A 71,479-nucleotide genomic window follows, 5' to 3' on the forward strand; every position below is an offset into this window, starting at 1 on the left:
ATTACCCCAAACTTTTATAGTTTGTAAAAGAGCCCATATTTATTACGACCAACTAAACCATATCTGCTCACTTGCCTCTCATTAAACTTATTTATGTCCAAGACTATAGTTTGTGATAATGATAATGAATGGTATTGATGAAGGTTCTGTATATACAAGATAGCAAGTTTGTTTGTTTGGTACTATTGGGTATTTGTGATAGTTTTTAAAACTTGTGGGTATAAGTCATGTTTCATGTTTTTTCAAATAAAAAGTGAAATATGTTTTGAAAAATCATGTCCAAACACATTTTCATCTTCAAACCAAATTTCACGCAAATCAGATTTTTCAAAACAAATTTGGGAATCTATGGCCAAACGCTAGCTTGAAGAGAGGGAGCCGAGTTTCTATCGGAAACAACCTCTCTACCCCAGGGTAGGGGTAATGTCTACGTACAAACTACCCTCCCCAGACACCACTAGTGGGATTATATTGGGTTGTTGTAAATCAAATTTAAAACTCCACATCTTTAGGCAAAAAACAAATCAAAGCAGGTTATTCCTAATTCAAGGAACAATAGGGGCCACTCATCCATACTAATCATAAGATGGAAATGAAGAGATCGCTGGAAATTCAAATCATTTGCAAAATAGAAAAAACTAAAGAAACAAGGAGCATGACTTCAGGCTCAGGGGCTTCCTTACAACGGCTTGCCTCTTAACATAGGGAGCTTCTAAATACATAGCTTACATATTCTTACTCTATATCTCCTACTGAACCATGCTACTCACATTTCCAGACTTTCATGTTTAACATGACGAACAAGTGATAGTCCAGTCAAAGAATAGGAAAGGTTTAGTAAATTTATGAACAATGATAAATTTTAAGTACAGCATGATGTAGCTCGGGTCCCTTCTGCTGGTCTGTCTACAAGAACCATTCCTGCTGGATTTTGGGCAGGTTGAGCTCTAGGCAACCGTTTAGCTGCAAAACACCAAACTCAAGGGATCAGGACATACAAGCGAATATACAAGATATTCAACTGTTCTGACACAACAAAAATAAAAAGACCTACATAAAGTGCAAATTCTAAAAGAATAAAAATCTCATACTTCCATTAATCCTTTAATTGTGGAAAGCTAGACACCTGTTAGTCCCATCTTGAGCTCCCAAAGAGCAATCACATACAAGTTTAATAACTTAGTAAACTATATATATAAAAAGTCAGTAGTAAAGTATATACAACTTTAAAAAACTAGTAACTTTTAGAGCAGTCGCTCCCCAACTGCCCACCCATTCCTCTCAATTCCAAGGTTGCTGGATGTTACAAACCACCCCCACCCCCACCCCCTTTTTAAAGTATTGCTGTATCATCTTCTTATGGCAGGTAAATGCAGGTTTTCACCTCCTAAGGAGCTATTGCCTCCCCTGTGACCCATTCTTTGAAAAATTAATTTCGTCTCATTTAATAGGTCTTCTGGTAGTAACTTTAGATCTACCAAAATTAGTTTCTATTAAAATAGTTTCATTTTTAAAATCCATAATTTTACACATAGGATTTAGAGTATGTAAAGGCTTATAATAAATTCTATAACATATACATATTACTTCTGTACCAGTCAAATAATCATAACCATGTAATTTGATACTTAAAATTAAAGCATCCAAAGAATTTTCATCATTTAAAGAAATCTGCAAATTAGGATATACATTAAAATACACAGGGCCATAGGCCAAACTGGTTTGTACAGTCCCTATAAGGGATTTTTTCCAGTTTTGATTTCTGCCATCTCTTAGAGCTGCTATAAAACTTTCAGGTAAGCCTCTTAAAGTAAGTGGCTTGAAGGCAACTTGTATTAAACATATATGCATGAATCTATGTGTGTCCCTATAAGGGGTTAAATCACTTTCAGCTAATAGTCTAAAGGTGGCATGATCACTGTCTACAGTGATCGTCTCTTCAGTAGTTTTAACTATTAGTTTGAAACCTAGTTCTTCAAAGGTTCCTAACTGGTATATAACCTTAGGTTGGATCCTAGAAATTGTCCATTTATTAAGCAAGTCTAATTGTTGAGGTAATTCGTATTCTTCTTTCCTACTGTTTTTAACAGTAGCCTTCTTCCTAATGATATTCATTAGAAAAATAGTGTTAAACTAAGCACCTAATTCTACAGGTTAACTGGCTCTGATACCAAGGGGTTACAGGATCGCTTCTAATGGGGCTTCAGGAATAAATTACAAGAACACCAGCCATGGCTAGTTATAATCCCAACAGTAGACCCTAAACTAGGGTCCTCCTCACAACCCTTTCGCGCCTTACCCTCGGCTTAACGGGTTTCCTGAGGACCACCGGTTATATTCTTATAACCAGGGTTTACTATCAAAATTAATAACTGTCTAGACTATATTGTTCTTAATCTAAGAATACCATCGGGGTGATACAATAAAATCCTAAAAACAAAACATGCCAAGAAAGTAGACTAGTATGACTAAGTTTAACACTTAAGTATTTAACCTATCATTTAGGCTAAATGAATATCTATAGTATATTAACGACAAGAACAGAAGAAATACCTGAGACCGCGGGATTGTGGCCAAGTGACCTTTTTAATTTTTATTTTCAAAATAAATGTATTATAGAGGTAGGTTTACAAGAGAAGTTTAGAGAGAGGGAGAGTTATGCTATTATTGAGAGAGGGCAGAACGCTTGGCTAAAGCCTGCCTTCCTTAATGAATTTTAACTCTTTATATAATAAAGTTCCTAACTAAAAACAAAATTAAAAAGTTAGATGGCCGACAAGATTGGCCGACAAAGAAAAAAGAAAAAGTAATAAAACAATCAACTTTTCAAAAGTTGATTCCTCTGGTCCCATTACTTTATTAAAGTTTTGAGTCCCATGAGTTACCCCAATAATTTACTGGTGGGGCATTCAGTCTCTTTCAGACTTTAACTTTTCCTTTATTGTCTTTTGTTGCAGAAGATTCTTCTGCTCCTTCCTTCATCTTCTTCAAAAATTCTTCAATTTCGTCTAAATTGACTGGTTCTTGCTGGCTTGATTGAGCTTCTCCTGCCAGAAACATTGATTGAGCTTCTCCTGCCAGACATGTTTCTTCTTCCGAGGTATTACCCAGAGAAGTTATGGACATATTATCACATACTTCGATTTTGAAGTTTCTTGCCAAATCTTTCTTTATTTTTTCAAAGTATGACGCTAGGATCTCTTTTTTTGAAAGGGCTACTTTCGTCGTTTGAAGTTGTCTGGTAACCTTCTCGAATGGACTTAATTCCTCCATTTCTATACATGTTACATCTGTATTAGCATATTCTTCGATTTTGACTTTTCAATCTGTTCTATCAATGCTTGGCCATAAAGTTTTCCATCTTTTTCGGACAAGAGTAATTTGCTCCAGAATTTTGTATAAAAAATTCTATTCAGACTGGGCATTCCTTCTGTGATATAACCAATTTCTACATCCCATTTCATTATCCAGGGGATTGAGAATTTGATAAAAAAAATACATAGCTGCTATGCCATCGTAAAAGATATTATCTTTTTGTAAGGAAATAATTTTGGGAGATATATCTACCTATTGTTTATAAAAACTTTTAAATAACAGAGAGTTTCTAATGATGGTCCATATAATTTCCACCATTTACAAAACCAGTTTGGTATTTGTTGTCCGAACATATTAGAACACAATTTGATAAACTATGAGTGTTTCCTATGAGAATTCTCATCTAAGAAAGTTTTATTAAAACTCTCAATATAATCCCAGTAATTGAATTTGACTGCAACTTTCTGTTCAGGATGGGTATATTCCATTTCCTTTAAAGTACTAACTCCCCACTCAACTGAGGCTAATACTTTTTTAATAATTATTTTAGAGAAATTATCAATTCTCTTAGTAGTAGCAGGATAAAAATGCTGAATTTCAGCTGATCCTATGGATGAGAGTATTATCTCATAATGCATTCTGTATTTGTATACAAGAGTAACATATGATACTGTATCAAAATATCTTGTCATTAACTGCTAAGGATTATCCTTCCATTTAAGGTCGGATTGCTCCAAAAAATTATTAATTCTTTTTACTTCTAATTGTCGTCTCTCATTGAGACGATATCATCTCTTGATTTAGCTTAATCTCATTACATAAAGCTAAACCTTCGTAATGCATACACTAAATAATTTACCGTATGAATACTGATTATAATCAATACTCATTGATGTTCCTCTAAGGGTCTTTCTAACCCTTTCAGCAAAAAGTGGAGGGAGTTCATCGATAAATTTGGACTTCCAGTGAGTGCTATTACACTCTGGTAATTCCATTACCCTAGATAAGAAAACATTTTTATACCATCTAAAAGATGTTAAGGTTTTACACTTACGCTTTTGGAGCATGGTCCTAATGGTTTCACTATTATCAGATCATCTTCCTGAGAAATGTTCTATAATATTCATAATTAAACAATAAAGAGTATTCTGGACATCTTGTCCATCTTCCTGTTTAACAGAATTCATAATAATGTCTCTGGTCACCTTTAAGGTAATTATCTCACCAACCTTTAAGTTGACCAGTAAAACCGGCTACTATCATTTCTGCTATAGCCTTTTCAGTATTCTTATTAACTTTACATATAGTGTTATACATAAGCATTCTATGTATTGTCGTATAAATTTGCCTATCTGTAAGGTCATCTAGGTTCCATTCATAGATGTTTGCGCCATTGTAACCTTGATGGTAGTGGTCACTATTAAGTTCTTCTAGGAATGGGGTTGGTCTAGGATAATAGAACATCCTTTGGACTGGTTTTCGAGCATATTTTTCAGAGATCTTATTAATCTCATCTGAGACTCTCAGTCTCTTATCTTCATCAGATAGATGCTCTAAATTTAGAGGGTTTATTCTAAATTTTCCAAATTTCTTTTCTAATAATTGTTCAAGGATTTCAATATTATTGATTTTAAAATCCTTGACCTCAGGAGGGGGTTGAATACTAGTGGTAGCGATTTGCTCTTTACCCTTGGTATTCTTCTCAGTAATTTTTTGGACTTCAGTAATTAACTTATCCAATCTTTCATGTATAGAAGCAATTTGTTAACCCAGATTACTAACATAAATATTAGTATATTTATTCTGCGTGAGCATAGTATTCAAATTCTTAGCAGTTATAACAGCAGTATCATTTTCAAACAATTTTGAAAAAGCAATAAAATAAACTACTTTATCCTTTTCACCTATTTGAAAAGATTGTTGTGGTGGAAAAACTGATTTTGTGATTTCTCCACTAGTGAGCTTATAATCTCTTTCTAAAACTGAAATATAGTTATGAACATATTTCGACATAAACCAAGGAACAAAAGCAATGATTTTATTATGCTTGTTGATGTCATTATAAAAATCATCTTGAAAGAAAGTTCTTGTTTCTTTATCAAAATTATCAAAAAAACAATTTCTGAAAAGTTCTCATCTGGGTTTTTAAAATTCTTCACAAATTCTTTTTCTTGCCGGTGATCCCGGACTAAAATCTATTTGGTTTCTATCCATCAAAAACATTTGGAAAATCCATATCGGATTGAGTTGGGTCAGGGTCAGAGTTAACCTTAACAATATTATCCTGACTAATTTTAATATGATCAATTCTATTATTATCATTCTAATTTGTGAAATAGAAGCTCTAGATGGAAAATCTACCACATAATCAATTGGAGAAACATAAGATGAGTTGGACCTAGTTAGTCTAGACGATGAACTCATATTATCAATTTGAACGGGTTCATTGAACCTGATCTTAATAGTTCCATCAACACCTTGATTTATTTAGAAAGATTATAATTAAGAATGGTTTAGTTATATCTAAACCCAAAATGTCTCTTTTTCAAATTAATATTAGATTTCTTGGTCATAATATTAAAAATGGAAGAATTATTCCCATTAATAAAAGTATTGAATTTGCTTCTAAATTTCCTAATATAATTACTGATAAGACTCAACTTCAGAGATTTTTAGGAAGTTTAAATTATATTTCTTAATTTATACATGATATTGCTAAAGATACTGCTATTCTTTATGATAGACTAAAGAAGAATCCTAAACCATGGACCGATAGTCATACAGAATCAGTCAAAAGAATTAAACAGAAGGCTAATAATTTTTCATGTTTAACTCTTGCTAACCCAAGTTGGGCAAAAGTAGTTGAAACTGATGCCTCGGATATTGGGTATGGAGGAATATTGAAACAGTGCTCTTCTATAGATTAAAAAAGAGTATCTCGTTCAATTTTATTCGGGAAAATGGAATAACTCCCAAAAGAATTATACTATTGTAGCTAAGGAAATCCTTGCTATAGTAAAATGTGTTATGAAATTTCAAACTGATTTATATAATCAGAAGTTCTCAATAAGAACAGATTGACAAGCTGCAAAGTTTATCTTTAATAAAGATTTCAAACATGATGTGTCAAAACAAATATTTGCAAGATGGCAAGCATTGTTGGCTCCATTTTATTTTCAAATAATTTATAAAAAAGGAATAGATAATAGCCTTCTTGATTTTCTCACTCGAGAATATTTGAGTTAATCATTTCTTTTTATGATTCAGGATATGAGGCCTACATACAGACCTCCTTGAGGAAGAGAAAGAGGAAATGGTAAAGGTAATATACTCGCCCAAATGGGAAATCGACAACTGGTAGCTGCTAATATAGCAGAAACCTCGGGCGTTAATACAGAAAACCCTATGTACAAGGAATTCATGGATTTCATAAAATCCAAGCAAAAGGAAGGTAATACCTCAACTTATTCTTCTGTTATAACATAAGAAGCCATGAAAATTTGGAGGTTTATAACCGGAAGAAGAAAAAAGAATTAATAATTCTTTTTGAGAAATCCGACCTTAAATGGAAGGATAATCCTTGGCAGTTAATGACAGGGTATTTTGATACAGTATCATATGTTACTCTTGCATACAAATACAGAATGCATTATGAGATAATACTCTCATCCACAGGACCAGCTGAAATTCAGCATTTTTATCCTGCTACTACTAAGAGAATTTATAATTTCTCTAAAATAATTATTAAAAAAGTATTAGCCTCAGATGAGTGGAGACTTAGTACTTTAAAGGAAAGGGAATATACCCATCCTGAACAGAAAGTTGCAGTCAAATTCAATTACTGGGATTATATTGAGAGTTTTAATAAAACTTTCTTATATGAGAATCCTCATAGGAAACACTCATGGTTTATCAAATTGTGTTCTAATATGTTCGGACAACAAATACCAAATTGGTTTTGTAAATGGTGGAAATTATATGGACCATCATTAGAAATACTCCCTCCGTTATTTAAAATTTTTTATAAACAATGGGTAGATATATCTTCCAAAATCATTTCCTTACAAAAAGATAATATCCTTTACGATGGCATAGCAGCTATGTATTTTTTTTATAGAATTCTCAATCCCCTGGATAATGAAATGGAATGTAGAAGCTGGTTATACCACATAAGGAATGCCCAGTCTGAATAGAATTTTTTATACAAAATTCTGGAGCAAATTACTCGTCTGAAAAAGATGAAAAACTTTATGGCCAAGCATTGATAGAACAGATTGAAGTCAAAATCGAAGAATATGCTAATGCAGAGATAACATATATAGAAATGGAGGAATTAAGTCCATTCGAGAAGGTTACCAGACAACTTCAAATGAAGAAATGAGCCATTTCAAAAAAAGTGATCCTAGCGTCATACTTTAAAGAAATAAAGAAAGATTTGGCAAGAAACTTTGAAATCGAAGTATGTGATAATATGTCCATAACTTCTCTGGGTAATACCTCGAAAGAAGAAACATGTCTGGCAGGAGAAGCTCAATCAAGCCAGCAAGAACCAGTCAATTTAGACGAAATTGAAGAATTTTTGAAAAAGATGAAAAAAGGAGCAGAAGAATCTTCTGCAACAAAAGACAATAAAGGAAAAGGTAAAGTCTAAAAGAGACTGAAGGCCCCACCAGTAAATTATTGGGGTAAGTCATGGGACCCAAAACATTAATAAAGTAATGGGACCATAGGAATCAACTTTTAAAAAGTTGATTGTTTTATTACTTTTTCTTTTTTCTTTGTCGGCCAATCTTGTCGGCCATCTAACTTTTTAATTTTGTTTTTAGTTAGGAACTCCATTATATAAGGAGTTAAACTTCATTAAGGCAGGCTTTAGCCAAGCGTTCTACCCTCTATCAAGAATAGCATAACTCTCCCTCTCTCTAAACTTCTCTTGTAAACCTCCCTCTGTAATACATTTATTTTGAAAATAAAAATTAAAAAGGTCACTTGGCCACAATTCGGCGATCTCAGGTATTTCTTCTGCTCTTGTAGTTAATATACTATAAATATTCATTTAGCCTAAATGATAGGTTAAATACTTTAAGTGTTAAACTTAGTCATACTAGTCTACTTTGTTGGCATGTTTTGTTCTTAGGATTTTATTATATCACCCCGATGGTACTCTAGGTTAAGAACAATATAGTCCAGGCAGTTATTAATTTTGACGGTAAACCCTGGTTATAGGAATATAATCGGTGGTCCTCAGGAAACCCGTTAAGCCGAGGGTAAGGTGCGAAAGGGTTGTGAGGAGGACCGTGGTTTAGGGTCTACTGTTGGGATTGTAACTAGTCAGGGCTGGTCTCATCATGTCACTCCCACCCCTAAGAGATCTCCTGAAATTGTAACTATAGGACTATAAAATAGATAGTCTCTCTATCCCCCGTCCCCAACCAACCCCACCCCACCTTGTATGTAAATAATAATCCATAAATACATAATCGGACTACAAATGGAAAAATACATGTTGCACAAAAAAATTAAGTGAAGTTGGTGTGCTAGAAAAAAGGTCACGGTCACGTAAAATGAGTAACCTTCAATAGTTGGACGGAGGGAGTATTGTTTGGAAAAGTCTGCTAACAAGTGCTCCACGTTAATTCAATAATTGACAGTTCCATTCATATTTTTTTATTTGAGGCGACGCTATAAATAATAGTGTTGCAACTTCTAACTACGGTATCTATTTTGCAAGTGAGAACAAATATCTATTTAGTTTTCTCTTTCTTTTTAATTAGGTTACACTAATCAGTTGCCCTCAAACTAAATGCTCTGTAGAGTTGACCATCCACAGTCCGAGGTGGTAAACTATAATTGGTAATCATTAAAGGGGTAATTTGCAGAGCCCTGATCCTTGAGGGGAGGAATAGGCAGCACTTACGCCCTTGCTAGAGCTCCTCCTGTACAGTAGATGTGATGGCAATTCCAATAGAAGCCCCGTTCCTATTTGATGTGCTAGTGGAAACAAACAGCAACAATTATCAACTATCCACTGGTCATACAGCAAAAATGTCTGTTACCAGAAACTGCCCTGGAAGTTAACCTAGTGTTTAACATATTACCGGGAAACAAACATGGATCCAACTATTTATTTATTTTTAAAAAAAAAATTTAATGTGACTAAAAATATCCAATCTCTTGAGATCACGATTACTCCAATCTCGAGTCATGAGCAACCGAGTTTAAGCTCAATGACAATAAGTTTGGAGTGAGCCATGCATGCTTAGGTCCGAGCTCCAAGAAAATCAAACTTGGTAGTGGTGTATATACTTTCATAACAACTCATTTTATTTTATTTTTTTGGGGGGGCGGGGCGGGGGTTCTTTGGGGGGGATCCATCTTAGTAGTGACTCTTTCACTCTTTTATGGTCTATCAGATGCTCCAGCAAAAAAGTTGTCTGGAACCTGGGAATTAACATGTTTTACCACTATTACCATTTTGGTTTACATGTGACATCAGCAGACTATGTTCATAAGTTGTTGAAATAGATAGTGTGGAACCCGTGAGAAGGCACGGGAGAAAATATGTTATTGATATTGGATGATAAATACAATACAAGAGGTCCATATTTATAGCTATACACTACAAGGAGATATTACTCCTCTTCCAATGTGGGACAAGACTACACTATACATATTTGTAAACTAACACTCCCCCTCAAGCCGGTGCATACACATAATATGTACCGAGCTTGTTACACATGTAACTAATACAAGAACCAGTAAGAGACTTAGTGAAAATATCTGCTAGTTGATCATTCGACTTTACAAACTTTGTAACAATATCTCCTGAAAGTATTTTTTCTCTGACAAAGTGACAGTCGATCTCAATGTGTTTAGTCCTCTCATGGAACACCGGATTTGACGCAATATGAAGAGCAGTTTGGTTATCACACACTAGTTCCATCTTGCTGATTTCTCCGAACTTTAACTCCTTGAGCAACTGCTTGACCCAAACTAACTCACACGTCGCCATAGCCATGGCCCGATATTCGCCTTCGGCGCTAGATCGAACAATTACATTCTGTTTCTTACTCTTTCACGAGACCAAATTACCTCCTACTAGAACACAATATCCAGACGTAGAACGTCTATCAAAAGGTGATCCTGCCCAATCAGCATCTGTGTACCCAACAATCTGCTCGTGGCCTCGATCCTCGAATAGTAATCCTTTGCCTGGAGCTGACTTTATATATCGAAGAATGCGAACAACTGTATCCCAGTGACTATCACAGGGAGAATCCATAAACTAACTTACAACACTCACCGGAAAAGAAATGTCAGGTCTAGTCACTGTGAGGTAATTCAATTTGCCAACCAACCTCCTATATCCTCGTAGGGTCTCTAAGAGGCTCCACCTGTCCAGGCAGAAGCTTAGCATTCGGATCCATAGGAGAGTCAATAGGTCTGCAACCCATCATTCATGTCTCCTCAAGAACTGTGAAATAACAATACCTGAGCTAGACTGAGCGACCTCAATACCTAGAAAATACTTCAATCTGCCCAGATCCTTAGTCTGGAAGTGCTGAAAGAGATGTTGCTTCAGATTAGGAATATCAACCTGATCATTACCAGTAATAAAGATATCATCAACATAAACCACTAGATAAATACACAGATTAGGAGCAGAATGCCGATAAAACACAGAGTGATCAGCCTCACTACGAGTCATGCCGAACTCCTGAATAATTGTGCTGAACTTACCAAACCAAACTCGAGGGGACTGTTTCAAACCATATAGTGACCTGCGCAATCTGCACACACAACCATTAAACTCCCCCTGAGCAACAAAACCAAGTGGTTGCTCCATATAAACTTCTTCCTCAAGATCACCGTGGAGAAAAGCATTCTTAATGTCTAACTGATAAAGAGGCCAATGACGCACAGCAGCCATGGACAAAAAGAGACGAACAGATGCTACTTTCGCCACGGGAGAGAAAGTATCACTATAATCAAGCCCAAATATCTGAGTATATCCTTTTGCAACAAGACGAGCCTTAAGCCGATCAACCTGGCCATCCGGGCCGACTTTGACTGCATAAACCCAACGACAACCAACAGTAGACTTACCTGCAGGAAGAGGAACAAGCTCCCAACTGCCACTCGCATGTAAAGCAGACATCTCGTCAATCATAGCATGTCGCCATCCTGGATGAGATAGTGCCTCACCTGTAGACTTAGGGATAGAAACAGTGGACAAAGAAGATATAAAAGCATAATGAGGTGACGACAGACGATGATAACTTAAACCGACATAGTGGGGATTAGGATTAAGTGTGGATCGTACACCTTTGCGGAGTGCAATTGGTTGATTAAGAGGAGACAAGTCTGCAGTAGGTGGAGAATCTGATGCGGGGCGTGAATCACCTGGGCCTGATGCTGGATGTGGACGATGATGATAAGTCAAGAGTGGTGGAGCTGCAGAAGGTTGAACTGGATTATGCGGAGGAACTGGAGCTATAGGTGGTGGAGCTACAACCGGAGTTGTAGGTGGTGGAACTGGAGTTATAGGTTGTGGAGCTACAACTGGAGCTGTAGGTGGTGGAGCTGGAGTGACTGAATCTCCAAAAAATGAAACTGGTAATACCTCAGAAATATCTAAGTGATGACCTGAACCTGTGAAGTATGATTAGGTTTCAAAGAAGGTAACATCAGCGGACATAAGGTACCGCTGGAGGTCAGGAGAGTAGCATCGATACCCCTTTTGTGTTCTAGAGAAACCCAGAAATACGCACTTAAGAGCACGAGGAGCTAACTTATCTGTTCCTGGAGTAAGGCTATGGACAAAACAAGTGCTTCCAAAGATACGGGGTGGAAGAGAGAACAAAGGTAAGTGGGGAAACATGACAAAGAATGGAACTTGATTCTGGATAGCTGAAGATGGCATACGATTAATAAGAAAGCAAGATGTAAGAACTGCATCCCCCAAAAAACGCAACGGAGCATGAGATTGTATGAGTAGGGCACGAGCAGTTTCAATAAGATGTTTATTCTTTCTTTCAGCTACCCTATTTTTTTAAGATGTGTACGGACAAGATGTTTGATGAATAATCCCATGAGATTTCATAAACTGCTGAAATGGGGAAGACAAATACTCTCGGGCATTATCACTACGAAATGTGCGAATAGAAACCCCAAATTGATTTTGAATTTCAGCGTGGAAGGTCTGGAAAATAGAAAACAACTCAGATCGATTTTTTATCAAAAATATCCAAGTGCACCTGGAATAATCATCAATGAAACTGACAAAGTAGCGGAATCCCAAGGTAGAACTGACCCGACTAGGACCCCAAACATCTGAATGGACTAAAGTAAAAGGTGACTCTGCTCGATTATCAAGACGTCGAGGGAAATGGGAGCGGGTATGCTTACCGAGCTGACATGACTCACACTCTAAAGCTGACAAGTGAGATAAACCAGATACCATTTTCTGAAGTTTTGACAAATTGGGATGTCCCAACCGTTTATGTAATAAATCTGGTGAATCAGTAACAGGACAAGTTGTAGAAGGAAGACAAGATGTGAGTCCATGTGATTTAGTAAGGATAAGGTAATAAAGTCCATTTGATTCATGCCCGGTACCAATGATCCGCCCCGTACTGCGTTCCTGTATAAAAACATGGTCATCAAGAAATAAAACAACGCATTTAAGTGATTTGGCTAGGCGACTAACAGCTATGAGATTAAAAGGACTATTGAGAACATAAAGGACTGAATCTAAAGGTAAGGAAGTAAGTGGGCTTGCTTGACCTATTGCAGTTGCCATGGTTTGAGACCCATTGGCCATTGTGACTTTTGGAAGAGATTGAGAATATGAAATAGTAGTGAAAAGAGATTTGTTACCAGAAATATGATCTGATGCACCTGAATCAATGACCCAAGACTCAGAGGATGAAGATTGGGAGAAACAAGTCACGCTATTACCTGTTTGAACAACAGAAGCTATCTCAGAAGATGTCTGCTTACATGCTTTATACTGAAGGAACTCAATATAATCTGCTAAAGAAACCATCCGACTATTCAAAGCATCGGTTCCCATGTCGCTACAATTTGTAGTAGTAGGGTTAACTTGAAATAGTGGAAATAAGTAACTCCTGTGAGAAAACTGAAGAGATAGTTGAAAAACACTGTTTACAGCAGGGAAACAGAATATTGTTCTGCGCCGGAACACTGTTCACGCCGGAAACACTGTAGCTCGCCGGAAAATTCCAAAGTTGTCGGAATTTGTCATAACCAGGATGGATAGACTCGGAATTCCTTTGCGAGCAAGCTGTCCTGAAGAAGCTTCGCGAAAAATGGCTGGAAAGTGGCCGGAACCCTCGCCGGAAAAGTTGTTGTTGCCGGCACGTGGAGGAGCGTGGCGGCTTTTCTGCCGGATAAAATTTCAGGGGTTGGTCGTCGGAGGGTGATCTACCTCGTGGTTGTGTTGGTTTTAGCACAACACCGACAGAAAGTGACTTTCACTTAGACAAGCCTTAGGTCACCGGAAAAATTGCACGATGACTAAGTTCTTTCTTCCCGGTTAACGCTGGAATGACGCACATCGATCTTTTCTCACTAATGCTCTGATACCATGTAAGAAGGCATGGGAGAAAATATGTTATTGATATTGGATGATAAATACAATACAAGAGGTCCCTATTTATAGCTATACACTACAAGGAAATATTACTCCTCATCCAATGTGGACAAGACTACACTATACATATCTATAAACTAACAGAACCTATCTTCTTTTTTATGAGAAAGGTAACAAATGTTATAAATATCATCAGCACAAAGGTTGTAGGACAGTAGTATCGTTGCGCGAAATATTATTCTCCAGTTCTGAGAGATGTTCTGCATCTTGTCTCGCAGCAGGCACCTATTAGACTCGCGCACAGATTAACATTGCTCCTGTCAGTTTCAGAGAGTTTCTCTATGCTATCTTCTTTCTCAATCTTGCAGTTTTTGGATGATAACAAGTTCCCACAAAAAACCCTAGCAACAGCGCAACAGAGCATTCTTATGGCCGAGAATCTACCATATCTTCTTCTTCCTAAGACTCCACCACACCCATCAAGAGCCAAGCTTCCCGCGTCCAAACCCCAGTAAAGTTCTCCGGCAACCGAGCCCTCACGCGCCGCCAACTCGCCTGTTTTTCCAGCGAGATCTCAGCCACGCGCCGGGCGTGTGGCTTTTTCCGGCGACTTTTCAAATTTTTTTCTTGAGACAGCCTCTTCTCGAGGCTTTTCCGAGCCTTCCCGTGTCAGTTTCACCAAATTCCGATGACTTTTTTCTTTTTCCGGCCATTAAACCCCGAATTCTGGCGATTGATTCCTTTGTTCAATACGAGAAAACCTTTCTCCCTTCCTATATACTGTTTTCACCCACTGTGATTACGGATATTCTAACTATTGAGGCTTTTTCCAGCCAGATCTCACTTCCTCTTTCTTGGGACAGCCGCATTTAGAATATGATGGATTCTACAGAGAGAAGCTCTTTTTTCTCTCTAGAATCTAGAAAACTGGAAAACATGCCTTTTATCAAAGCTGTCTCTTGGCCATCCTTAGAACTTGGGGGAAGATGCCATCGAAAGCTCGACGTAGGGCAGGAGCCGCACTTCTCGCTGTCCGAGGAGCACACTCTTAGGCGCAAGGGTTTCTTGAAATCTAGTCTCATTGGGTCTTTCTCCAAATGGGTTGGTTCTCCAGAGGCTGTTAGGAATTGGGCAGCAGAAGCATGGAACGTCAAGAACGGGCTGAAAATATCGCAACTAGGGGCCACTCAATATCTCTTTCGTTTTATTGACAAGTCTCCAGCTTCAGAAATTCTTGTCAGAGGAAACAGGTGGTTCAATGGGAACTTCTTAAATCTAGACAGATGGGTGGAGCACGGTCGGTGTCTTGACCCTCGTTTCACTGGCGAAACATTGGTGGTCAACATGGTGGGTCTCCCGGTGCATCTTTGGCGTCTTGGCCTATTCAAGAAGATAAGGGAAATCTGTGGGGGTTTTATTGATGTCACTTGCAGTTTACACGATCTCTCGCGAGTGAGGATTGTGGTGAGGAAAAGGGGCAGAATCCCTGTCTCCACTGTGGTGGAAGATGGCTACTTGAGTTATAGGGTTTGGGTGAGCCCTGAATTTCGCCCTATTTTTATGCCTGTGATAGTGGCGGAAGAAAAGGGAAGGTCAAATAGAGGGGAGGGGAGGGGAAATCAGTCTCTGAGGGGAGGGGAGGGCTCACCCGATCACTGGATTAAGCCGGAATCAGACGTTAGATCGAGAAGAGACGGGAGGGTTGAAATTGGGGGAGGAAGACAAAATTATAACAGGAGGAGAAGACGGGAATGGGTTAGTGATGCGGGCTGGAAAGGAAGAGTGGGCCGATCCTCTTCTAATTATCATAGAGCCGGGCAAAGCTTTCAGCAAGTATAGGCCTGGGCCTCCTCACATGGGCCCAGCAATTTTTCCCAATTCCATTAGAATTGATCCTAAGGGGCCCATATTATTTCAAGATGGGCATGATAAGGCTCCTAAGCATATGGGTACAATTGTTCCTCCTTCTTCTGCCAATGGTGCTTCACACAGTGGCACTCCTTCACCGAGCTCTAGTGATCTATGCCCCCCTACGATGGCCGCTGCTGCAGGGGCAGAACCGGCTAAAGATGGTGCCGTTAATCCACGGCCCCCCGCCTCTGATAGACCCAGTTCCATCAACCCTTCACCTGCTCCTGGGTTTAGTTGTGCTGAGGTCACACTTAAAGTTTCTTCTTCTTCTGGGGAAATTGTTAAGCATGCCCCAATTGATGTCAGTGCCAGACCAGTACTTTCAGCTAATATGCCGCCAAGGGTTCCATGCTCTCTTCCTCCATGCTACCCTACTGGTGGTTCTGGACATTCCTATAGCAGCGGGGTGTTAATTTCAGAGGTTGCTGCCCCTCAAGGAAATGGTGAGATCCTTTCGGAGGTTAAAACTCCTAGTGCTAGCAATGTTATGGTCTTGTATTCCTCTGGTAGGACCAAGGAAAGGGTACATATAGAAGACGTCTGCCCAGTTTCGTCACGGATTGGAGGAGGGGATATGTCTTTCTGGATGGAGGATAAACTATTAAACTTTGGGAAGTTTCTAGGTGTTTCTGTTGAAGGGAAGGAAGATAGGGTGTTAGAACTGTTGAGGGAGATTGAGCAACAATCTCTTTATGATGGTGCAGGGAGGGAGTTGAGACAAGGTGTTAAGCAAAATAATTTAGGGGATGTAGTGGTGTACCAGAGAAGGGGCCGGGTGTGTGACAAGAAGGATGGGAGCTCGGCTAGAGGGGGTGGGGAAAAGGGGGATATTGTTACTTATGGAAGTTAAGATTCTTTCATGGAATGTGAGGGGATGAATGACCCAAACAAAAGGGCCATCATCAAAGTGGGAGTTAGAAAGAGGGGTGCTAACCTAGTTTGTTTTCAGGAGACAAAAATGAAAGTTTTGTCGGATGTGATTGTGAGGAGTGTATAGGGAGGTAGTTGGGTAAAATATAACTGGGTCCCAGCAGTGGGAAGTGTCGGGGGCATTCTTCTAATGTGGGATGATAGAAGCTTGGAGGTAAAGGAGATTAAGAAGGGAGTTTTTTCCTTAGCAGCTCTTGCCAAAGATAGAGTGAGTGGGATGGAGTGGGGATTTGGGGGAGTGTACGGACCGGTAGGAGAAGGGTCCAAGGAGGCTTTCTGGGAGGAACTGGCCATTGTGATGGGGGAATGGGACATTCCATGGGTTCTGGGGGAGACTTTAACACTATTAGATTCCCGGAGGAGAGATTAGGGTGTAGTTTGATTTCGAGGGCCATGGAAGAGTTTTCTGACTTCATCAATGATCACTTTCTCATTGACCTTCCTCTGTCAGGGGAAAGGTTTACTTGGGCCAGGGCGGAGGATTCCAACTCAAGGTCTAGACTTGATAGATCCCTGACATCGCCCTCATGGGATAAGCTGGTGCCGAATGTGCTGCAGATTCCTTTACCTAGGCTAACTTCGGATCATTTGCCTATTTTGCTAGATGGATGCAGAGGGAGGGGGGTGCGTGCTCTCTTCCGATTCGAAAACATGTGGTTGAAAGTGCCAGGATACGGTGAAAAGGTGAAAGAATGGTGGACAAGCTACGGGGTATCAGGGACACCTTCATTCCGTCTTTCGAAGAAACTTAAATTGCTCAAGGGAGATATTATTAGGTGGAATAAGGAGGTTTTTGGGAGGGTAGAGGTTAAAATGAGAGAGCTTATGCATGAATTGGGCGAAATAAAAAGAGGGGACGGGGCGAGGGAGTTAGATGAATCTGAGAAAGCGAGATTGGGGGAGGTTAAGAGGGAAATAGGCGAGTTAGCAATAGCTCAGGAGACTAGTTGGCGGCAAAAATCGAGGGCGCTCTGGTTAAAGGAGGGGGATTTGAATACCAAGTTTTTCCATAGGGTGGCGGTTGCAGAAACTTCATAGAGTCCTTAGTTGTGGATGTGGTGAGGATTGAGGGAGAGGAGGAGGTAAAGGGGGCGATAGTGGGGTTTTATGAGAACTTATATAAAGAGGAAGTTAGTTGGAGGCCGACTTTGGGGGGAATAGAGTTCAACCATATAGGGGAGGGAGACAACGAGTGGCTAGAAAGTGTTTTCGAGGAGGAAGAGGTGCACAAGACTGTGTCGAGTTGTGCTGGTGATAAGGCCCCCAGGCCTGATGGTTTCTCCTTGGCTTTCTTTCAGCTCTTTTGGGACACCATCAAGGGGGAGTTGATGGAAGCCATTGAATACTTCCATGTGAATGGTGTTTTCGAGAGAAGTATCAATGCTTCTTTTATTACTATTGTGCCTAAGAAAGAAGGTGCATCTTGTATCAGAGACTACAGGACTATTAGTCTCGTGGGGAGCATTTACAAGATTATTTCTAAAGTGCTTTCCAACAGACTTAAGAAGGTTCTTGACATGACTGTTTCGTCCTCCCAGAATGCGTTTGTGGAAGGTAGGCAGATCCTGGATGCTACTTTGGTGGCAAATGAACTTGTAGACTCCAGAAGGAAAAACAGAGAACCCGGCTTACTATGCAAGTTGGACCTTGAGAAGGCTTTCGACCATGTCAATTGGGAGTTCCTGGACTTCATTATGATGCGGATGGGGTTTGGGGCAAGATGGAGGGGATGGATCAAGTTCTGCATTTCCTCAGTCAGATTCTCTATCCTGGTTAATGGTAGCCTGTGTGGTTTCTTTGGCAGCTCCAGGGGTCTCAGGCAAGGTGACCCCCTATCCCCCATGCTATTCATTCTAGTGATGGATGCTCTGAGCAAAATGATGGATAGTGCGGCCGGCGGAGGCTTCTTGAGAGGATTCTCAGCTCCGATTGGGGTGCTCAGTGCCCGAAGAGTCTCTCATTTGCTTTTTGCGGATGACACACTGATTTTCTGTGATGCCGATATGGATCAGTTGACCTGCCTGAAGCAGGTCCTGCAGTGGTTTCAGTTAGTATCAGGACTCAAAATCAACATCGGTAAGTGTGAGATTTTCCCGGTAGGTGAGGTTGCTAATATTAATGACTTGTCTTATGTTCTCAGATGCAAGGTGGGCTCCCTTCCCACTACTTACCTGGGCCTCCCATTGGGCGCTTCATATAGGATACTACGGTTTGGAATCCAGTGATCGAGCGGGTTGAAAAAAAATTAGCAGGCTGGCGAAAACGGTATTTGTCAAAAGGCGGTAAGGAAGTGCTTATTAAAAGCACTTTATCGAGTATGTCCACCTATTACTTATCCCTGTTGCAAGCACCGGTGAGCATCACAGAAAAACTGGAGCGACTTCAAAGGAATTTTCTTTGAGATGCGGCGGATGGAACTAGAAAGTTTCATCTAGTGAATTGGCAGACAGTCACTTCCCCAAAGAAGTGGGGTGGACTTGGAGTGAAAGATCTTAGGGTATTTAACAGAGCTTTAATGGGGAAGTGGCTGTGGAGATATGGGGTAGAAGAGCATGCTCTATGGAGGGAGGTCATAGTAGAAAAGTACGATTCCACGGGAGGGGGTTGGAGGACCAAGGCAATCACAACACCTTTCGGGTGTGGCATGTGGAGGAGCATCATGAAGAATTGGGAAGCATTCAGTGGCAACATCACTTACAGGGTGGGAGATGGAAGGAGAATCAGTTTTTGGAATCATAGGTGGTGTGGAGAGGATACTCTGAGGGTCTCCTTCCCCATGTCTTCAGAGTTTCAAACCAGAAGGAATTGATGGTCCAACAGATTCGTAAGGAGCATGAAGGGGGGTAGTATGGGACCTCTCATTCAGAAGGAACATGCAAGATTGGGAGATTGCAGAACTCCAAGATTTGTTGGCACTGCTATATGGGCAAGACAGGCCCCAGCCATCTTGTGACTCTTGGAGATGGGGCTTGCGTGGCGATGGTTTGTTCACCGCAAAGTCCTTTTACCAGAGTATGTTGGTGAGAGAGGAGACCACTTTTCCATACTCCTCGATCTAGATTCCTAGGGCGCCCACGAAGGTGTGCTTTTTTGCATGGCTAGCGGCGAGGGGAGTGATCTTAACTGCTGAAAATCTCCGAAAGAGAGGAATTACACTTGTTAGTTGGTGCTACATGTGTAAAAGCTCAGGGGAAGAAGTTGATCACCTTTTGTTGCATTGCCCTGTTTCCTCGGCTTTGTGGAGGGCAATCCTGAATCTTTTTGGTGTTCAATGGGTGATGTCAAGCACTGTAAAGGAAATGTTATATAGCTGGGCCGGTTTCCGTAGAAGAAGAAAGCAAAAGGCATGAAAGTTCGCCCCGCTAGCTCTCACGTGGATAGTATGGGGGGAGATAAATAGGAGAGCTTTTGAGGAGATTGAGTCTCCTTTTTTACATCTTAAGAATAGTCTTTTATCTTTGATCGCTTTTTGGTGCACTCATTTAGCCCCTACTTGTATAGAAGATTGGGCGTCTTTTGTAGAGAATCATGTTCTGATGTAAATTCTCTACTTTTTGGTATACTTCGTGTATACGGGAGTTCTCTCCCTTTTGATTAATACAATTTACCTTATCAAAAAAAACATGTTTTACCAAAAGAACTATTTCCTGCATCATCTCTTGTGCTTGGCGGCATGAATTGAAGTGAGCATACATCATTGCGATGAGGACTTGGGGAGAGTTTAGGTATGTAGAAATAATTGTAGTATGGGTAAGAGTTTAGGTATGTAGAAAAATGAATTACACTTCTAAAAGACTTTAGTTGTTTTCCCCTATTCAATATAACATAGTTTGCTAATTTCAGGAATTCACCATAATCAAACACCAAATTATCTAGGATAACAATCACCCCTTGATGTAAGATTGGTACAAATATCATAAACTATAGTTCTTTTTTAACATCAACACAGGTAAATTCCCACAACAGAATTCTGTAAGATCTCATAAAAATGTATGTTGCGAAAATGGTTAAACGAGAAAAGTTATGGCTTAACAAATGAGAGAGAGCACCCCATGAGCCTTTTCAAGCTTTTACGATTGAAAAGTAATGGAAAAGAGAAGGTAAATGTGAATTATTTTCCTCTCCTCTCACCAAACAACATGAAGGGAAGCACAATACTTTCACACGAGTTGAATCTTAGAAAGTGAAAAACTAAGCACCGAGGCACTAGAGGATGCCTTAAAAACTATGGTACGGGTAAACTGAGGCTCAAGCGAATAAGTGTGCTTAAGCATTAAAGCTAGATGTAGCGAGATCTGAGTGCTCTGGCTCGAGTCACTTAGGCAGCACTTCAACCCCTTGAGTGCAGGTTCAATAATAAGTCTATCTTATGACTTTTAGATTTAATAATGATTAAATGTTGTTAATGCGGTAATGCCAAAATAATATAAGTAAACAGAATGCGAAATTCGTAGGAAAAAAACAGATATAAGGATAAGCACAAGATGACAACTAGTGAAGGTAAAACTACATTTGACTTGTACCATTAAGATTCAAAAACTTGGATGCATAATTATATTGCCTGCTCTCGGTATACCATCAGAAATAAATTAAAAACAAAAAGAGCAACAAAAGGAAAACGAGAAAAGCAATGCAAGATACCTATTTCATAGAAAATATCATTGACATTCACAGCAGTTTTGGCAGAGGTCTCCATGAAAAAGAGGCCATTTTCCTCCGCATACAAGCGTGCCTCCTGTAAAGTCACCAACAACACTATATTAGAACATCGCCAAAACAATGAAGATATTGAACTACCTCAGATATTGTAGATATTAGATAAAAAAGAGACAATAAGTTAACTAACAACAAATGACTACGCGGAGTGATAAAGAGTAGCTAATTCCCTAGTCACTGGAAGTTGACTTTCCCCGCTCCAAAAATGCTACAGTAGCCATCAGAAGCTAAAATTCAGTGATCCCATTATTCATCCTGCTCTTCTACAATTCAGTGTAGACTTTGGTCTCTTATCCAACTCAACTTAAGAATAACGATTTCTAGTGATCTCCTTTAAGAATTTTAAATATTTATGTCTTTTAGATTCCCCTCAAGAGATTAGTATTTTTAACATTCAAGGTTCTTAAAGATTACATATGATCTAAAAAAGTTTAACAACAACAAATTACATGATAGGTTAGGCGGTAGATTGAGAACTCATTCCTGTTCCGCAATTGAAGAGATCTATGTATCACCTAAGATTACACAAGTATGACCTATCTTTTAATTGCAGGAAACTTAGTTATGAAATAGCAACAACAACAATCCAGTGGATTCTCACAAATGGGATCTGGGGAGGATAAGATGTACGCAGCCTTATCCCTAAACCAAGAGGGCAGAGAGGTTATTTCCGATAAGCCCTCAGCTTAAAAAAATGAAAGAAGCATTAACAGCAAGTAGTAAGAATACAAGATATTAAGAAAATCGAAACCTTAATTATGAAATAGCATTTTCAAAAAAAATGAAGGCAGCAGACTTCTCCTTGCCCACTAATTGCCGTGGGTTAAATTTACCTAAGCCCTAAAGTAATTCCCACAAGAAACTCTATGTACGAGAGCTTAACAAAGCATAGTGCCCAAAATCCAGATAAAGGAAAAAATGTGCAGCTTAACGTCCAACATAAAAATAGGCTGATTATGATGAAGCCTCTGAATACAGTAATAGATGCAGAGGACTCAGGTAACCGACCCCAACTTGTTTGGAATTGAGACGTACTTGATTCATATTGATTCTCACCAAAATGAGTATCTCAGTTTTATATCATGCTCTAAAGCTGAAGACGAAATGCTTCTGTACCTCAAATCTATAATCCAATACATGAATGGTACCCTTTTTAAGAAACCTTAAGCAAGGGCAATTAAAAGCACTAGTAACTACTTTTTTTAACTGCAACCTTACAGATCGGAGATGTGTTTAGCTGAGACAACCAGCAATGCATAAAATCACCATCCAAGAAGTGTGATATCACAAAGACTGCTGGCAAGGACCAATTAAAGGAACCTCAAATAAGAAGATGATGGGTAATAAACATTGGATTACCAAAAGTTACAACTTACTTCTGCAGTAACCTTCCTTCTATCTTCTAGATCTGCCTTGTTGCCAGCAAGAGCCATGACCATGTTAGGATTACCTGTCGCATTGTCAGAAAACTGCTTCATTTAATTGAAAACCACGTGTAATGAAAGTCCTGGTTATTTTAAACGGAAAAGGGCCAAGACTGCCCTCAAACTATTTGATTTGGTACAAATATACCCTCCATCCACCTATTGAGCCAAAAATGTCCTCGCCGTTATCTTTCTGGCTCACTTATGCCCCTACGATTAATGGTCAATGCCAAATAAAAAAAAGTTTACTTAAATTACACGTGGCAACTTTTTATTGGTCCAATTTTAAACTATGACCCCAACTAAATAAACCCACCCTTAACCCATTTTTTTACCCAACCCAAAAATCCGACCCGCCTTAAAAAATGGCCAAACTCTTGATTGTCACAAAAAATTAACTTCTCCATCATTCCAATTCTACCACCATCATAGCTGCCATCATCCCCTTTCCTCCATAGCAAACACGTTGCCACCGCATTTTTAGTCTAGGGGAAGTTTTGATCCTTTTTCATATTTTTATCATTTCTTTATTTTACATTTACCATTGGAGCTGTCATTTTTCGAAAATATTTGTCAAAATATCTTAATTTTCACATTCAAATGTCACTTATAATGGTAAATCTTTTTTCTTTCTTTTCACATAAGATAATCAAAGAACCCATTATGAATTCATGGGCTTTAAATTCCGGAATAGTCAAGCTTTTCCTTCGCAATTGTTGTAAATTTTGCAAGCTCTTAATAAGTTGTTAGACCCAAATGGTAATTATTGTAGAAAATAAACATTGTATGGCCTAGGTACTCCTCCTCGAACGAAATCCTAATTTTACAACCAAAAAAGGACATCAAATCGAAAAAAATTAAAGATTTTTTAATCGGACCCTTTCGATTAGCAAATTATTCTTGTTGTTATTGTTCGGAAATGGAGGAATGGAGCAAACATTGTGGTGACACTGCGGTTGTTATGGAGGAAAGGGGGTGGTGGCAGCTATAGTGATGGTAGAGTTGAAAAGATGGAGAAGTTAATTTTTTTAACAACCAAGAGACTGGCCATTTCTTTAGATGGGTCGGATTTTAGGGTTGGGTAAAAAAAGGTTAAGGGTGTGTTTATTTAATTGGGGTCATGGTTTAATTGGACCAATAAAAATTTGCCACGTGTAATTTAAATAAACTGTTTTTTTATTTGGCATTGACCGTTAGTCGTAGGGGCATAAGTGAGCAAGAAAAATAACGGTGGGAGCATTTTTGGCTCAATAGGTGGACGGAGGGTATATTTGTACCAAATCGAATAGTCTGAGGGTAGTTTTGGCCCTTTTCCGTATTTTAAAACGGAACTCATATCATTAAAAGAAAAGTGACGCTAAGAAGACAACCATTCACGAAAAATGAAAAGTAACAAGATAATTTCTCCAAAGTTTTATAGACATCTTACAAAAGAGCTATTAGGATATATCCCAAAAAAAGAAAGAAGATTATAACTCCGCTTTTTTATTTATATAAAGTAGGTAGGTTGAAGGAATGAGCACCTTGCTTCTGCAATTCTTGCACCCATTTCTTTGCCCTTGCAAATGAATCCTAAATTAGCAGAAAACAAAAGACAACATCTCAATTTAGATGAATAGACATATGCATAAACATGCAGACATCCATATTACGGAGTTATTTTTTGAGAAGGAATATTACAGAGTTATGATCATGCAAAACCGAAGCAGAATCAGTAAGCAAAAGCCAAAGTAAATCCGAATAAGAATTCTCCCTCAGTAGTCTTAATTCAATAGAGAACAAAAATTATCCACTGCTCTCATTTTATGCAAAGTCCTCCCACCCCTAAGGAACAAAATTTTCCACAAACTGGGATTTTTTAAAACAGCAAACTGAAGCTACCTTCTAAATTTGTGCAAAAATGGGGACCGCCTCTTAACTGCGTTAATTTATGGACAGAGAAAGTCATTTGCAAAATAACATTAGCTTCTTTCTCCAAAATCTACCATTTTCAACCTTACAAGAACATGAAATAAAGCTACCATTATTCCAAATTTCTTTCCACATGCAATACCAGTATATCAAAAGTAAAATAAGTTAATAAGCCAACAACGACATCACTTTTATTGACCCATTTGATAGTTAATTTTCTCTTTAGGTTAGTTTCTTACCGAGCTAGTGATATCATAGACGATAATAGCAGCAGCGGCTCCTCTATAGTACATAGGTGCTAAGCTATGGTACCTCTCCTGTCCAGCAGTATCCCATATCTCAAACTTCACCGTAGCATTATTAACTGCCAACGTAGACGAAAAGAAAGCCGCACCGATCGTCGATTCCTGTATTATCAATAATAAACACGAAATAATCCAGATTAATAGGGCCAGTGCGCTTCGAATATGAGATGCTTATAACAAAGAAATCGTACCAATAATTAACATCATCGTCGTCACAGTCAATCAGTCAACCAATAATTTCATAAACTTGCTAAATAACAAACCCCTAAAAAAAGCAACATCAAAGGCTTGAAAAGGGTCAAAATTGAACGGGTAAAAGAACGAAGAATACTTGGAATTCAAGGAATTGGCCTTTGACGAATCGTATAACCAAGCTTGATTTACCAGCTCCCATGTCTCCTAACAATACCTAAAAATCAATCAGAAATTTACTATTAAAAAGATTTAAAAGCTATAATTTAAAATTCATTTGTGATACGCGGATGACAGAACTTACGAGTTTTGCATTGAGATTGTTGTGACCACTGGATGCCATGAAGAATAAATGAAATATAGATTGGTAAGAATTAGGAAGAGAAATGGAGAATTTACAGAGAGAGAAGGATCTGTTTTCTTTATGCGGAATTGAAGAAGAACTAACAAAATTCGTTACTGTCGAAAGCAAAAGAGTTGGACACGAAATGATTCCACTGTTCTTTTTGGACTTTTCTTCTCACCCACCGATCAACACTCTTTTTGTTCTTTCTTTCTTTTGGGTGATAAAACTAGCCAAGCCTAGCTGAGCCCAATAATTAAATGTGGGCCTTTTTCAGTTTTTCTTCTTATAAATACAAGCCCAACATAAACAATTGCAGTCTCGCGAAAATGTCCCCATCGACTCATGTTCTTTTTTTTTCTTTTTCCTTTTTTTTTTTTGGGGGGTGTTGGGGGGGGGGGGAGAGGGTGAGTTCTGAAGGGATACAAGACCCATCCTTAATTAAGAGCAGGGGTGTTCATAAAAACCCGAAAAACCGAACCAAACCGACCAAAAAAACGGATACTTTTTAGGTTTGGTTTTAGTTTTAATCAAAAAATAACCGAAAAACCGAACCAAACCGACTATAAAAGTAGCTATTTAAATTTATTATTACCCCTATATATATGTATATTTTTATATAAAGTTTCTAAAATTTTATTGTACATATTAGTCATTTGTATTTTTAGTCTAGTTCTTTGCTATTATAATTATCTAATTCTTTGTCTTTACATTCTAGTTTGATAGGTAGTTTTCTTTTACTAAGTACAAGAATTTATTTCATGTTAAAAATAATTGATTTTTAATTGAGTACTTAAATTATTCATCACCGTTTGATTCAATTATCATCAATATATCTTGAAAATGATAGATTTCTCAAATAGCAATTGATTTGATAGTGTTACGTTGAAAATGTAGTCGCCGGAATATGCGTTTTGTAGTGTATGTCTCATATTTAAGAAAAAAACCCGATAAATAACCGAAAAAACTGAAAAACCGACAAAAACCGAATTGATAAAAAACCGACTCAATTGGTTTGGTTTGGTTCCAATATTTGAAAAATCGACTTACTTGATTTGGTTTCTTTTTAGGGAAAAACTGACTCAAACCGAACCATGAACACTCCTAATTAAGAGTTAAGTAACTCTAATGATAATTTAGTTTATAGCAATTAACGGTCTGATTATTTCAAAAGAAAGTGTGTGTGCATAGCAGCATAGGATGTAGTATAACATTTTTAATACTGAGCATAGTCATCATAGTATATTAATGTGTAAATTCATGTGTGTGCATATGGAATTCGGTCTATCTGAATCCTCTAAAAGTTGATAATCTACTAAATACGTTTACGGAAAGAAGATTTCCATGGTTCTATATTTTTATTAATATTTGGGCACGTTTAATCGTGATCACTCGAACTCATGAAAAAGAACTTATTTCCATGGTTCTATATTTTTATTAATATTTGGGCACGTTTAATCGTGATCACTCGAACTCATGAAAAAGAACTTCTGACTATACTTCCTGTTTCAAACTACGGAACTAGGGCACAAATGTATGGAGATCATAGTAACTTAATTTTTTTTTTTTGAGTGTCTATATGGAAAATTGAAAAACATAGAGGACTTATGGTTATTAGCAATTTAGCATGTTCAACTATATGAGTTTGTTATAATTTTCTGGTCTAATTTGGAGTAGATTATTTACAGTATTTCATTTCATGACGTAATACATACCCCCGTCGAATCCATTGCAGTCCAAACTTTACTGTTCAAGGATAATGAAAACATCATAAACAACTTATTGTTCCAATAGAAGTACGAATAAAACTCTCAATATGGTCAATTTGAAAGCTTTGATACAATTGGCATTTCAGTTGAACGGGAGACAACATTATTTATACGTAAATTAATCTACGGATAAAGTAAAAGTACAAGCTGGAACACAATACCTAAGTGACTTGAAATGAAACTTGCAAATCCTGTTCAGATAATAATTCGTTTATATAACAGTACGACACTGGACAAACTGCTTGAGCAAAAGTTCAGTGAAACGGAACTTGCAAATTCAAACTTAGACAATCTTTTATTTCACAGTTGCATGCATATCACATTCTTGAAATCTGGAGAGGAACTGCGGTTTCAAGGATTTCCTCCCTATAGGAATTAGCCTGAACCATTTCCAGACTTCCATGTCTTTTGATGAGATGGTGGCGGCAATTTCCAGCAGCCATAATTCCAGATTCATACGCACCATGGACTGACCCCTGATGATCATCCGAGCTCACAGCTTCCCCTCCAAAGAATAGATTACCCAATGGTGCTCGAAGCCTATCGTACACATCAGTTGGCTTTCCAACCAAGTCATAAGAATAACATCCAAGGGTGTCCGGATCCGTACCCCAGCGAGATACAAGATACTGAACCTGTACAATGTACCAGATGATTAACTACCAGCACAACTACTATCTGTTTCTTTCAGTTAAACAAGGTTTACATTATAGGAGTGTTAGATAAGCAGATGCAGGTGTTTGGTTGTAATCAATAAAAGGGAAAATGCATCACTTTCCCTTCTGTAGTCTGTGTAGAAAGAAAAACTTCATCACCAGAATAAGAAATTAATGAAAGTGACAGCTGACGGAGCTGCTTCCTCATTTATCCTTCTATTTTTATATTTCTCTCTTCTGCATATGATTTTTTACCTTCTTGGGTTAAAGAAGTGTAAATGAGCTATTACAAAACTGTAATGATCAAAAATGAGATGTGCACTCACCAATTAAAGCAAATATAGACCAAAATAAATTAGCATGGGTGCAACACTTTAGAAATCCAGTCCTTTCTCATGCATGTCAGTAGCTTAGAGTTATAACTCACTTTGTGTAGGAGCAGAAATTACTTACAGGCTTAGTAGCATCCGGAAACATCTTCTTCAGCTGCAGCATTGCAAACTCAGCAGCAGATTCGTCTGATAATTTCTCAAGATCACAAGCAAGTCTTCCAGCAGCCATATAGACAAGGACCGGATGTCCTGTTGCCTTGTGGAGGTTAAGAAAATAACCACAAGCATATGAAGTAGGTGCAACAACACCTAACAATTCCACGTTCGGCCAAAATACGTTATCAAATCGTAATGCAATCTTGTTTTCATTGCCTACACCAAGATCTGCTATTGCAGATTGCTTCCATTCTGGTAATTTTGGTTCAAACTCAATCAAGTTGGCTTTAAGAACACCTAGAGGCACAGTTATAATAGCAGCATCCGCGACAAAATTCCTCCCATCGTCAACTGTAACCATCACCTTGTTATACCCATTCGTAATCCTCTTGACCCTAGTAAATCCATACAAACTAATTAGTTTCTAGAGAATAACTGGAAAGTACTAAATGCTTTGGAAATACTATGGGGGAAAGACAGAGGAGATATTCATCTTCGGCTGTTGAGGTGTAACATGAAAATTATTTCCCCATTGAGGAAAGGAATAACATTTTGTTTTAATATTCTTCGGAAATCAAGTAACCACAAGGTATAAAAAAGGTGACCTCATTTCTTATAATAGAAATAGGAATATAAAAATTCATCTGTGGTTTAACAGTCATTGTAGCTGCATCAATGTGAGTTTGACAAGAGTATGATAATCTAGAGAAACAAAGAAAAAAACCCAATGCGCACCTGTGACTTAAACGAATATTGATGTCTTTTGATAATGCCTTTATGACTGGGTGGTAACCTTGCACCATAAGTCCATGACCACCAGTGAGAACTTGTTCCTGCATGCGAAATATAACCATCAATATTGCTAAAAACTCAATTTATCATATATTTTCAAGGATATATCTATCAAATGGTTGTGCCAATTGGCAATGCGGGAATAAGTCAAAGTAAGCTACTGCTAGCTATATCTTGTAAAGCCCTGTTTCATTCCTTTGGAAGTTTGTATATGTCGAAATAAGACCTCAACTGAGCATGATAATGAAATTAGAAACTGCTTCAAACACCAATAAACTGTTTTAATAACAATAAATGAAAGAACACTTGCCTGATCCCAGGTTTTCAGAGAGATCGTGTCTGCATCTGCAGCAAACCATGCCTCCATTCTGCATATGTACCATTGCAACACCTCATGGGAAAGTCCTTCTTGCCTACAGCACAAATAACTCAATATCTATGTGCATATATAACTAGATTACACATTCAACAGACAATAGCAGGTCCTATGAGAAGCACTTTGTCTTCATACCTCAACTCTGGATGCCTGTCCAGTACAATAGATATTGCTTGAAGAACCGACAAGTCATGACTATGCTCATTCCTCACTTTCTCGGTCTGCATTAACAACACAAATAATCATCATTTCTCTCTTTAAAAAATTCTTAGCATAGCATTGGCGAGCGATTTAAAATTAAAGACCAACCTCGCTGAGGATTTTCTTGAATACATCTCCAACTTGAACAACTGTATTTTGAGGAACTTGATGACCATCCATGTCAAAAAGCATGAAACTATAAAAGGAAAGGGAAACACAATTAAGCTCCTGACTGACGTGATAGCATTCTCTGGTTAATTTGCACAAATAAATATAAAAGGCACAGGCAAAAATTCAGCAAATGCAGGAAGCTTTGAAACCAGACCATATGGGAACTCTGAAGGCAACTAAAATCTGTTCCACCCAGGCTAATTGTAAGTCCTTTTGATTTTCAAAAAGAACTAAAGTATAAAGAACCAAAGACACTTTCGAAAACAAGTGAAGAAGTTCGAAAACAAACTACAAGTTCGTAAGTGCCAATATTCTGACTGGTTGAATCAGGATGAAGACTTATAGCAAGTAAAAGTTTAACACCCATTATGGGGGGGGATAGCGCACAAAAGAGGGAAAATGCAAATTAATTCATGAAAAAAAATCATTTAAACAATGTAATGTCATCCAGGTTACCTTTCTAAATCATGGTCATACAGCACTGAGTTATCACCGCTAGTGCGATATAGGGTGAGCCCTAATCGACGTATCAGTGGAGCCAAAGGATTCTCATCACACACCCCATGGAGCCTGAAAAAACATTTAATTATCAAAGTCAATTAATTGCAGATTAAAAGGCATAAACTTCCAGATGTGGAAAGACAATTTGGGAGAAGAAAATCAAATTTTCGCACCATGATGCTCCCATATCAACTGGGCAACCAAATGAGTAGTCGGTATGTATGCGGCCACCAAGTCTATCCCGTGACTCCAACAAGAGCACCTGGACAAATATAGGAAGCATTTCTTTTAAGAATGAAAGAGTAAAAGGTTGTTGTTACATGTTAAAGAGTTTTAAATCCTGAGTATGCCCACCTTAAAAGATGCATTGTGAAGGAAACGTGCAGCAGCTATGCCTGAGATACCTCCACCAATCACAATTACAGATGGAGATGAACTATGCGGCCAACCTAAGCGGGGTGGTAAAATGCCTAATCAATCAATGAAAGAAAGGAACAGATAAAGCTCCATCGGTGATATCATAAGATTAGGCAACAAAACATATCAACACTCTTTATGATGGACATGAATATAAAGTTCTTCAATGCTCCAACAAAGTAAAAGCAAAATACTTAATGTGAAGAGTTAAGATAAAGCATATAATAGTATTGTTTTATTTTTATAAAGCAAAATACTTTGTGATGAATTTACACCCTTTAAGACGTTTTGTTTTGACTTGTTATTATAGTATCGTTTTATTTTTTAATTTATATTATAATATTGTTAGTGATAGAATATATTGAATTAAATATTTCTCCCAGAAATTTTTTCTGAAAGAGAACCTAAAGTCAAATAAAACTGAACGAGACCTCAATATTTGTCGAGATTATTCTTCTTTCAAGGCCAAACCAACATCAACAACGTATGAAATATGAAAGAAGACATGGTGCTTGTTCGTTCAACATTTTGCCAGAGGCAATTCATGAATTACTCCCATTTAATAATAACGTCCACACATGAAATACATGTTGCTAGCATAATGCCAATCTTAGTTTTTGTTAAATTACTCAACGAATGAAAGATAATTCTACTATGTCCAACCTAAAATTTCTATCCGAATTAGAACCTGTACTACTATGACCTCAATCATTTAATCATCAGCAATGTTCTTTTTTTTTTTTGTGTGTTTGTGCGTGTCTTTACTTAGTACTAAATCATTAAACACGGCAATGGTAAAAGTATCATAGTATAAAATAGGACAAGTTTCGCACAGATCACATCAAACACAGTAATCATTAATATAAAAAAAAAAAATAGGATCATAACAGTTCAGGTAAAATGGATGATTATTTCCTGAAAAAGCAACGAAATAACAATGAAAGAAAAGTAAGGACATATAATTCGAGGAAATTAGGAAACTAACCGTCAAGGAAATTACAGGAGCCAGAATCATCATCTTTGATTTCCATGAAATTATCCGTGACCAAAAACGGCGAGGTTGTTTGAATTGGAAGAATCGGAATGATTGTTTTTGAACAGCTAAGAGCGCAAAAACAGAGAATAGAGATTGAAAACTTGGCGTATGAGATGAATGAAATTAAGGGTGTATAGGAAGTAAGAAATTAGAAATTAATTGGTTGGAATGATAAAGCATGAAGATGAGAAGGCCGGCAATGAAGCGGCTGAGATTGGACGAACACCGTAGCTTATCAAACCAGCTCATAATCAGAACCTGCAGCATCCAATTTCAACTCAACAACTCCTCCCAATTTGATCGACGATTCTTGCTTCGTTTGCATAGATCGACTACCAATTAAATTAAAATCCTCCGTCTTAACTCTTAAATCCTCTCTCTCTCTCTCTCTTTAATTCTCTCTCTCTCTCTCAGAGTCAGAAGAGTTTGTAAATTATGATGGAGAAACAGATTAGTGGGTGAAATGTGGTATTGTATTTATAGTGATGAACGAAATTATAGGAGCATACAACTGGAAGGCAACCCGCGTAATGCATGATATTTCCGAGAAGGAAGGGTATTTTTGTCATTCAGTTCGAAGTCGTGTCGCTCTCGACTTCCCCAACTAGTAGTTGGCAACTACCACGCTTCACGTGAGCTCTATATCCTTTTTCAGTTTCTTCGTGTTTTTTTTTTTTTTTTCCGCATAGTGATGATTCAAAACAAAAATATATAATAAAATTTGTAGAAATTATTAGCCTAATGTAATTGTACCTAAGGCTATTTAATTGGTACTGTTCTTGAAGGTGTACATAAGTTGTTAGTTGATAGTTAAGAGTAAGAGCTCGTTTAGTTTGTTATATAGATGGGTAGAGTACATTTCATTTTAATCAGTTAAGAAATGGGCTAAGCTTTCTTTCTCTATCTCTTCTCTTATTCTTCTTTTCATCTATGATCTCGACCTTCATGAAGAGCTCAATCATGGCGGACCTAGGGTTTAATTTTGACATGGTATCAGCAGAGGCGGATGTAGAACGTCGACGGCGGGTTCAATTGAACCCATAACTTTTTATGCGGAGCAAAAATTTATATGTAAATTTTTTTTAAATTATAAAAATAGTAGATATGAACTCATAACTTTAAAAATATAATGGATTCAATATTAAAACTTTAAAAATTGAACCCATAAAATATAAATCCTGCATTCGACTCTGGGTATCAGAGCCCGGCTCCATGCGATTCTGATAGTCGAGCTCCAGTATCTCATCAATTTTTCCAAATCTCTAATTTTCCCTAATTTTTCGTTATTCTTCTGAAATTGTTCACTGCTTGTGAAATCTTCAAAATTCATCAACTTTTTGCTGAAATGGCCATCGATACTCCTGATACGGATGTTGGATCATCACATGCAAACACTCAAACACTCGATTGCAATGATCCGCTATATGTACATCCTTCGGACACGCTACGTATCTCACTTGTGCCAGAATTACTAATTGGAATAGAAAATTATTCGGAATGGAGTAGGTCTATGATAATGTCACTACTGGTGAAGAATAAACTAGGTTTTACAGATGGAACTTATACTAGAGAACAGTATGAGAAAGATATTTTTAGGTTATGGCAATGGGAACGGTGCAATGCTATAGTCCAGTCATGGATAAGAAGTTCAGTAGCACCAGAACTTAGAAGAGGAATTGTGTACTCTTCAGATGCGCAAAAGGTGTGGAAATCCATGAAGGATAGATTTGATAAGGTGAATGGCACAAAAATTTACCATATGAACAAGGAAATGAGTTCCTTGACACAAGGAATCTCTAGTATATCCGTGTACTTTTCTAGGCTGAATGATCTATGGGATGAATTTGAGTCGATTATCCTATTTCCTGGTTGTGACTGTGAGAAGTCCAGACAACTTGTTGTGTTCTTACACCAGCAGAAACTTATGAAGTTTTTAATGGGATTAAATGAGATTTATGCACCACAAAGAAGTCAGATACTGATGATGCACCCAACACCAACACTTGATCAAGCATATTTCATGATTATTCAAGAGGAAAGTCAGAGAATGAGTAGTGGATCTGCTACATAGAATGGGATTCTAGGTAGTGCACCTGTAGGTATGGACAGCAGTGCACTTGTAACTGCCAATGCTTCCAACATGAGACCTAGGAGGAACAATATATTGCTATGTGATTATTGCAAGATGAAGGGACATAAAAGGGACACTTATTATAAACTTAATGGATATTCACCAGGTTTTAAGTTCAATAACAATAAGAGAAGAGGAACACAAGACAATAGTGGACCTATGGCTCATAATGTGAATGCAGGGCATGAGTTTCAAAATGCAAAAAATGCACATGCTATGCAGAATGTTCCAACTGTTCCAACTGTGCAGGCTTTCACTCCAGAACAATATCAGCAGATTCTCAAGCTCTTAAATAAAGAACCTCAGCCAGCAGAAGTTGCTAACATGGCAGGTAAATCACTACCTGAACATAGATGTTGGATTATTGATTCTGGTGCTTCAAATCATATGGTATCATCCTTGAATCTCTTGTCAAGTATCACCCAAATACCTGAACCTAAATCTTCCTCAGTGTATCTACCTAATGGTAATAGCACCAAAATTACTCACACTGGTTCTTGCAATCTATTTAACTCAAAAACCATTCATGGTGTACTCTATGTACCTGAATTCAGATATAATATATTGTCTATCTCCAAATACACTAAAGAGTTAAATAGTTCTGTCCACTTTTATCCTAATTTTTTTTATCTTTCAGGACCTCTTCAGTGGTATGGTGAAGGGGATTGGTAGACTCAGAGGAGGGCTCTACATCTTCAATCATTCACCTGCTACTACCTCTTCTTCCTCCAATTGTATTACAGTCTCACATCAACCAAGTTCAAGCTTCTTGTGGCATCAAAGACTGGGTCATGCCCCTATGACAGTCTTACAAACTATACATGAAATAAATAAGTACTTGTCTAAGTCATCTACTTGTAATTGCGTTATTTGTCCTCTTTCTAGGCAAGTTAGATTGCCGTTTCCTATTAGTACTTCTAAGTCTGTTTGCTCTTTTGAACTAGTCTATATGGATGTTTGGGGACCATATAGAATATGTACTTACAATGGCTTCAAATACTTCCTAACTCTTGTTGATGACTATACTAGAATGACATGGACTTTTCTCTTGAGACTCAAGAGTGATGTGTATGTTATTTTAAAAGATTTCCTTCAACTTGTAGAAAACCAATTTGGTACTACTGTCAAATGTGTCAAGTCAGACAATGGACATGAATTTTTAACACTCTTTGTTTCAATCTTTTCAAGTCCAAAGGAATAATTCATCAAAGCAGTTGTGTGCATACTCCACAACAGAATGGAGTTGTAGGGAAAAAACACAAACATCTTCTTGAAATAGGAAAAGCCTTAAGATTTCAAGCCAACATACCTTTAAAATTCTGGGGTGATTGCATTCTAACAGCAACCTACATCATTAATAGACTTCTCAGTTATGTTCTATAAGGAAAATCTCATTATGAGATGTTCCATGGAAAACCCCCTTCTTTTGACCACATGAGAACAATGGGGTGCCTTTGCTATGCCACAAAGACTTTCCATGATAAATTCAATCCTAAATCTATTCATGGAGTCTTCATGGGGTATGCACCAACACAATAGGGATATAAAGTATATGATATTGCTGCTAACAAATTCATGATTAGTAGGGATGTTGTATTCAAAGAAGTGATCTTTCCTTTCAAACATCTTAAACACGGATTCTTAGTTATTCGTGATCTAAATCCTAGTCACCCTGTCTCGGATATATTTTCTCCTTCTAACATAGCACCAGAATCTTCTACCAATATTGAACCAGAAACCACTCCACTTGACCCTTCAAATGATTCAACAGACTCACCTGCTTCTTTCTCTAATTCCCATGTTAGATCTCCTTCTTTTCCTACTCATTCCTCCTCTTCTGCTCCTTCTTTGCCTGTTGATTCATCATCTGACACTCATGTTGTATCCCCAGACTCACGTGATGTCCCAGTTACCATTCCCACACAAGTCAGGAAGTCAGGTAGGGTCTCTAAACCTCCTATATGGCTGACTGACTATGCGCATCCTCCCCTGCCTTCTACTTCTGCCTCCACTTCATCTTTTTATCCTATACATCAGTTCATTCCCTATTCTCATCTTTCTCCTACTTTTCAATCCTACCTAGCCTCATTTTCTTCTGACACTAAACCAACCTCATTTTTCTCAAACTGTAAACGATGACAGGTGGATCAAGGCTATGAAACTTGAGATTGAGGCATTGGAACAAAATAACACTTGGGAAGTAGTGAATTTGCCTCCTGGCAAAGTCCTTATAGGATGTACATAGGTGTACAAAATTAAGTACAATGTCGATGGCACAGTGGAAAGGTTTAAGGCCAGACTGGTAGCAAAGGGCTATACTCAACAGGAAGGGATTGACTTTCATGACACCTTCTCACTTGTGCCCAAAGTGACCACAGTGAGAACTGTTATAACAGTTGTTGCACTCAAAAAATGGCCAATCTATCAAATGGATGTACATAATGCATTTTAAATGGTGATTTACATGAAGAAGGCTACATGACTATGCCTTAGGGATTTGGTAGCCAGGGGGAGCATAGGGTATGTAGACTACTCAAATCCCTCTATGGCTTGAAGCAAGCCTCTAGGCAGTGGAATTTGAAGCTAGCACAAGCACTTCTCAAATCTGATTTTCATCAAAGCAGACATGATTACTCTTTGTTTACTAAAACAACTAATGGAAAATTTGTTCTCATACTTGTCTATGTAGATGACTTATTTATTACAGTAATGATCAAGAGGAGATTAATACATAAAAAGCATTTTTGCATCAGAACTTCAAACTGGAAGATCTTGGAGAGTTGAGATACTTTATGGGAATCGAAATTGCTAGATCAACAAAAGGCATTTTTATGTCTCAAAGGTAGTATGCTTTGGAGATGATCTCAGAGGCAGGATTCTTAGGATCAAAACCCAAAAAGACTCCAATGGAACAAAACTTGAAACTTACAAGCACAGAATTTGATAAGATTGTGAATGAGAATACTGATGACAGTATCTTGGAGGACAGAAGTCTTTTTCAAAGACTGGTTGGCAAGCTTCTGTATTTGACAATCACAAGACCTGACATTGCATATGTTGTACAAAGTCTAAGCCAATTTATGCATGCTCCAAAGAAGTCTCATTATGAGGCTGCATTACATGTTGTGAGATACATTAAGGATCAGCCTGGACTTGGACTTCTCATGTCAAACAATAGTGCAGAGAGAGTTCATGGATTATGTGATTCAAATTGGGGATCATGTCCCATGTTCAGGAATCAATTAAAGGGTTCTGTATCAAATTGGGGAGTTCTCTCATTTCATGGAAGGCAAAGAAGCAGACTACTATCTCAAGGAGCTTAGCTGAAGCAGAGTATAAAAGTATGGCACATACAGTGGCAGAGTTGACATAGTTGAATGGTTTGCTGAAGGAACTAACAGTAGACATTAAAGAGCATATGGAGTTGTATTGTGATAACAAAGTTGCCTTACAAATTGCTGCAAATCCCATCTACCATGAAAGAAAAAAACACATAGAAATTGATTACCATTTCATAAGGGAGAAGATTCAAGAGGGGCTAATCAAGACTGCGCACATAGGAAGTAATGAGCAACCAACTGACATCTTGACAAAGGCTTTGGGACACCAACAACATGCAGTTCTGGTATCCAAGTTGGGAATGAAAAATATTTTTCTCAACTTGAGGGGGAGTGTAGAAATTATTAGCTTAATGTAGTTGTACCTAAGGCTATTTAATTGGTATTGTTCTAGAAGGTGTACATAAGTTGTTAGTTGATAGTCAAGAGTAAGAGGTCGTTTGGTTAGTTATTGTTGAGGTTTTGTTTTTAAGATGAAATATTCTTAAAATGAGGGTGAATGGAAAATGGAGGAAAAATGAAATTTTGAGTAAAATTTTAAGTTTTCCCTCTTGACAATGAGACATTGTCCCATATTGGAAGAGGAAGACATTTTTGGTGGGTATATATATAATTGCTCTTCTTGTAGCTCTTAAAGAGTTAAGAAGAAAGCAAGCCTCACGCCGTCGTCGTCGTCGCTCGCTCGGCTCGGCTACGGCTACGGCTATAGCTTCGGCTTCGGCTTTGGATTAGGATTTGGATTTGGATTTGGATTTGGTCAAATGATCAATTGATTGATTAATTTTTTGGACCAAATTTATTTGTTAATAGTAAATATTAACGTAAGATTATCCGCATTTGTAACGGATATTTTCCAATCCGTGTATTGACCATTTGGCAACCGCCTAATGCTCTTCCCACCATGAAGTGCTTGCTCCACAAATATAAAGTGCTTGCTCCACAAACATGTAATGCTTGCTCCACCATGGAGGGTGGACGTTTGGTCTTCTTCAATATTTTGCTGCTATATATATGTGCAGCAGATGTTGAAGAAAGACACTCAACACACAACACACAATTCGCTCAACAAATTGGCTATACATTAGCACTCCTTCCTCTCAGCATTTTCATACGATTTTCTGAGTTTATACTCCTTCGTTCTGCATTATTTTTTAACTTCAAACAAAGCAACTGTAAGTGTGATTTGCTACCGAACTTTGTGTTCGCTGAAACACTGGGGTTTGAAGTACCGCTACACCAGTGTGTTATTCGTTCTATCCTGGGAGGAAATAATCCATTACCTTGGGTACTAAGAGGGGATTAAATTCCTTAAGGAAATACTGTGAATTCAGTGGGCTCGAATTTATTATTGTTTCATTATGTTAACTTATATTTTACAGAATTATTATTTACAAATACAGCAATATTGGCGGGAATAACAATCTTAAGGAATTTAATATTAATTTCTGTATTTGTGTTATTCTTATTATTCTGCAAACTAAAACCTTTGTGGTTTGTGTACTCCCGTTTTGGAGAGTTAAGCCTTCGTGGCGTTTTGTTGGATATTAAAATCTACGTGATTTTTACCCCAGTTTGAAAACGTGTATTAAACGTTTGTTTGTGTCATTCTTTTACAGAAAAAATGATGACTGAAAGCGAAAACCAAGCTATTCCGATGGTAACTGCCAACACATCGACAAGTCGAACACCGGCGTTGGCACCGGCAGAAAAACCCGGAAAATTTTTCGGGATTGATTTCAAGCGCTGGCAGCAGAAGATGTTCTTCTACTTAACTACGTTAAGTATACAGAAGTTCATCAAGGAAGATGTTCCTGATCTGCCAGATAAAACTCCAGATAATGAACGTTTTCTCGTGATTGAAGCGTGGAAGCATTCTGATTTTTTATGCAAGAATTATATTCTTAGCGGGCTGGATGATAATCTGTATAATGTATACAGCAGCGTGGAGACGTCAAAAGAATTGTGGAATGCGCTTGAAAAGAAATATAAAATTGAAGATGTCGGGATGAAGAAATTCGTTGCCGCAAAATTTTTGGATTACAAAATGGTAGATAGCAAATCTGTTATTACCCAAGTCCAGGAATTGCAAGTGATTATTCATGATCTACTTGCTGAAGGTCTTGTCATCAATGAAGCATTCCAAGTAGCAGCAATGATTGAGAAGTTGCCTCCGTTGTGGAAGGACTTCAAAAATTATTTGAAACACAAACGAAAGGAAATGTCCCTTGAAGATCTCATTGTTCGGTTGAGAATCGAAGAGGACAATAAAGCTGCTGAAAGGAGAGGCCGTGGAAATTCAACAATAATGGGAGCAAATATTGTTGAAGCTAACAAAAAGAGGAAGAAGGCTTCTGGTCCGAAATACAACCCAAGCAAGAAGCGGTTCAGTGAAAACTGCTACAACTGTGGGAAAACTGGACACAAGTCTACGGAGTGTCGTGCTCCGAAGAAAGACAAGAAAAGAGGTCAAGCAAACATGGTAGTAAACCATGATGATGTTGATAACTTGTGTGCCATGCTTTCTGAATGTAACTTGGTGGGAAATCCTAAACTGTGGTGGTTTGATTCAGGAGCCACTCGCCATGTTTGTGCAGTTAGAGAGGCTTTTGCTACCTATGCTCTTGCTGAACCCAGAGAGACAGTTTATATGGGAAATGCTTCAACAGCAAAAGTTGAAGGATATGGAAAGATATTTCTGAAAATGACTTCTGGAAAGGTCATGACTTTGAACAATGTCCTTCATGTTCCCGAAATAAGAAAGAATTTAGTCTCTACTGGACTTCTTGTTAAGCACGGTTTTAAGTGCATTTTTGTGTCAAACAAGGTTGTAATTAGTAAGAATGAAATATTAATAGGAAAAGGTTACCTCACCGAGGGCCTTTTCAACCTAAATGTAATGGTTGTGGAAAATAATAATAATATTTCAGCTTCTTCTTACTTACTTGAGTCAAATGATTTATGGCATGTACGTTTGGGTCATGTCAATTATAAAACCTTGCGGAAAATGATTAACTTGGAAGTACTGCCCAAGTTTGAATGCGAAAAATTAAAATGTCAAACATGTGTGGAATCTAAGTATGTTAAACATCCTTATAAGTCAGTTGAAAGGAATTCAAATCCTTTAGACTTAATTCACACAGATATTTGTGACATGAAGTCAATACCATCTCGCGGTGGAAAGAAGTATTTCATAACTTTTATTGACGATGGTACTCGATATTGCTATGTTTACTTACTGAATAGTAAAGATGAAGCAATAGACGCATTCAGGCAATACAAAAATGAAGTTGAAACGCAACTTAACAAGAAAGTAAAAATGATAAGAAGTGATAGGGGTGGTGAATATGAATCTCCTTTTGAAGAAATATGTTTAGAATATGGAATTATTCATCAAACAACAGCCCCTTACACGCCCCAATCTAATGGGATTGCGGAAAGAAAGAATCGCACATTAAAGGAGATGATGAATACGTTGTTGATAAGTTCTGGTTTGCCACAGAACTTGTGGGGGAAGCCATTCTTACGGCTAATCGAATATTAAATCGAGTGCCCCATAGCAAAACACAATCCATTCCATATGAAAAATGGAAAGGAAGGAAGCCCAACTTGAATTACTTTAAAGTGTGGGGGTGTTTGGCAAAAGTGCAAGTTCCTAAACCCAAAAGGGTAAAGATAGGACCGAAAACCGTTGATTGTGTTTTCATAGGATATGCGACAAATAGTAAAGCATATCGATTTCTGGTTCATAAATCAGAAAATCCCGACATTCATAATAATACGGTTATAGAATCAGATAATGCTGAGTTCTTTGAAAATATATATCCGTATAAAAAGGAATGTGAGTCGTTTGGTGAAGGATCTAAACGACCTCGGGAAGAAACAAAAGAAAGTACATGTAATCAGGAGAATCCAAGACGTAGTAAACGTCAAAGAACGTCTACTTCATTTGGACCGGATTTTGTGACTTTCTTATTGGAGAATGAGCCTCAAACATTTAAAGAAGCTATGACTTCTTCGGAATCATTGTTTTGGAAAGAGGCAGTCAATAGTGAAATAGAATCCATATTGAACAACCATACATGGGAATTGGTTGATCTTCCTCCTGGAAATAAACCTTTGGGTTCTAAATGGATTTTTAAGAGAAAAATCAAAGATGATGGCACTATTGATAAATTCAAGGCAAGGCTCGTAGTCAAAGGGTATAGACAACGAGAAGGTCTAGACTACTTTGATACATACTCTCCAGTTACAAGAATTACGTCCATACGGATGTTAGTAGCATTAGCTGCAGTGTATGGTCTTGAAATTCATCAAATGGATGTTAAGACTGCCTTCTTGAATGGAGAGTTGGAGAAAGAAATTTACATGGAACAACCTGAAGGGTTTGTGGTTCCAGGTAAAGAAAAGAAGGTATGTAGACTTGTTAAGTCTCTTTACGGACTAAAACAAGCACCCAAACAATGGCATGCGAAATTTGACCAAACAATATTGTCAAATAGTTTTAAGATAAATGAATGTGATAAATGTGTGTACATTAAAAATGTTCCAAATCACATAGTCATTGTTTGCCTATATGTGGATGATATGCTGATAATGAGTAATGACATTGCCAACATAAATGCTACTAAGCGTATGCTCAATAGCAAGTTTGATATGAAAGACTTGGGAGTTGCTGATTTAATTCTGGGAATTAAGATCCATAAGACTCCTCAAGGTCTGGCATTGTCACAATCTCATTATATTAAGACAGTACTTGAAAAATTCAAGCACTTGGGCTTTAAAGTTGCAAAGACTCCAATTGACGTGAATCTTGCATTAGCAAAGAACAAAGGCCAAAGCATATCACAATTGGATTATGCTCGTGTGTTGGGATGCTTAATGTATATCATGAATTGTACACGACCAGATATAGCTTGTGCTATAAGTAAACTGAGTCGATATACGAGCAATCCAGGCCAATCTCATTGGATGGCAATGAAACGAGTTTTGGGATATTTAGAACATACCCAGAACTTTGAATTGCACTACAGTAATTTCCCTGCGGTGATTGAGGGATACTGTGATACAAATTGGATCACCGGTTCAACTGATTCTAAGTCCACGAGTGGATATGTATTCACTATTGGTGGAGGAGCGGTATCTTGGAAGTCGTCCAAACAAACATGTATTGCCCGCTCTACAATTGAGGCTGAATTCATAGCCTTAGATAAAGCCGGTGAAGAAGCTGAATGGCTCCGGAATTTCTTGGAAGACATTCCATTTTGGCCCAAACCGTTGGCACCAATATGCATACATTGTGATAGTCAAGCGGCAATTGGAAGGGCTGGGAGCGTTATGTATAACGGTAAATCTCGTCATATACGACGAAGACATAAAACCGTTAGGCAATTACTCTCTAGAGGAATTATCACGATTGACTATGTAAAGTCAAGTGATAATGTGTCGGATCCACTTACAAAAGGCCTAACTAGAGAGGTAGTTGAGAAATCATCAAGGGGAATGGGGCTATGGCCGAGAACAAGTCATTGTGGCGGTAACTCTACCTAGAAGACTGGAGATCCCAAGATCTAGGTTCAAGGAGATCAAACAAAGTCATTAATGACGGTTCAACATTGTCAAATAAAATTTTAGTCCGTTCTCGTGATGAGACAATGTTCAGTACCAAGGATAAAGCATTAAGGCTTTTTAATGATTTCTAAATTTGATACGGGGTATATCAAATAGTGTATCTACAGGATGACACGTTTAGGAATCACCTATGTAAGTGTGAAGTGTTAGCCGCTTCAAGGAGAACTTTGTAAGGCCAGTTCTCTACGCACTTATGAAACCAGGCGGTGTTCATGGCTGAAACGAACACAACAATGAGAACCAAAGACGGTTAAGGGTTGATTGTGTGACTTATGGTTGTCTAGGTATACACCAAAGATCGACGGTTCAAAGATATCAAATCTACCGATTGACCGAGTATATCCGACATAAGTTTACTACGGAAAGTTCAAAGGAAAACCTACTTATCCAGATGCGATTAATCCTTACTTGTAAATCACACAGTTTTTCTATGCATACTTCCGTGATATAGCCATTCCCCATTCATGTGGGGGATTGTTGAGGTTTTGTTTTTAAGATGAAATATTCTTAAAATGAGGGTGAATGGGAAATGGAGGAAAAATGAAATTTTGAGTAAAATTTTAAGTTTCCCCCTCTTGACAATGAGACATTGTACCATATTGGAAGAGGAAGACATTTTTGGTGGGTATATATATAATTGCTCTTCTTGTAGCTCTTAAAGAGTTAAGAAGAAAGCAAGCCTCGCGCCGTCGTCGTCGTCGCTCGCTCGGCTCGGCTACGGCTACGGCTTCGGCTTCGGCTTCGGATTTGGATTTGGATTTGGATTTGGTCAAATGATCGATTGATTGATTAATTTTTTGGACCAAATTTATTTGTTAATAGTAAATATTAACGTAAGATTATCCGCATTTGTAACGGATATTTTCCAATCCGTGTATTGACCATTTGGCAGCCGCCTAATGCTCTTCCCACCATGAAGTGCTTGCTCCACAAACATGAAGTGCTTGCTCCACAAACATGTAATGCTTGCTCCACCATGGAGGGTGGACGTTTGGTCTTCTTCAACATTTTGCTGCTATATATATGTGCAGCAGATGTTGAAGAAAGACACTCAACACACAATACACAATTCGCTCAATAAATTGGCTATATATACATTTGCACTCCTTCCTCTCAGCATTTCCATACGATTTTCTGAGTTTATACTCCTTCGTTCTGCATTGTTTTTTAACTTCAAACAAAGCAACTCTAAGCGTGATTTGCTACTGAACTTTGTATTCGCTGAAACACTGGGGTTTGAAGTACCGTTACACTAGTGTGTTATTCGTTCTATCCTGGGAGGAAATAATCCATTACCTTGGGTACTAAGAGGGGATTAAATTCCTTAAGGAAACACTGTAAATTCAGTGGGCTCGAATTTATTATTGTTTCATTACGTAAACTTATATTTTGCAGAATTATTATTTACAAATACAGCAATATTGGCGGGAATAATAGTTATATAGGTGGGTACAGTACATTTTATTTTAATCAGTTAAGAAATGAGCTGAGCTTTCTCTCTCTATCTCTTCTCTTATTCTTCTCTATTCATCTCTGATCTCGGCCTTCACGAAGAGCTCAATCATGGCGGACCTAGGCCTTAATTTTGACAAAATTAGTATTAAACAGTCTTCATGATAAAACATGTATTCAGAATCAAACTTAATTGCCCAGAATACCAATGTTTTTAGAGCTCATTTTTTATAGTGGATACAAATTTTACATGCATATTTTTTTCGTAGTTGTCCGAGTATATGCGAGAGTAGTACGTGCACTTTTTGAAAAATACACAGTTTTAATCTTTCAACAATTTCGCCCAACAGGTAATATATCTATTGAAAGGAATATTGGAACAAAGGTAAAGTTATCTCCACGTGAATAATATTTACGGTTCCGAGTTGCGAAAGAAGTCGTTAATACTTGCATTAGAGCATGTTATCCACATAACACCTTTGGGGTACGACCCTTTTCCGGACCCTTAGTAAATATGAGATATTTTGTCCATTGAGTTGTCTTTTTGCCCCTTAGATTATATATTTATTGCTTATTATTTACGTCACCCCCGCATTTATGCAAAAAAAGTAGCCAGCAAACTCTAAGTTAGCGAGTAATTTAATTTCCTATGATCTAACGAGAAGTGAATGGTTTTTTCTTTCTTTAGCTTAAAACAAGAAGAAGAAAAAAAGAATTTCAGCCCAGAAAGGATGAGTGGGACAACACATGCAAGATGGGATTGGGATGTAATAATATGTAGCTTACAAACTAGTGAAGAACTAGTATTAAAATGCTCATAGTTCTGTTAGTTGGGCTGGAATTGGAATGAAGTGAATATATAGTGCTTGGATGAGAATCAAAATTATTGAGTGAGTTTCCGTCTTAAAATTATCTTTTTCCTTTACTTTGTTGGTTTTACAAATTCAAGTGTTACTGATAAATTATGCTCCTGAATCCTAATCCATTTTAAGGACATTTTATCATTATTTAAAGGTCGAGTTACCCCACGCCAAAGAAAATAAAAGGAGAATAGAAAATGAGAAAATGTATCATTGCTGATATGTAAGGAATAAACTAGAATAACAAATTAATTACGATGGGTTCAACCGTGCAAGTGTTAGACCAACTTGACCAACAATGGTCCACTTATGATAATGATGGTTGGGCAAACGGGGACAGGAATTATGAGAATGGGACCGCTGGAGAATTTCAGAAATATGTTTACTTTTGTTGAAGTTGAAACCATACACTATTGACTTCTTTGTAATGAATAATTTATGTTCAAACTTCAAAGCAATTATGTTACATAATATAAATCCAATATTTTTTCAAATAAATGGAGTAGTACAAAAGATGAAAAAAAAAATTGAACATGAAAAGTTGTGCTAGTTTATTCAAAGGACTATCTAAAATAACTAGTTTCTGCTGATAAGTTTCAAAATGTTTTACTGTAAAAACAGAACTATAATTGACAAGCTCGTGCTAATTTTGAAGTTCTTTTACATTTACCCAATTTGTAAGGAAAGAGGAAAGATCCAACTCGATTAGCAATAGTTATGAGGTCATTATATTTGATCTCGTGACATCGTTTAAATGTGACCTCTTAAGTGGATGTTACCGCATAAAATTAAGAAGTGGTTTTAGTCACAGGATGATAGTTTGTTGCTCTTCTCTGGGTTAATTACGTGGGTAATGATATGAAGTGCCAAAAATTTAAAACTCATGTACGACATCGGACATACTACACAGGTAACTAACACAGACCGGTTAAAGTTAGGGATGAGCATAATTTGGGCAAATCAAAATCTAAATCGAAATTCGAACTTTTTAAATTTTTTATTTGGATTTCCGGATTACGGATTAAATTTCAAATTTAAATTTTTTTAAAATTAGATTTTGGTTGTAGAATTTTGGATTTTAGATATCCGAATCTGAAATTTTTATACTTCATATTTGTCTCTTCATATTTTGGATGAAGAGACAAATACAACAACAACAACAATCTAGTATAATCCCACTAGTGAGGTCTGGGGAGAATAGTTTGTACGCAAACCTTACTCATATCCTGGAGTAGAGAGACTGTTTTCGATAGACCATCGGCTCCCTCCCTCCAAAAACTCCCCGCCTCTTGATTGGAATTGGATGCAACTCATACTTTACTTCATACTTTCAAATGAATTAGTCAAATGATATTTTTCCGGTAAATGGAAAAGTTGTCTATCAAAATAGGTTGGATGGTCATGGTCCCTTTAGGCAGTATGATAATCTGATCCAACTAAGCATTACTTAATCTTATATTAGCTGACATTTAGTAGTGGGATTAGTTTCACACTCTTAATACATACATAGAAAAGGCATTGAGTAATGAGAAAAAGAAATAGCAAGATAACAAAGAAAACTTTCGGCTTGCAATTGCGTTGTACTTGGGCCAATATATGGATATGAGCCGCCAATTTATTCTATTCAACGCAAAACACACCACAGTACGTTCCAACTCATTTCTGGCATTCGAGTCCAATTTGATCTGCCTAACTTGATGATTTCAGTTTTCAAAATTAAAAGTTTATCAATAAAAATATCCAATCATCTTGTTACAGTACAATGCGAAAGAAAGTAAAAGATATACGCCTTTTCTTTTCCATCTATATTTAAAGAATCAAAAGATCAATTTGAGAAAAGTAGTATATTGATATTCCTCCACCTTTCATCTCCTTCTTTACCATCTAAACAAATGAGAGAGAAAGCTCGTTTATCATTTTATTTTAGCTTGCCTTCAAATATTATAAGCTGTCCAAACTGCCAAGAGACAGTTCCTTTGCACAAGAAATTAATATATTTACATGGGTTGCCCTCATTTAATCGTATCAACAGATCATATTGTTTTTCGTGGATTATATTAGCATATATATTGAGGTGCCGAAAAAGACCTAATTGAGAAGACAAGATGTCAAAGTTCTTTAAAAAAATCCAAGAAGCTAGCATCGATGGCTGACTTATAACTGACAGCTCTTAATCATTTGCCAGATTGGCTCACTTTTGGAGACTTCAATACAGGACATGTACAGTTGATGCTGACTTGTCCACTTAAGATTTTGAGTCATTGGTGGCGACTTGTAGATGCGTGTGGACAATGTTTTGCTGACTCCTTGACCTAACAGGCTCACGTTTTCCATTAAGTACTACGAGCAGTGTAGCCGGCGGGTTCGGCTGAACCTAATAGTTTTCGTTTGAACCTTATATTTATTTTTAAAAAATCTAATTTAATGTATAAATTATTAATTTAGAACTCAGTAGCTTAAAAACATTAGAATTCTGAACCCATAAGTTTAAAATCCTGGTTCCGCTTCTGACTACAGTACTCCTTTTTGTATTCTTTTAAAAGTGATCTATTCCTCTATTATCTGTGTATATCTCTTGTAGGAGATTTGACACTCATCTTCTTGGTGTCAGGCTACGTCGAATATCCATGACTCTGGATTACTGAAAAAAGTTTTCTAAAGAAGTTTTTTTACAAAAGCTTTTCTGCGGAAACAAGAATTAATGTGCTTGATAGTTGTTTTTCAGAAGTTTTTGGAGACGGGAAATGTGAGCAAATTCATACACAGTAAATTTGAAACATACTCTGATCCAGGAGCGAATGAAGTGTTATGCCATCTGACTTTCGATGCAAAGATAAAAATATAATAAAACCACAACAAATAGTAGTTAAACCATAAAACTTAATTCCTGGACCGCCTATACTCTTATCTAATTACTAGTTTAATTTAAAAGTGAACACAGTTATTGTAATGGTTGCATAAAAACAGTGCATCTAGCATTTGCGAAAATATAGACCATTGTTCCCCTTATTAGCTTCCTAATCTCAGAAACAGATCATTTTGCAAGAATAAATATTGAGCTTTAAACATACAACGCACGGACAAAAGCTACTCATAGATCGCTCCTCCTAAGACTGCGCAAGGGTAAATATTTCCAAAATTTAAGCTCTATCGGTTAATATTTAAGATTTTTACACAAATTTTAAATTTGTACTCTGCATCGAAAGTATTGAGTTCAAATAAACCCAGTATTCCTTAGCTACATCTGCCCCTGGTCAATATGATTTATTGATGAAAATTCTAAAAGAAAAGTACCACTTTGAACTTCAAATATGATATTAAACATAAAAATTCAGTCTGAAATGAACTTGAGTGGAAAGTGCTAAAAGGTAGTCAAGATTCAAGAAACAACCACTGCCATTTTATTTAGGACGTACTTTATTAAGGTAGGACAGCAGACCATAGAATATAATTTGCTCAGTTTTGCATTATATAAATTAAGGACGAATATCCAGACTACACTCAAATGGTTTTAAGTGCAAAGCTGTAGGAAATTTCCAATTCCTTTCTTGTTGACCAAGGACAAGCAGTCATGGATGATGTTTAAATAGTTATTACCAGCGCTTAAATAATATTAAAGCGCTAACATGTTTTTGGAAAAATAAAAAAATAAAAAAATAAAAATCAGAATCTTTATTCTGAAATCAGAAGTGGATTTAACGTCTCACTTTTCTCAATACCAGAAGTTCCTTATCGTGTGTGCGCTTCAAAGCAGAGAACCACAAGTAGTTTTATTGGTTATTTTACAGGTAAACATTAAGGTACATCAAAAAAACACTTCTTAATCTGTTATTAGGATACATCTGAACTCACAAAAGCTAACATACATGAACATCTGAAACAAGCAGCTCAAAATTTTACATGCACTCCAAGCAATGCTATGAACTGAGAAATAAACTCTGGATGACCTGGCCATGCTGCCCCTGTCACTAAATGTCCGTCGGTGAAGCAACGATCTATTGGTTCTGGTTCTAACCATGTTCCCCCTCCCAGAACAACATTAAGTTTTACAGCAGGGTATGCAGTACACTTCTTCCCCTGTAGTTGTTTAATGAGCACAGATTAGAGTATGCACGCACACGTGAACAACGCATGATTCCATGTTATTTCATTTCTGAAGTATACGGCAGTTAACATTCCCATTGACATGTTCTAATTACTGCTAATGATTATTGAGATCAATATTCTGCATAACATATTATCCTTGAAGCTATTTGCGGATAACATGTAAAGTTTCCGAAAATCGGTTGATTGCTTTTCTTCTTTTTCCCATTGTTGACTTTGCTGTCTTTGGTAAAAAAGGGGAATAGCTGAAATATCATGCATGCATCAAGCTGTGTAACTTCAATTCTAAATGATGTTAAGAGAGTTACCTTGAGAACGCCAGCAGCAGATAGAATCTGTTGCCCGTGGCAGATTGATGCAACTGGTTTTTTGGACTCCATAAATTCCTTTACCAACTTAATAACAGCATCATCCAGGGCAAGATATTCCGGAGCTCGGCCTCCAGGAATTACAAGTCCATCATAGCTTGAAGCGTCCGCACTTTCAAAATTGGCATTTAGGGTAAAATCATGACCTGGCTTCTCACTGTAAGTCTGGTCACCTTCAAAATCATGCACAGCAGTGGGGCATTTATCACCAGCTTTCTTTTTGGGGCAAACAGCATCAACATGGCATTCAAGAGCTTGGAGGGACTGAAAAGGTACCATCACTTCATAGTCTTCCATGAAATCCTACAACCCCAAAAACATAGACACAAGGGAGTACAGATTAGTTGCTAAATAAAACGTCATCAAATACAAGTTTAACCGCCTTAGACCAGAATAAAAGCAAACTCAGATATGAAATTGGCACATATCTGTGATATTGGCCAGCTGAATCAAATGGAAAAACAAAGCCCCTATCATGTGGTAGTTTCAAGCATTTCGTGGAACATCTTTCAGGACGTCCAATTCCCAGACCACAGAACAATGGGTTCAATTAGATAAAGTAACAGGGAGCATGAAAACATGGTAAGCAAGGTCCGAAAGAGTGACTCCAGGGAGATAAGAAGATAAATATCTAGCAGTACATCTAATCCGATTGTGTAACTAGCTTGGAAGAGGAGTACAGGTAAAGAGAAGGGGGTTCATGAACTGAATAATCATTTTGTTGGTTAACAATTGTATATCCTGTTCATGATGAATCTCCCAACTTATGGAAGGAATTTGCATTAAAAAAACATCAAGGAGCCAAGGGCCCAGCTATCAGTAGTTTGCCCTGATTGCATGATTCACAGGGGTGGGAGAGTCAACGCTTTCCTTTCTTTTTCTTTTCTACTTGGAGAACAAATTTACCAAAACGACACAGTTCATGAGCCAAAAATACAACCCTCCAACAGAATTACAAGAACTTCTGCCTATAACCATACAGAACATGGAGGATAAAGTAGCCAGATATCACATTCAAGAGACAACACTGTACTCTTTAAAACAGTTAAGACGCCTCTGCTGCCATGTCCCTTAAAAGAATGACGTGGTAATCCTATACGATAAGCACTACAAATGGTTAAACATTTGTTTACAAAGGTAAAAGGTGCCCTGCAATCTCTTAAGAAGAACACAATACATTAGGGTATGGCAGAAGGAATAGCTTAACCTAAATATGTGCGTAGAAAGTTGCTACAAGCTCTCTGGGTGAATATTTTAGATGCAATACTGTGTGTTTTTACAACAAAGAGATCCATGAATTCCTATTATGGATGGTTTGTAGCACTCCGAGAGAACAAAGAGTTAGGAATGAGAGCCATTTGCCTCTACCTTTGCCAGCCTTCATCTTAATCATAGGTTAACGTGGACCCACAGGGGACATAAGATAGAACAGTTTTCCTATGAAATTTGATGAGTAGCTTCTGCATATGGGAAGAATTTAGGTAACATTTTTTTGCCCCTACTGGTATTTGCACCTAGTCTCACATGGTACATTCAAACTTAAGTGATGACACCCATAGGTGCACCTACTTATCTTCATTCTCACAATTCCAAAATTTTGATTACACCATAAACGTAGAACGTATTACTTTTGAATTACTCTGACAACTACATGCATCTCATACAGGCATAAATCATGAAAAAAAATCTTATTCGATCTCTCAGAGTTTATGGCAGTCTAACTCTCATCTTCTTCAACAAATCCTCCATGGGACATAGGAGCACACACTACCACAGCTAAGTAACAGCTTGACAAATAATCAATCCATATAATCGAACTTAAGATGACAGGTTAAACTGGAGGCTCTTTCTTATCTATGCAGACATGACATTTCAAACATCAGGTGATTATCTGATTCCTCACCAGCATGCGGCAAGCATAAATATGACACAACCAAATCGAATTAAAATAAAGAGAGAATGTTATGGCACACATTGGAAGTTTCATAGAGAAAGTTTTCTGTCACCTATATACCAACAGAACCAGCTATATTTAGGAGGATTACATATGTATCTGTTCTTCTTTTTGAGAATGACGATTACATATGTCTGTTCTTCTAAAACAATTGGGACGAGACGTGGTGTTAAAGCTCTTAAGTTAGACCACAATCTTTACAACTAATTCATATACTACCATTTACCAGTAAAATGCAATTCGAAACTAAGCATGTCAAATTCTCTCGGCTAAAACAAAATAATGTTACATGATCATAACTTACCCCACACAGAAATAGGATTCTTTTACCAGAACCAACTATTCTGCCACCAAGTGCCTTGACAAAGAGTCGGATGAATTCAGGATGACCTTCATAAGTAGGTCCGGTGATAAGATTACCGTCGATGGTACATGAAGCCATCGTCTCTGGTTCTTCCCAATGGGCACCAGCAGCAAGAAGTACCGGTTTCACAGCAGGAAAAGCTGTGCACTTTCGACCTCTGACCACATCTGCAGCAGCCAGGATCAATTGTCCATGACAGATAGAGGCAATTGGCTTTTTAGAGTTGGCAAAACTTTTCACCAAGTCCAACACAGATTCATTCATGGCTAGATATTCTGGAGCACGTCCTCCTGGAATAACCAAGCCATCATACCTTGTAGCCTCTATTTCATCAAAGGTTGCATTAAGAGCAAAATTGTGTCCCCGGGACTCTGAATATGTCTGAAACAATTCTAAAATTAAATAAAACTATACGGCCACAAAAATGTTAATACAATCACAATTTCAAATTCTATAATAAAATAACTGATGAGTGCTAATGCATAAACACATGTGCGCAAGCGGGTATAGACTATAGACATAAAATTTGGTTAAGGAATTGCTGGAAATTGTATAAAAACTAGTATTCCAATTGACCCGGCTCATATCTAGCCAACTTGTGTAGCAACATAAAGTAGGTCCACAGAAAAATCACTCTCCTTCTCTTGCCCTCAGCTGTAAATTATCCCGAGTTAAGTGGTCTAGGCATACTTAGAGACACATCATCACTTGCTTAAGGCTAAAAAAATGCACTTAAATACCCCAGTATCATAAGTTATATGCCCATGGGCAATGAAAGCTCCTTTATTTCCTTAAATTCAAATGTCATAATTCATAAAGCCTGAACCTTGTGAGATTTGGAATGATGGGTATAAACTAATTAAACGGAAAACACTGAGTAAAGCTCAGAACAATGAGAGAACACATCAAGTTTAATCTTTAATCACAATCAGGTACTAGCCAATGGGGCAGACGCAGAAGGATAAGTTCTAATCATTAAATAACTAAAATTCCACCCAAAATCTAGCAAATAAATATACTAGGAATAAGAACTAAGCAGATTCAAATTAATAGGGAAGATAGAAGGACCTGGTGACCAGAAAGCTGATGGACAGCAGTACGGCAAATGTCACCGGCTTTCTTGCCTGGACAAACTGCATCAACGGCTACTCCATAGGCTAGCAGAGCTTGAAACGGTACCATCACCTGAACGAAAAGAAAATCAGTGACCCGTTAATCATTCTAATAGTATTGTCCAACGACAGACTAGAAATCAAGAACTGTGGAAAAAACATGAAGCAGAAAACACCTCGTAGTCTTCAACGTAATCTCCACATAGTAAGAGAACCCTTTTCTGATTCGCCATTCTTCACAGGTCTCTGTGTGTGTGGATCAGAAGAAGTTCATGAAATGTTTCTCTCAGATATATGGACAAGTGTAGAAGGTTCTGCTGAATACTGCAGTAGTGGTAATAGTTTAGAAAAATATAACGAATAATTAAAAAAGGGATTCCCACAACATACGGTGGACGTGCCGGAGTGGTTATCGGGCATGACTAGAAATCATGTGGGCTTTGCCCGCGCAGGTTCGAATCCTGCCGTCCACGTTTTTTCCTTCATTATTTTTTGTTTTTGACGGCAACTGCATTTTGCTGCTTCTTAAAGTGGCCAAATCCAATACATCTTGATGCTAAACTAATGGAGTTAGCTATATTTTCAAAGGGATTCGTCACAATTAGTTTCTATGATAGTTAATGTGGTTTAGTCTCTTCTCCAACTTTTGCCTTCTTAGTGGTTAGTCTACCATTAGCATCTAATAGATTTTTTAATCTGCCTTTGATTTTTAGAGAAATTTAACCTCATCACAATCTTAATCTTTTGTATGAACTTTTAGATCAATTATACTTAGTAAACATAAGTGGAGTTCTAATTTTCTGTTAATCATGTTGTTTACCCGAAAAACGGATAGAGTTGAATTTATACGTAGTTCTAGGAATACGTGATATAACTTGATACAAATCGGAAAGTAAGTAGAAATATATTGAGTATTGATTGTATAAAGAATGAAATACGAACCAAACTGAATGAAAAATGGTTTATGAACAATCAAGACGAATCAATATACAAAACCCAAAAAAAGGATAATCTTTATGTGAATATCACTATGTTTTTCTCTGTGAATATCAATAATATCAGAGTGTATCAATGCCTTAATCTTGGGTGCTTTACAGAAATAATAGTCATCCCTTTTATAGTGGAGGGATCCTACTTTGGATATAATTAAAAATATATAGTGGGGAACCTATGATAGAATAGTTTTTCCCTAATTCCAGCCGAGATTCTCTCTCCTTAGTGCGACTGTAACGGCTCTTGTCTCTTGGCTCGATCTCGATCGGACTTGGTATTGGTTGGTTTCCAGATTTATAGCTCGATATTGACTCGGACTCGATGTTGACTCGGGACCCGGTATTGACTTGGGCTCGGTATTAGTCGGTCTCTGGCTCTCAAGCTCGACAACGCCGCTTCGCATCATAGTTCGATTTGGATTCGAGCTCGATAATGACTTCGAGTATGGTATTTGATCGGTCCCAGAAATTTGAGCTCGGTAACCTGGCTTCGGATCTCATACCTGATATTATGAAGATGACCTTCGATCCATTATATTCTAATTTTTGACTAATCATACGAAGGTTGAAATCGGTTTTGACTGTATACAGATAGTCCCCTCGTTTCTCGGGAAGAATTTTGCGAGAAACGACATGATTTTCAAGCTGTATGCCTCGATACAAACTGACATTTGCATCGAGCCCGACCATGACGTACGTGATATATGTCCCGTCGGTTCAGTTTACCAATGCATTAAATGCGTGTCAGACGATGGTCGGCCATTATTGACACTGAACCGTCATTGCCAACCCTATAAATAACCCCTCTTCTTACCACTTCTTACTTTTACATCTCCAAATCTTCTAAGTTCCCTTTCGCATCTTCTGAGTTCCTCATCTGTGAATTTTGTGATTTTCACTGCAAAATTTCTCTTTAGAACACCAAATCTTGTCATCTTCCTCTATCTTCAAATTCCAATGGCGAAAACGTCAAAAACCGTTCCTCAGAAAGAAAAAGCTTCTTATTCGTGGCCCGTCGACGACAAAACACTGGTAGAGCCACGACCTGAGGAGTGTGTTCCCGGGGGGTGTGTTCTTACCTCCGATTTTAAGATCGAAAAAGCTTCGCCGGTTCCTAGTCGATGCGAACCAATATCGAGGTATATGTGCTCGATAACCGAGGGTCATCTTGAACAATTAAGGAAAGATTACAACTGGGAGGACAAAGAAGTGATAATCCCGGCTCCCGAAGAAGATATTACTACTCATATGAAAGGGTTTTTAAGTGCGTACACTTACCCTTTCACGTTGGGCCCCCTCAATCCTGTTGTCATCGATTTTTGCCGCCAATACCAAGTAACTCTAGGTCAAATCCACCCTTCTTTTTTACGGATCGTTATTCTGATCCGCTTCTTCGTGAACAAAGTCGAGGGGATGCCTTTCACCATCGACCACCTCATTAGATTGTACAGCCCCCGCTTCTATCGAGGTGGGTTAATAAAACTCCAATGCCGGGCTACCAAAGTGATGATCTTGAGCATAGACGAGGACAAAGACCGGAGCTGGATAGGTAGGTTCGTTCGAGTGAAGACTTCAGACCTAATCCCGACCGAGAAGATGTCATTTCCCGAGGAATGGAACATGAAGCGTAAGTATAATTCTATTGTTAGCTTTTATTGTTTTGCTCCTTCGTTTCTTTCTCACCAATATCCTTTTTGCGATGCAGCGGTTGCTTGGATACCCGGTGCAGTTCCTAACCTTAAGAGCTGGGTACGGGACCTGGCTTCGACCTCTACATATGCCGAGCGCTCGTGGCGCGATTTATCAAAAGGCCGATGGAAGGCCAAAAATCATGGTAAGCCTCTTTCCCATATCTTTGATGATTCGAACAAAATATTTTTCTTATACTTAACCAATGTTTTTGTGTGTAGGCCTGGGCAAAGATGCGGTTATGAGGCCCCCGTCTGGCGAGGAAAAGACTTTGGCCCCGATTCCAAAACCGGCGAAGGACAACAAAAGAAAATGGGTCTCTACCTCCGAGGATCCAACACTTAAGAAAAAGGCGGCTCGTAAGACGAGAAAGAACACCATCCCTTTGACCAAAAAATCAGTTCGGTGTCTAAGGGATGAAGACGAAGACGAAGAAGAAAATGACGGGTCCATACTGGTGGCCCGAGTGAAGAAAATTATCAATGCCCCAAAGGCAGCGGGGTCGATGGCGTTTGATGAGGCTCCATCTCGAACTGAGGGGATGTCGGAGAAGGACTTGGGGCAAAGTCCCCGAGTCATTGGAGATCGAGGATACCTCCCACCGAAGTCAACAAACGATGAGTATAGTAATCGACTCGTTTGGGGCAATAGTAATCGGAGACTCGCCTACTCTCCCTGAATCGGGTAAGTCTTGATTCCCTTTGTTGATGTCATATTTTTCCATTTTCTGCCTAACTTTTTCTCTTTTTCGTATAGGCTTTAGCTCTTTATCAAGAGGAGTTTTCCATGTCTAGAACGGAACTGAGCCGACGTGAGGCCGACTTTCAAGGGCTTTCGGAAGAGAGAAATGCCCTGAAACTTCTTAATGGGCAGAAAGAGGAAGAGATCAAAGATCTCCGATCCGAGTTGGCCAAGGCATACCAAGATCAGACCGACCCGACCGAGCAGGTAATGATAATTTTAAAAACTCATGGGCTCGATTCAGGAATGGTGGCTAATATTTTGATCTCACAGCTGCAGCAGAAGCTTGAGGTGAACGGGCTGCTTCGTAAGGAGGTCGATACGATAAGGGTGGAGACCTTGGGGTGGAAAGAAGGCATAAACCACCTAGCTGTAGAAAAAGAGACTGCTCGAGCCCAATTATCATCGACCGAAAGTCAACTTCAAGGCATGAAGGATAAGAGCTCGGTTCAAGCAAGAAAAATAGAGGAGCTCGAGGCTCGGTTGGCTTTCGAACTTGCCAAGGCCAAATCTAAAGCTAAAAAGGCAAAGGCCGAGGTAGATGCATTCGTGGCCGTCTATCGGGCCGATGTTGAAGCCACTCAAGTACAAGAGAAAAAGCCAGCCGAGATCGCTCAAACTCGAGCATATTGGGTTGTTGAACTCACCAAATGCCAATCTCGGAGGGAAACCCTGGAGGAGATCCATGCTCGAGGTTTCGATCTTACCGAAGAGATAAAAAAGGCTAAAGAGCTTGAAGCCGATGCCGGAGCCTTGGCTTCCGATGATGATGATGAGAGCAAAAGTGGGTCTGAGAGTGGGGAGGAGCCCGATGGAGAAGAGACTGCCCCCGGAGATAACCAGGAAACTTAGGGTGTTTTCCATTTTAATTTTTTGTGTAGGGTCCTGATCAAACGTTGTAAATACTCTTATATATATAAAGATCTTTTCCTTTCCTCATTTGTCTCTATTTTATTCTCTGACTTGTGAATATTTTGTTTTATTCATGCCTTATGAAAGTTTTCATAAGTTCGAGGTCTTAGGCAATTTGATCGAAGTCGGACCTTGTAACCTTTATAATAGAGTGAGCGATAGTTTGAACTTGAAATAAAAAGTAGCCCTTAGGCTTAATAGTCGAGTGCATTTGGTTTCTCTAGCTCGAAGTAAAAGTAGCCCGTAGGCTTTAATAGTCGAGTGAGTGCTTGCCCGAACTCGAAGTAAGAGTAGTCCTTAGGCTCAGTAGTCGAGTGAGTGTTTGCTCGAACTCAAAGAAAGAGTAGCCCTTAGACTCAGTAGTCAAGTGAGTGTTTGCTCGAACTCGAAGAAAGAGTAGCCCTTAGGCTCAGTAGTCGAGTGAGTGTTTGCTCGAACTCGAAATAAGAGTAGCCCTTATGCTTTAATAATCGAGTGAGTGATTGCTCGAACTCAAAGTAATGTAGCCTGTAGGCTTAGTAGTCGAGTGAGTGCTTGCTCGAACTCGAATAAATGTAGCCCTTAGGCTTAGTAATCGAGTGAGTGTTTGCTCGGACTCTATGTAATATAGCCCGTAGGCTTAGTAGTCGAGTTAGTGTTTGCTCAAACTTGAAGTAAGAGTAGCCCGTAGGCTTTAATAATCGAGTGAGTGATTGCTCGAACTCGAAGTAATGTAGCCTGTAGGCTTAGTAGTCGAGTGAGTGCTTGCTCGAACTCGAAGAAATGTAGCCCGTAGGCTTAGTAGTTGAGTGAGTGTTTGCTCGGACTCGAAGTAATATATCCCATAGGCTTAGTGGTCGAGTGAGTGTTTGATCGAACTCGAAGTAATGTAGCCCGTAGGCTTTATCCTCGAGTGAGTGACTACTCGAACTCGCAATAAGATTATCCCTTAGGCTTAGTAGTCGAGTGAGCGTTTGCTCGAAATCGAAGTAATATAGCCCGTATGCTTAGTGGTCGAGTGAGTGTTTGCTCGAAATCGAAGTAATGTAGCACGTAGGCTTTATGGTCGAGTGAGTGATTGCTCGAACTCACAATAAGATTAGCCCTTAGGCTTAGTAGTCGAGTAAGCATTTGCTCGGACTCGAAGTAATGTAGCCCGTAGGCTTAATAGTCGAGTGAGTGTTTGCTCGAACTCAAAGTAATGTAGCTCGTAGGCTTTATGGTCGAGTGAGTTATTGCTCGAACTCGCAATAAGATTAGTCCTTAGGCTTAGTAGTCGAGTGAGTGATTGCTCGAACTCGAAGTAATGTAGCCCGTAGGCTTATGTGGGGCTTGATCTCGTTGATTTTTCGGTTGGTAGTCCCCAATTTATGGGGTAATGGTCGGCCCTTGAGCCTGTTTGCATAATAGATCACGAAATAGAGGATCGATTTTGAGATTTGAGATATCGGTAAAGGAGAAATTTCTCTTTATGTCATTATACATGTGTTCATGTTTTGTGCCAGGGATAGAGCAAACTACACGAGCATGGTTCGTTTTGACCATTTGGCTCTTACAATTTTTCCTATCGAAACCCTGTTGTCATGAAGTAACCTCCTTGCATCGAACTTGACGATTGAACTTGATGTATTCGACGGTAATTTCCCCCAGTATTCGAGATTAATTGTAAAGAGGGCTTGGATACTGTTGAATTGTTCTAAGTTAGAACGATCAATGGTTGCCTCATTAAAAATTTTGCCGAAAAACCCATTTGGGATAAAACCGGTCTAAGGGAAAAAGAGTGCAACGTGTGCTTTCAGGCCTAAAGGCTTCGGGTTGGATAATCCATCCTTGTTCCTGGTCGAACTCCTGCAAGGGTTAGTTTCGAAATATAAATGAACATGGAAGGGTCGTACCTTAGCAGTAGTATCGTTTTAGATGCGACATATTCCAATTGCTTGGTAGTTGTGTGCCGTTTATCACATCGAGCTTGTAGGATCCTTTACCGACGATTTCGAGAACCTGATACGGTCCTTCCCAGTTAGGACCCAGTTTCCTTTTATTTGGATTTCGGGTGTTGATGGTGACTTTCCTTAGCACTAAGTCCCCGATTTTAAAATATCGAATATTGGTTCTTCGATTATAATACCTTTCGATCCGCTGTTTTTGAGCGGCTAATTGGACGAGAGCTGTTTCTCATTTTTCGTCAAATAATTCTAGGCTTTTGTTCATCGTCTTGTTGTTCGACTCATTTGTTGCATATCGAAATCTGATGCTAGGTTCTCCGACCTCAACCGGGATAAGAGCTTCGACGCCATAAACTAACGAGAATGGTGTTGCTCCGGTACTTGATTTCGATGTTGTGCGGTATGCCCATAGGACTTCGGGCAGTATTTCTCTTTATTTTCCTTTAGCGTTGGTTAGTCTTTTCTTAAGATTTTGGATGATGGTTTTGTTGGTCGATTCGGCATGTCCATTCATGTTGGGATGATAAGGTGTTGATAGGATCCTTTTGATTTTGTGGTCTTCGAGAAATTTGGTTACTTTGCTTCAGATGAATTATTTTCCATTGTCACATACAATCTCGGATGGCATCCCGAACCGACATATGATGTGGTCCCAAATGAAGTCTATCACCTCATTTTCTCTGATTTTCTCGAAAACATGTGCTTCAACCCATTTAGAGAAATAATCAGTCATAAACAAAATAAAACTAAGCCTTACCTGGGGTCGATAGGAGGGGGCCGACGATGTCCATTCCTCATTTCATGAAAGGCCAAGGAGCTAGGATGGAGTAGAGAAGTTCCCCGGGTCGATAAATCATGGGTGCATGTCTTTGACATTTGCCACATTTTCGAATGAACTCCCTTGTATCTTTGTCCATATCTATCCATTAATATCCTGCTCTGATTATTTTGTGGACTAATGAATCGGCACCGGAATGATTCCCACAAGTGCCCTAGTAAATCTCATGTAGGATGTAGTCGGTGTCTCCCGATCCCAAACATATTTCCAGTGGACCACCGAAGTCCTCCTAAATAGTGTTCCATCTTCGGACAAGGTGAATCGTGCTACCTTTGCGCGCAAAGCCCTTGATTCTTTTGGATCTGACGGAAGCTTCCCGTTCTTGAAGTACTCTATGTATTTGTTTCTCCAATCCCAGGTTAAACTTGTGGAGTTTATTTTGGCGTGGCCTTCTTCGCTTACTGATTTCATGAGTTGTACGACAGTTCCCGAGTCGAGTTCGTCATCCTCGACCGAAGAACTTAAGTTTGCAAGAGCGTCGGCCTCACTGTTCTGTTCTCGAAGCACATGTTGCAAAGTCCATTCCTTAAATCGATGTAGAGTCACTTGTAATTTATACGAGGAGGGAATCACATTTAGCCTCCATGACCTTGGCTCCCAAACTTCTGGCTAGTTCGAGAACTGCAATCACGGCCTCATACTCGGCCTCATTGTTAGTCAATTTTGTAGTTTTAATAGACTGCCTAACTACATTATATGTGGGTGATTTTAGTACGATGCCCAGTCCGGACCCCTTTGCGTTCGAGGCACCGCCCGTAAAAAGGGTCTAGACTCCCGAAGAGGTACCCGATTTTATCAGTAATTTATTTTTGATCTCGGGTACGAAGGCCGGCATAAAGTCAGCCACGAAGTCCATTAATATTTGAGATTTGATAGCGGTTCGAGGTCGATACTCGATGTCGTACCCGCCATTCTCTATGGCCCATTTGGCCAATCGACCTGAAAGCTCAGGTTTGTGTAAAATATTTCGTAAAGGATAAGTTGTTACAACATGTATTGGATGGCACTAGAAATATGGTTTTAGTTTCTTAGAGGCACTTATTAAATCAAGCGCTAATTTTTCTAAGTGTGGATATCTAGTTTCGGCCTCGCCTAAAGTTTGACTGACATAATAAATAGAAAATTGCGTACCTCGTTCTTCTCGAATTAGGACTCCACTTACCGCTATCTACGATACAGCTAGATGCAGATAAAGCTATTCGTCTGCCTTCGGGGTATGAAGCAATGGAGGGCTCAATAAATACCGTGTTAGCTCTTCCAAAGCCTGCTGACATTCCGAAGTCCATGAAAAATTGCTTTTCTTTTTAAGCAAAGAGAAATATCAGTGGCTCATATCTGAGGATCTCGAAATGAACCGTCCCAGGGCGGCTACCCGTCCCGTTAACCTTTGCATGACCTTTACATTATCTACCACTGTGATGTTCTCGATTGCTTTGATTTTATCGGGGTTAATCTCGATTCCTCGATTGGACATCATGAAACCGAGAAATTTGCCCGAGCCAACCCCGAAAGCTTATTTTTCGGGATTGAGCTTCATATTGTACTCCCTTAGTATGTCGAAAGTTTCCTGTAAATGCTTTAAATGGTCCTCTACTCGCGGGGATTTAACTAACATGTCATCAATATAAACTTCTATTGATTTTCCTATTTGCTTTTCGAACATTCTGTTTATTAGGCGTTGATAAGTTGCACCAGCAATTTTTAGGCCAAATGACATTACATTATAACAGTGAGTCCCCGTACTTAGTGATAAATAAGGTATTTTCCTGATCCCCGGGTTCATCTGTATTTGGTTATATCCGGAATAGGCATCGAGAAAACTGAGAGTCTCGTGGCCGGCCGTGGCATTGATCATACGATCGATATTAGGCAAAGGAAAAGAATCCATAGGGCATGCTTTATTCATGTTTTTATAATCTATACACATTCTGAGCTTGTTCCCCCTTTTAGGGACTACCACCACATTTGCTAGCCATTCAGGGTACTTTACTTCCCGAATGGACCCTATTTTAAGAAGTTTGGTTACCTCGTATTTGATGAAGGCATGTTTGACCTCGGACTGGGGCCTTCTTTTTTGTTTTACCGAGTGAAATTTTGGGTCCAAGCTTAACTTATGAGTGGTGATTTCCGGTGGGATCCCTGTCATGTCAAGATGGGACCAAGAGAAACAGTCTATGTTAGCTATAAGAAATTAAATAAGCTTTCTCCTGAGCTCGGGATCTAACCCGGTCCCCAGGTATACCTTTCGTTCGGGCAGATATTCGATTAGTATGACTTGATCCAGTTCTTCGATTGTTGATTGGGTGGCGTCGGAATCATTGGGAACCATGAAAGATCGATGGATCCTATGTTCATTATCTTCATCAGTCTTCTGATTCGCTAATTGGGTCGAAGCTGAAGTTTGTGATTGCTATTTGGTATTCCGTTCCTCCTTCAAATCTGATCCTTTTACTGATAATAATGATGATATCAAAATTACTTCATCGACGACAAATATTTCTTTTGCGACCGGTTGCTCCCAGTAGACCGTTTTGATTCCCTCCGATGTTGGGAACTTCAAAACCTGGTGGAGGGTCGAGGGTACAACCCTCATATTGTGGATCCACGGCCTTCCAAACAGGGCGTTGTATCTCATATAGCCTTCGATCACGTGGAACTTCGTTTCTTGGACGGTTTATGTCACGTTAATTGGCATGATTATTTCGCCCTTAGTAGTTTCACATGCCATATTGAATCCATTTAGTACCAAGGTTGCAGGCACGACTTGGTCCTGAAGACTGAGTTACTCTACGACCCTCGATCGAATGATGTTGGCCGAACTACCTGAATCAATTAACACAAGTTTAAATTGAGTTTTATTCATAAGTACAGATATTACCAGTGTATCGTTATGTGGTTGCATGATTCCTTCCGTGTCTTCATTATTAAAGGACAGTGTTCCTTCAGGGGTGTAATCTTGAGTCCGGGATCACTTTTCTCTTACAATCGACATCTTAGTGCGCTTAAGCACCGGCCCCTGGGGGTATCGATCCCACCCATGATCATGTGAATGATGTGTTGTGGCTCTTCTTGTTCGTTTTGTCTCCTGAAATCCCTGTTTTGAAATGGTTTTTGGCCATGTCACTTAAAAATTCTCGAAGATGTCCTTTATTGAATAACCAGGCTACCTCCTCTCTTAGTTGCCTGCAATCTTCTGTTCTGTGGCCATGAGTGCCATGATATTTACATATTTGATTGGGATTCCTCTGGGCAAGATCAATCTATATATGTCGAGGCCATTTAGTATCTTTGATGCGTCCGATAGCCGACACGATAGCGGATGCATCAATGATGAGGTTATACTCCAATAACCGATGTGCTTCATTGGGTCCGGTATGCCTGTCGAACCCATTCCTGTTCATCAGCCCCCGAGACCCTTGGCTTCGATCGTTTCTCTTTTCACCTCGTATGGGGTTGCGTGAAGGTTCGCTACCCCTACGATCTCCGTTATACGACTGATATTGATCTTTGTTTGACCTTGGTTCTCGGTCGATATCCCTTTTAATATCGGACCCAAAACCCAATTGGTCGTCTTCGACTCTTATTTTGGATTGATAGCGATTGTGCACATCGGCCCAAGTAATAGCTGGGTACTCGATCAGGTTATGCTTCAGCCACCGTGAAGCCATCGAGCTTCGTTTGTTTAGACCTTGAGTGAAAGCTTGAACAGCCCAATCGTCTGTGACTTGTGGTAGATCCATTCGTTCTATTTGGAAACGAGATACGAATTCTCTTAGCATCTCGTTATCCTTTTGTCTTATCTTGAATAGGTCTGAATTCCCGGTCTCGACCTTTATGGCCCCAACATGTACTTTTATGAAAGAATCTGTAAGCATAGCAAAAAAATCGATAGAGTTAGATGGTAAATTATGATACCATATCATTGCTCCCCTTGACAGGGTTTTGCCGAATTTTTTCAATAATACAGATTCGATCTCATCGTCCTCTGGATCGTTCCCTTTGATGGCACCTGTGTAGTAGGTGACATGTTCATTGGGGTCGGTCGTTCCATTATATTTAGGAATCTCGGGCATGCGAAACTTCTTTGGGATCGGTTTAGGAGCCGCGCTCGGGGGGAAAGGCTTTTGTATGAATTTTTTGGAATCTAAGCCCTTCAATATCGGTGGTGCCCCCAAGATCTGATCAACCCTAGAGTTATATGTTTCCACTTTCTTGTCGTTTGCCTCGATCCTCCTTTCTCCTAACTCTATTCGTTTTGTCAGTTCTCCGAGCATCTTAACAATTTCGGAATTAGTCCTCGATTCTTGCTCATTTGGCCTTACTATAGCTAGCCCGTTTTGTGGGCGACTTCTTGGGGGAGGGGGGGACTGGGCTCGAGTCTGGTCGGTGCCTGAGTTTGGCTCTGCAACTGGGCTATTGCTACTTGTTGAGCTTGTAACATCTCGAAGATCATACGCAAGCTGATTCCGTTTTTCTCAGCATTTTGGATATTTTGAGCTACAGACCGAGTTCCACCATGAATGCTATTTTCAGGGTCGGAACGTTGGTTCACCTCGATGGCTGCATGTGAATTGACGTCTATTGGCTCTTCGACCCGAGCTCCAACGGGATCAACGAGTGGCCTTCCCCCCCGGGGGGTTAAGTTGTTATTCTCATCTTGAAGGCCAACTTCGTTGTCGATAGGTAGGGCCATTAATTGAGAGTTCATCGTTTTCAACCTGAAATTAAAGATACTTCCAAGAGCAAGTGTAAAATGGTGTGTTTTGTAGAGATTTGTACCAAACAACCATTGTTATCCTTAGCCCCACGGTGGGTGCCAAAGTGTTTACCCAAAAAATGGATAGAGTTGAATTTATACGTAGTTCTAAGGTTACGTGGTATAACTTGGCACAAATCGGAAAGTAAGTAGAAATATATTGAGTATTGGCTGTATAAAGAATGAAATACGAACCAAACTGAATGGAAAATGGTTTATGAACAAGTAAGACGAATCAATATACAAAACCCCAAAAAAGGATAATCTCTATATGAATATCAGTATATTTTTCTCTATGAATATAAAAAATATAAGAGTGTATCAATGCCTTAATCTTGGATGCTTTACAGAAATAATAGCCACCTCTCTTATAGTGGAGGGATCCTACTTTGGATATAATTAAAAATACATAGTGGGGAACTTATGATAGAATAGTTTTTCCCTAATTCCCGCTGAGATTCTCTCTCCTTAGTGCGACTGTAACGACTCTTGTCTCTTGGCTCGATCTTGATCGAACTTGGTATTGGTTGGTTTTCAGATTTAGAGCTTGATATTGACTCGAGCTCGATATTGACTCAAGCTCGATAAAGCCGCTTCGCATCATAGTTCGATTTGGATTCGAGCTCGGTAATGACTTCGAGTACGATATTTGATTGGTCCCATAAATTTGAGTTCGGTAACCTGGATTCGGATCTCATACCTGATATTATGAAGATGACCTTCGGTCCATTATGTTCCAATTTTGACTAATCATATGAAGGTTGAAACCGATTTTGACCGTATACACGTGTAAAAATAATAATAAAATACCTATACACTTATTTCAGCTCATCTTTTTAGCCATTTATCCAACTTTCAAAGTTCTAACTAATATTGCATCTCTATTTACGAGAAGAGTGAAGACGAATCCTAAATATCTAATCACAAAATTTGGTGATTGTGACTCGAATAAAGACCAATCCATATACTATCCAAATGAATGGATTGGGCAAAATGAGCTTTTAGAGGTGTCGAAGTATCAAATAGAAAAAGGAAGGGGTACAAAGTGCTAAAACTGAACTAGATGAGGGGTAAAAAGGCAAATATGATTTGTGTTTGAGAAGTTCGGGGAAGCTCTTCTGCTACTGGGAACTGGGTAGCCAAGGGTTTTGCCAGAAGCCATGGAAGCAGCAAAACGCAAGCGAAACTCTGCCGAATATGAAGATGATGAATATGAAACCTTCAGACCGCCGCCGCCATCCTCCGCCGCGTCAAACGGCGGCATTGACCTATCACTACTCGAAGCCCTAGAAAAATCTCAACAAAACCCCGTGGAAGCTCTCGATCTCAAAACAGTGAAAAAATTCGTCCTTTCATTCGAACGACGTCTTAAGGAAAATATTGCTGCCCGTCTCAAGTACCCGGACCAACCCGAGAAGTTCGCGGATTCCGAAGTCGAGCTCCATGAAGAAATCGAAAAGCTTAAAATCGTCGCCGGAGGCCCAGAGTTTTACCCGGAACTTGTCAATCTCGGCACCGTTGCTTCAATCACCAGCCTCCTCAATCACGAAAACACGGATATCGCTATTGACGTTGTCGGCTTATTACAAGACCTAACTGATGAGGATGTTCTCGAGGACAACGACGAGCCGGCGCAAGTCTTAGTTGATGCATTGGTCGAGAACAATGCATTAGAATTACTCGTTCAGCTTCTAGGAAAATTATCCGATTCCGATCCCGACGAGTCCGCCGCCATTTACAGTATACTCGCGACTATTGAGAATTTCATCGAAGTGAAAACCTCGGTGGCTGAGCTCGTATGCGAAAGGACGAAGTTAATGAAGTGGTTATTGACAAGGATAAAAGTTAGAGAATTTGATGGAAACAAGCAGTATGCATCGGAAATTTTGGCGATTCTGCTGCAGAGCAGCACGGGGAATCAGAAGAGATTAGGGCAATTGAACGGCGTGGATGCGTTGTTACAAGCTGTGGCAATGTATAAATCAAAGGACCCTAAGTCGCCAGATGAGGAGGAGATGGTGGAGAACTTGTTTGACGCGTTGTGCTGTTTGTTAATGCCGTTGGAGAATAAGGAGAGGTTTGTGAAATCTGAAGGAGTAGAATTGATGATCATTATAATGAATCAGAAGAAAATGTGTTATGGGTCGGCTATAAGGGCTTTAGATTTTGCTATGACTAATTATCCTCCAGCATGTGAGAGGTTTGTGGATGTAATGGGGTTAAAGACTGCTTTTCCAGCTTTCATGGGTAAGGCAAGTCAAGTTCCCTTTTTCTCCAAATTTCATTAGATTTGACATCGTACTAATTTTACTGAGCAGAATGGTATAAGAGGATTCATATGGTCAACCACAATTGATATAGGGCTGAGACATAGTTGATTGACTGATTAATATGTTCATTGGCTTAGCTGAGCGGATATCAAGGATTCATATAGTAGACCGCAGCTGGTTTAGGATTGAGACATAGTTGATTGCATTTTGATTGATTGGCTAATTTTTAATTTTATGATAAAAATGGATATAAAGGATTCATAGTGGACCCCGATCAGTTTGGGACTGAGATAAAGTTGGTTGATTGATTAATTTGTTAATTTTCTCAAAGATTGTCTCGTAAACAATTCTTGTGGTAGGATTGAAGATGTTGATGAATGGAGTAGAATGTTATTTGTTCTGCTTTACAGATATGGTTTAAAAAAATTCCATGACTAGTTAAGGATATCTCGTTGTTTGTGTTCTTCCCCTTATCAAGTTGTTAGTAAGCTTATTTCTTTATAAGGATTGTTACTGAGCTTGGCTATTTGTTGCATAACATTAATTTGATATCATTTTTATTGTAAAATCAGCAGTTTTACTAATGAGATATAGTAGATGAAAAACTAACAGAAAAAAGTATCTCAAGTTCTCCTCAAATGGAAGAGTTTCTATTGCTTGATCTCAATGAGCTGTTAGGATGATGTGGTGTTTTTTTACCTTGTTCTATCACTGACTCATATAACTTATTATGCTTAAATGTTTTGACTGTCAGATACCTCTGAGCAAAAAGAACAAGAAACGCTACAAAGAAGAACTGGAAGAGCGTCTTGTATCACTAGTTGCTTCCTTATTTGGTAAGAAGGCTAGTTAACTGGCGAACAATCTATCTGAGAATACAAATATTTTTCTGTTTTTGATATACTGAAAGTGGAATTTAACAAGAAACGCTACAAAGAAGAACTGGAAGAGCGTCTTGTATCACTAGTTGCTTCCTTATTTGGTAAGAAGGCTAGTTAACTGGAGAACAATCTATCTGAGAATACAAATATTTTTCTGTTTTTGATATACTGAAAGTGGAATTTTTGAATGCCCGCAATTGTGGTAAAAGAAGATCATAGGGTTTGATGTATGTTTTATAACTGGTCTACCCCCCCCCCCCCCCCCAAAACCAAAAAAAAAAAAAGTAACAATCCAGAAGTCAGCCTTTGTGCTTAATGCTACAGTTAAAAAGTTTTGGCATATTCTTTTTGCTGGATACTCTCATAAAACCTTATTACGTCTAAAAAATACATACCTAAACGGATATTTACTTTCTTCTAGATGATTCAAGAATAAAAGGCGGAATAGGCGTGAGAGGACGTCAACTTTTTATGTTTTTCTCTTTATATGGAGAGAAAAAAAAGAAGAGATAATTGAAAAGACTGGCAGGAAAGGGTAGGAGGATGGAACATTAGTTTATGTGATGCATCTCTAAACTGTATGGAATGGGGTACCATCATCTCTTGTTTTCTCTTTCATAAGAATTAGCATCTGTGCTGGGTCTTCTTAGGGGGCGGGGAGAAAAAGAGAAAACGTTACCTTATATTTGGTTCTGACTGCATTTTCTTTATAAGAATAAGTTTAATAATAAGGAGGAATCTCTCGTATACCTTGGATATGACTGCATTAATTTCAGTTTTTCTGTTACAGGAGGAATCTTGAGAGGTTCTAGAAGGGATAGATTGTTAAGTAAGTTTGTGGAGAACGAGTGCGAAAAAATTGACAGGCTTATGGAACTCTACATGAGGTGATTGCTCATGCAATATATATATCTAGTACCCTGCTCTATTTCCTTCTGCTGTGCAAGAAAACAGTGGTTCTCTTGAGGCTGATAGTTCTATTTCATTACTTTGTGCTGGTTTTCAATTTTTTTTGTCCTTGGAGCTGTTGCAGATATTCCAATAGAGTGAAACTTGAGGCTGAACGGTTTGACCAGCTAGAACTTGATGATTTGGAGGTTCATTTACTTCTTAGTCTTTGCTCATCATTATGTCTTTCTCTAAAGCATTTTATTTATATTGCCATTATGGTTATCATGTTTGTAGATGGATGAAGATGAGAAGTACAATAGGAAGTTAGGAGCTGGACTTTACACTCTTCAGGTCAAAAAAATTGTGGCATCTTTATTTATGTACTTATCATCTCTTCTACGGGCACATTACCACCTCACATCTTTGGCATTCTTATCGTCCTTCCTTTTTCTCCCTGATCCTGCAGTTGATAGCTGTTATCCTGGGTCATCTTTGGACCTCTGAGTAAGTTTTGGCACCTGACATACTATTTCTCTTCTGATGTTGGAATATATCTAAGTTCCTCCGCTTGATTGTTCTTTTTAATGCAGGCATCCTCGTATCAGAGCAAGGATTGAACTTTTGCTAAAGCAACAAAAGCTGACTAAGCAAGACGTAAAAGATATACTTCAGGTGTCTGCTCATCGTGTCCTTTTTTCCTGTGTCATTCCCTCCTTTTCATTTGCTTATGTTTGCTTTAAGGTAGTTATATTGTACCTTAGCAAATGTTCCTGGATTCTTCTGCTTATCCAAAAAAAAAAGTGAAAATTCTTGGGTACATCTGGAGACAAGGTTAACTCGCGAGAGCTATACCTTAGGACTTATAGCCCATTAGTGCAAACTCCAATTTTAGCACCAGGTTATTCGGAGTGCATTGATCTTTCGATCTCTCACTCTGGATTTTGTTCAACAAGTGACCATTGTTTCTTTCATGCTTGGATTATTGGACTATAACTTTGGTGTTGTGGTGTGGTAACTTATGAAGATAGATATGGAAGGAAGAACTCCTTAATGACTTTCCTTGTCCATCTTCATGAATAGTCTGTTAATTCCTTAATGAAATTCATGCAGATTTTTATGTGAAAGCTGTTTTCCTTCCTATTATGTAGTTCACTTTTTTATCGTCAGGCCTAGTCTTTCCCTTATTCTGAAGATACTCTAAAGTCTGATCTGATATTGAAGTTTATACTTGCGATGTAGGAATATCATGACAACATAGGAGATCTGGAAGGGCCAGAAGAGAAGGAGAGGGCACAATCCAAGATTCAAAGGTTCATCTCGGCCTTTTGACCCATGATGTGGTTCAGCAGTCAGAGCACAAGTTTTATCCTTAGAATGCTGTGTGAACTCTGGCTACTTGAAATGTGCGTTGAGATTTTATATGCTCAGTTGTCTACAGTTGGTCACTTCACTGTATTCGTTCATGTAATGTGTAAGAGCTGTCATCAGTTATTGAAGGTTAACATTTTTGGCCGAATTTGTTTGTATTGAATGCAAGTGTAATTTGCAAGACTTCAATTAGTCGTTTTACCCAGTGTAAGTGCAGTGCTTTGTGGAGCTTGTCCCTATGCTGTTGTGAGCTTTCACCGTCCCAAAATTGTCACTGCCGATTGCCGATGGATAAGCTACTTTATTTGCATAACAATCAAAAAGCAGGTTTTCTAAAGAAAATGTCGTCAGTTTTCCAGAAACTGTTTGTTGGACGAGGTGAAGGAGCTTTTGCTGAGTGGTGAAGAGATATTACAGAATGCTCATTTACGTCATCAAAAAAGAATACGCTCATATATCGGATACGGACCAATAGCCTTGCTCGGCCTTCCGCAGCAGTCATCACAGAGTTGACTTCCCGAGATATATGAGTTGTTGCCTCCAATCCAACAACATCAAGAAGAAAACTGCAATCATTAAGAAGATGTGAGTATCGATATTGTTCATCCTTAAATAAATTACATAATACATGTGAATCTGATTCCACTATAATTGAAAAGAGATTTTTTGTGAAGGAGAGTTCCAGTCCTGCTAGTAGTGCAAGCAGCTCAGTCGCCTTCTGTGCAAAACCCATAAGCCATTGTGGTCTCTGATGAGTCCCTCAGTACCACTGGCTTGGTTATTTAGATCATGAGCCCCAACAATGTTTAGCTTGTAATGACTGTAGGAGGTGGTAG

At 38.6% G+C, this 71,479-nt stretch overlaps 5 protein-coding genes and 1 non-coding gene across 8 annotated transcripts; 3 read left to right on the forward strand and 3 right to left on the reverse strand.

Annotated features, from left to right (window-relative positions):
- Positions 1-601: 601 nt before the first annotated feature.
- LOC104093042 (ras-related protein RHN1) lies at positions 602-25,882 on the reverse strand. Its single transcript, XM_070195677.1, has 7 exons — positions 25,624-25,882; positions 25,459-25,536; positions 25,062-25,229; positions 24,435-24,483; positions 22,864-22,937; positions 21,413-21,506; positions 602-963 (listed from the first exon to the last, which is right to left on the reverse strand). The coding sequence occupies exons 1-7, from the start codon at positions 25,660-25,662 to the stop codon at positions 863-865; spliced, it is 603 nt and encodes a 200-aa protein (XP_070051778.1). The 5' UTR covers positions 25,663-25,882; the 3' UTR covers positions 602-862.
- Positions 25,883-27,459: 1,577 nt separating this feature from the next.
- On the reverse strand, positions 27,460-32,517 carry LOC104093043 (probable polyamine oxidase 4). The gene is made up of 10 exons (XM_009598759.4): positions 32,019-32,517; positions 30,971-31,086; positions 30,790-30,878; positions 30,572-30,685; positions 30,053-30,140; positions 29,879-29,964; positions 29,678-29,780; positions 29,311-29,408; positions 28,541-28,970; positions 27,460-28,066 (listed from the first exon to the last, which is right to left on the reverse strand). The coding sequence occupies exons 1-10, from the start codon at positions 32,062-32,064 to the stop codon at positions 27,749-27,751; spliced, it is 1,488 nt and encodes a 495-aa protein (XP_009597054.1). The 5' UTR covers positions 32,065-32,517; the 3' UTR covers positions 27,460-27,748.
- An 897-nt stretch (positions 32,518-33,414) lies between these two features.
- Positions 33,415-34,140, forward strand: LOC138905204 (uncharacterized). Its single transcript, XM_070193711.1, has one exon. It carries the CDS (start codon positions 33,415-33,417, stop codon positions 34,138-34,140), a length of 726 nt encoding a protein of 241 aa, XP_070049812.1.
- Positions 34,141-49,149: 15,009 nt separating this feature from the next.
- On the reverse strand, positions 49,150-53,713 carry LOC104106699 (protein DJ-1 homolog D). Its single transcript, XM_009615301.4, has 5 exons — positions 53,557-53,713; positions 53,337-53,453; positions 52,209-52,649; positions 49,891-50,253; positions 49,150-49,555 (listed from the first exon to the last, which is right to left on the reverse strand). Exons 1-5 carry the CDS (start codon positions 53,611-53,613, stop codon positions 49,367-49,369), a joined length of 1,167 nt encoding a protein of 388 aa, XP_009613596.1. The 5' UTR covers positions 53,614-53,713; the 3' UTR covers positions 49,150-49,366.
- Positions 53,714-53,771: 58 nt separating this feature from the next.
- Positions 53,772-53,853, forward strand: TRNAS-AGA (transfer RNA serine (anticodon AGA)). The gene has a single exon. It is a non-coding gene; the product is annotated as a tRNA-Ser (tRNA).
- A 12,403-nt stretch (positions 53,854-66,256) lies between these two features.
- On the forward strand, positions 66,257-70,848 carry LOC104106700 (uncharacterized). 3 transcript variants are annotated; one of them, XM_070195678.1, is made up of 8 exons: positions 66,259-67,485; positions 68,258-68,339; positions 69,175-69,271; positions 69,418-69,477; positions 69,569-69,626; positions 69,742-69,779; positions 69,866-69,947; positions 70,515-70,848. In XM_070195678.1, the coding sequence occupies exons 1-8, from the start codon at positions 66,394-66,396 to the stop codon at positions 70,602-70,604; spliced, it is 1,599 nt and encodes a 532-aa protein (XP_070051779.1). In that variant the 5' UTR covers positions 66,259-66,393; the 3' UTR covers positions 70,605-70,848. The 3 variants fall into 3 exon arrangements, 2 of the variants coding, with proteins under 2 accessions (XP_070051779.1, XP_009613597.1); XM_009615302.4 differs by having other exon boundaries at positions 66,260-67,485; positions 69,418-69,481; positions 69,570-69,626; XR_001971320.3 differs by lacking the exons at positions 69,418-69,477; positions 70,515-70,848 and having other exon boundaries at positions 66,257-67,485; positions 69,570-69,626; positions 69,866-69,935.
- The last annotated feature ends 631 nt before the right edge of the window (positions 70,849-71,479 follow it).

The sequence above is a fragment of the Nicotiana tomentosiformis genome, chromosome 2, assembly GCF_000390325.3.
Source record: "Nicotiana tomentosiformis chromosome 2, ASM39032v3, whole genome shotgun sequence".
NCBI classification, from domain to species: domain Eukaryota; kingdom Viridiplantae; phylum Streptophyta; class Magnoliopsida; order Solanales; family Solanaceae; genus Nicotiana; species Nicotiana tomentosiformis.

Coding starts and splice junctions, on each gene's coding strand:
- LOC104093042 (XM_070195677.1), bottom strand. CDS start 25,662: ATGGCATCCAGTGGTCACAACAATCTCAATGCAAAACTC. Junction 25,230..25,458: donor GCCAATTCCTTGAATTCCAA/GTATTCTTCGTT, acceptor TTGATAATACAG/GAATCGACGATCGGTGCGGC. Junction 21,507..22,863: donor GAAGGAAGGTTACTGCAGAA/GTAAGTTGTAAC, acceptor GTGACTTTACAG/GAGGCACGCTTGTATGCGGA.
- LOC104093043 (XM_009598759.4), bottom strand. CDS start 32,064: ATGGAAATCAAAGATGATGATTCTGGCTCCTGTAATTTCCTTGACG. Junction 30,879..30,970: donor TTCACAATGCATCTTTTAAG/GTGGGCATACTC, acceptor ATATTTGTCCAG/GTGCTCTTGTTGGAGTCACG. Junction 28,971..29,310: donor AATATTCGTTTAAGTCACAG/GTGCGCATTGGG, acceptor TGGATTTACTAG/GGTCAAGAGGATTACGAATG.
- LOC138905204 (XM_070193711.1), top strand. CDS start 33,415: ATGGCCATCGATACTCCTGATACGGATGTTGGATCATCACATGCAAAC.
- LOC104106699 (XM_009615301.4), bottom strand. CDS start 53,613: ATGGCGAATCAGAAAAGGGTTCTCTTACTATGTGGAGATTACGTTGAA. Junction 52,650..53,336: donor ATCAGCTTTCTGGTCACCAG/GTCCTTCTATCT, acceptor GAATTGTTTCAG/ACATATTCAGAGTCCCGGGG. Junction 50,254..52,208: donor GAATCCTATTTCTGTGTGGG/GTAAGTTATGAT, acceptor TTGGGGTTGTAG/GATTTCATGGAAGACTATGA.
- LOC104106700 (XM_009615302.4), top strand. CDS start 66,394: ATGGAAGCAGCAAAACGCAAGCGAAACTCTGCCGAATATGAAGATGAT. Junction 69,272..69,417: donor CTTATGGAACTCTACATGAG/GTGATTGCTCAT, acceptor GAGCTGTTGCAG/ATATTCCAATAGAGTGAAAC. Junction 69,627..69,741: donor CTGGACTTTACACTCTTCAG/GTCAAAAAAATT, acceptor CTGATCCTGCAG/TTGATAGCTGTTATCCTGGG.